Source organism: Myotis daubentonii, chromosome X (genome assembly GCF_963259705.1).
Source record: "Myotis daubentonii chromosome X, mMyoDau2.1, whole genome shotgun sequence".
NCBI classification, from domain to species: Eukaryota; Metazoa; Chordata; class Mammalia; order Chiroptera; family Vespertilionidae; genus Myotis; species Myotis daubentonii.
The window spans coordinates 72,399,751-72,471,839 of record NC_081861.1 but is presented as its reverse complement, the minus strand read 5'-3'; the positions used below and the strand labels follow the sequence as shown (position 1 = coordinate 72,471,839).

At 39.6% G+C, this 72,089-nt stretch overlaps 1 pseudogene; it reads left to right on the top strand.

Annotated features, from left to right (window-relative positions):
• The first annotated feature begins 24,066 nt into the window (after positions 1-24,066).
• Positions 24,067-54,331, top strand: LOC132224595 (presenilin-associated rhomboid-like protein, mitochondrial; annotated as a pseudogene).
• Positions 54,332-72,089: the final 17,758 nt, after the last annotated feature.

Sequence of the window (72,089 nt, the reverse complement as noted above, 5' to 3'; positions counted from 1 at the left end):
ATTAAGTAGGAAAGAAATTGTATGGTTTGGTAATAGAAGGTATAAAGTATGGAGAAATTTGTTGAAGGAAAAGGAAGAAAGTGAGTTGTTCTAAAGCAGGTTATTAAGCAAACTCAAAGGGTCTAGAAAAGTTCTAGGAAGTTTGTGAAGAGAACTCTTTAGAGGAAATTATATAGTTAAACTGAATAATGAATTTAATTAAGTAAATGAATTTAAAGATCATAAGTAAGTTAATACAGAATTGAAGTTTGTTTCTTTTCCAATTTGTTAAAAAGGACATGTATTTTCCTCTTGCTTTCCAAATATAAGGACACTTATTTTTAAAGCAATTTGGTTAATTACATATTTTTTTTCCTGACCCGATCCCTCCAGATTTTGGTAACTCTTAATGAGTGAGTATTATTATATCCATGGCAATATGTTGGTTTTCGTGAGTATAATAAGAACCTGATCTCTTTATAATAGGAAACATAAAATCAGTTTCAAATTGTGATTTTATTAACCAAGACTTTGACTTGAATGTCATGTTTAAGAGACACATGCCTAGACTCTGGATGTCACCAGAATGATTTAAGAAGTAAAGGTTAATTTTAAAAGACAATAAATGCCCCTTAGAGAAATGGCCTGGTATCTTCTTGCATAAGCACACAATTCATGACAGTCTTTCACGGTAAGGAACGGAGGTTGCTTTCCTGGAAGATGGCAAGGAAAGAACTTCAAGATATTTTGGGGACCTCAACAACTTGAGGAATTTACCCAAACTCATAAGTATTGTAGGCAAACCCTGATGGCCACTGTGTGGTTTGGCTTCTTTGCCCTGAAGGACTAATTAAAGCTCAATCCACAGATTCCTTATAAGATTCCAGCAAAGCAAATTTTAAAAATCCTAAATAATAAATTGCTACTTTTGTTGTATTTATGAAAATTATCAGGCCAGATTAAAACTGGGCTTAATACAGCATATAAATCGGTCTTTATTTGGCTCTTTAATAAAAATGAGGGTGATTTTGCGGGGGCAGGGGGGATTGTGTTTCAATAGACTTATAATACATAGTTGTGAATATTAGACTTTAGCTCAGTTCATTGTCTTCAAGGTTTTATTTTTCATTTATAAATTTAACTGGATTCTAAATTTTTCTTTCTTAAATATTTGACTACAAACCTCCAAACTAATGTTTCATTTTCCTTTTATCCTTCGATTTAGAATTATTGAGAACTAAATTTTTTTCCTTCCATCAAACCATTCATCATAATTCTTGTCATTCTAGCTTTTGCACCAATAATATTGAGATTTGTAACACAGTTTGTCTCCACCAGGTTATAAGCCCTATTTGTACTCAGGAAATACTGCTCCTAGACACCATCACAACCTCCTTCCATGCCCAGGCCTCATCGTCCCTCTGACAGGGAGCATCTCTTGGCTCTGAAGGGAAATGTCACCATTCTTCAGTAGGAAGCCGTTACAGAAGAGACTTGTGCCCCTTTTGCCTGAAAGAATTCAGAGCCAAGATCCTTGAGGGAGGAATGTGATAGGCAGATAGACATACATGAGCAGAGCGAGTACAATGGGCCAGGTACAGAAGGTCACCAGGATGGAAAGTCCTAGGTGCCTAGCAATGGACAAAACTGGGAAAACAAGGACCTCACCCCCAGGTGACCTTTTCCTCACCTGGCTTGTTGCTTGTCATGCAGGTTAGACCCCATTAAAGGGAGGAAAAACAAGGGCCAGAGACTAGCCCTTAAGCATTAAGCTGCCAAGACAATGAGGTTCTGACCCACATTAAATATATCTAGGCTTCAGTTGTGTTCTAGCTCCAGGCCCAGACAAGCAGCAAAACCAGACAAGTGACACCATGGCTGGCTCAGGACCAGCTGCATTGACTAATAACCCCAAAGAGAAATGACGCAAAAGGATATGAAAGAAAGGGACCTCTGGATGAGAACCAATGTGCATATTACATGAAGGGTGGACATTGGAAGAAGGATTGTCCAAAATTTGATGAGGGAAATGGAGATTTTAAAAAAAAGAGAAATTAGTAAAAAGAGAGGAATGCAGGCATATATTGGAGTCGAGTGGTGACTCTGATGACAAATGAAGAGGTCTGAAAGCTCTTGATTTTTCAAAACCATTTATTATTTCCACACAGAAGTGCTAGGTACAATTGACAGTGGGAAACAAATTGATTTATTTCTTAGTTGACACTGGAGTCACTTACTCAGTGTTAAATGCAATAGAGACTAAACGAAGCCAGGAAACAATCTAAGCTACCAGACAAATGCAACAAAAGGCCTTTCTCCAACCTAAAGTGTCAAGTAGGAGATTCTAAATTGTCACAAAGTTTCCTCTGTATTTCAGAATGCCCAATACCCTTACTGGGATGAGATTTGTTATGCAAGATAAATGCTCAGGTGACTTCCTTGCAAGAAAAACAACAGCTTCACCTTTAGGTTCCACCAGAGCATGCGTTAAAATTCCAGAAGAAACAAAGAATTGTCCTCACTGGAGGCTATGGAAGAGTCCACTTACTGATCTGAGGAACTCCTCCACTTGTTCCAACCTGGGGACAAAGTACCTTTGAAGACTTAGAAAAATCAGGGACCTGAACACCAGTTGGCTGAAAAGTGGACAGGTCCATATAATGTACTACTGACAACTCAGACTTCTTTAAAGCTTACAGAGGTAAAGCTATAGATCCACCACACTGTAGTAAAAATGTCTTCCCTATCTCAGAGAGAAAGAATGCTCCACACCCACAGTTGCAACATGGACTTGTGCTCTCATTGAAGATCTCAAGTCTCTGTTTAAGAAGCAAAGCTCCTAGAGACAAGTGAGTATGCATATAATAGCTGTCTGATTCCGATTAATAGTTCTCCTCTTATTCATGTATAGACAATGATCTAATCCACATCTTTCATAGTTTCCTCTGTTATCCTATCTTACTGCTGGATATGCCACTTGGAACCTCGTTCAGGACTATAACACGGTGATCCTCTTGGGTCTCCCATTTACAATTACACAGGAATGCACCCTTGTTGAAATGGAAATCCTTTGCTGAAGGGCTCATTTCAGGCCCTACTCTTTGATGAAACCAGAAACTGGTTTGTGAGTCTGTTCCCATGGATAACTTAAGAATTCTGGTCCATCCTAGGAGAAATTCTTAAATTAGATTTCACTGTTCTTTTCTTTGTAGTACTTTATTATCTTAAAAAAAAATCTTTATAGGCTGGACAGTATGGCTCAGTGGTTCAGTGTCAACCTGTGAACCAGGAGGTCATGGTTCAATTCCTAGTCAGGGCACATGCCCAGGTTGTGAGCTCAATCCCTATTAGGGGCATGCAGGAGCCAGCCAATCCATGACTATCATCATTGATGTTTCTATCTCTATCTCTCCCTTCCTCTCTCTGAAATAAATTTTTAAAAATTCATAGCTTGCCTTTCCTACATGAGAAAAATTATATTTGCTTAACTTATGCCTTTAAGAGGTATACCTGTTTTTAACTCATGAGACTTTTCTTTAAAACAGGCTCAAGTTTTTCATTCCCCCAGAAGATTCAGAAAACATTAATATCTCCATAGATATGGAGAAATATTTGATAGTGGGGAATTGTAACAGGAAATAAAAACTTTATACTATTCTGCTTGCAAGCCCTCAGCTCTTCCCACTGATTTGTTTGTTCTGCTTTCCCTTTCCCTTCTGGTAAAAAGCCCTGCCTGCACTGAGTTGTTAATGTGGTCTTTGGGACCAGAGTCTGCAATCTTCTCAGGCTTCTGGCACTTGAATAAAACATCTATCCTTGCACCAGCAGCTGAACCTGAGTTTGGTATCAGACTTATATCCATCTTTCATTGAGTCCTTACATTGAAAAAAAATAATCTAAATTTCTAGTGTTGGAAGACATGCAGGGAGTGGTGGTGTTGATAAAAATGTTAAGTAGGTGCAATAACTGTAAAACAGTGCTGAAGTCCAGTTCACAAGTTTTATAGAGCAAAATCTTTAGGATATGCAGTTTAAAATCAGTTATTTTATCAATGGGAAGCCAAAACTGCATTTCTCTGGGTCACTTATTTAAGATTTTCTAAGCCACACTTATTTGTGTTATAGACTCCTGAAATGAGTGAGAAAATGCATGTCTCTTTAAAAAATATGCCGAGCATAATACAAAGCATTATCTGTCATTTTAAATTTGGATTTTGCTCATTACAAACTCTCGCCAAACCTTCTGTGCCCGAGTTGGGTTTCCTGTTTTGATTCCTCATCTATGCCAAAACTTACTGGTTGTTAGCAGCTGGTCTACCCTTTTTATCTCACCCATAAAGTAGCGTCTCATAGCCCAGCCCGTATTGTTCAGTGGTTGAGCATTGACCCATGCATTTATTTGTTGTCAGTTTGATTCCTGGTCAAGGCACATGCTTAGGTTTCAGGCTTGGTCCCCAACAGGAAGTGTGCAGGCAGCAGCTGATTGATGTTTCTATCTCTCTCCTTCTCCCTTCCTATCTCTCTAAAATCAATAACATATTTATAAAAAAATGTATCATGATTTTTGCTCTATGAGGCAATCAGTGACACCAATGAAATGTGTCAGTTATCTCAATATATCTTATCCTCCACAGCTGATATTTACATAATACAGCTGAAGCCAACTAATGATGGCTCTGTTAAGGGGGTGGTAAGAAAAAAAGCAGTATGAATTAATTAAATTTCCTTGGTTTCAAGTGTGAGTAAGCTTCCTTCACCACAAAATTGGGCATTTGCATCGTTAAATGTGCTGACAGTACTCATCAGTGATTTTTCACATAAAGGAGTTTTTAGCTTTTCGTCTGTTTCAAACAGGAGGGTGTACTTTTCCAGAAACTCCCGCATTCTTCATTTCTTTCTTAGAATTTTTCAACCATTTTTATCTTCTCTCTCTCTCTCTCTCTCTCTCTCTCTCTCTCTCTCTCTCTCTCTCTCTCTCTCTCTCTCTCTCGATCTTAAGAAGGCTTTTCCCTTCCTAAAATAACCCTGTTGGTTGTGTAATTAATTTCATATTTTCTTGATTCTTCACATATCCCCATTTTCTCCATCATTCATGTTCCTTTCCATCCTTCAACAAATATACAACTGCTCCATCCCCTAAAAAAAACAAAACGAAACACTGTCTCTCTTGATTCATCTTAATATATAAATGTAGGATTTTATCTATCTTCTTCTTTTATTTGTACACAAATCAATAAAATGTTATACATGTTTATCTCATTTTAAAATATTCATTCATGAGTTTCTGAATGCTGCCTTTATCATGCTTTTGGAAATTTCTGCCTCAGAAGTCAGCTAGAAAATCCTGTAACAGATTGAAAAGCCTATTGTCTGTACTCAACATAATTTAAATTTGGAACACATTGTCCTAATCATCACCCACTTCTTGAAAATGTCTTCTTCCTTGGCTTCAGTGACAATGCAATGTTCTGTTTCTTATCCCACCCTTAACACACTCAAAATTTTGGAATTGTCTTTAGTCTTTTTCTTTTTTTTTCTCTACCTCAATCCCTTAAATATACATTCACTAGGCTTTGGGAAGTTTAGCTCTGTATTTCTCCTATATTTATCTATATTCACCCATTTCCATTGCTACTACTAATTCTTAATATAAGCCCTCATCATTTCTTACCTTGACAGAAGCAATGACCTGCTAATTGCTAACCCTTTTTTAAAAAGTATCATTACACTCCTAATTATATTTTGTATGGCCACTAATATTATATTTAGGAAACACACCATTATATGTGTCAGTACACTGCTACAAGTTGCCTGAAAAGGAAAAGGAAAAGATAGCATCATATTCAAGGTTTTCCATGACCTTTTATCAATCTAACTATCAAATGCTACATTTTTGTACTTTTACTAAATTCACACCAGGCAATTTGCAATAGTCCAAATGGGAGTGGCTCCCCTTTTTTTCACCTTGTACCTTTGCTTGTATACATTTTCCTATGGGTTTAATGCCCTTTTATTTGTTAAAAAAAAAAGAAATAGATTTATATATATACTATAGGCCTGTTGCACAAAGATTCGTGCAATAAGCCTTCTTTCCCCTGGCTGCCAGCACCAGTTTTCCTCTGGCACCCAGGACCCAGACCTTCACTCTGGTCACCACCTTCCATCTTCGCTCTGGACACAGTCTTTGTTGTGGCTGGAGCCTTCAGGCTTTGCTCCTCGCTCTGGCGGGAGTCTTCAGTCTCCGGCCAAAGCTGCTCCTGTAGCTCTTTCCGCCCCCCACCCTCCCTCTCATAGCTTGATCGCTGCTTCGCCTGCAGACATCGCCGATGGGCTCCTGGGTTCCGGGGTGCCGCCTTGCCTATGGCCCGGTTTCTGATCATGATCACGGCCGCAGGGTCCCGCCGCCCAGGGTCGCACACAGAGGTCTCAGCTGGCAGCAGGGCTTAGGCGGCACACGGGGGCCTGGATGGCAGCTCGCACTGGCCCACCCTGCCTGCAGTATGCAAAGTAGCCGCCATCTTTGTTGGCGTTTAATTTGCATATCATGCTGATTAGCCAATGGGAGGTGTAGCGAAGGTATGGTCAATTACCATGTTGTCTATTATTAAATAGGATATATATACAGTGGGGCCTTGACTTATGAGTTTAACTCGTTCCGTGACGGAGTTAGTAACTCAAATTACTCGTATGTCAAATCAACAGTGAACAAGTGAGACACGTGATGCTGGGCTGATGTTGTGGCATTCACTGTGATGTTCGCTGCGCCAACTAGCGGTGGGGTATCTGAAGCTTGCTCGTAACCCGAATTTTAGCTCGCAACTCAAAGCAAAAAACCAGCCGAGAGACGGCTCATATCTCGAAAAACTCGTTAGTCGGGACACTCGTAAGTCAAGGCCCCACTGTGTGTGTGTGTGTGTGTGTGTGTGTGTGTGTGTGTGTTATAGACAGTTAATCCTATGTAATAAAAGCCTAATATGCTAAGTGCCCAGTCGACCAATCAGCCTTTCAACCAATCAAAGCATAATATGCTAATGATATGAGTGTTCAACCACTCGCTATGATGTGCACTAACCACCAGTGGGCAGACAGTCAACTGGTAGGTTATCTTGCTGCTGGGGTCTGGCTGAGATGGGCCAGACACGCACTGGAGCCCACCCATGGTCCCTCTCCAGCTGGCCAACTTCCCATGTCCCTTTCCATCCCCCATCGTGCACCAGTGGGGTCCCTAGGCCTGGCCTGTTCCCTCTTGCAATCCTGGATCCCTCAGGGGATGTCAGAGAGCCAGTTTCAGCCCAATCCTGCAGGCCAGGCTGAGGGACTCCACTGGTGCACTAATCCGTGCACCAGGCCTCTAGTTTGAAGTTCAAAGAACTTCATTAGAGAATTGTTGGCTTTTTCACTAAATGGTGCTGGAACAATTAAGTGCCCATTTCCCCCAAAAATAAAGCTTGGTAGAGAACTTGCATTTATAAACATACTGGCTCAAAATGTTTCATAGACCTAAGTGTAATCCCAAAAGTTGAACAACTTCTAGAAGAAAATATAAGAGCAAATCCTTATAACCTTGAATTAGGAAAAATATTCTTAACTATTTAACCAAAAGCATATTTACAAAAGAACAAAAATAGATAAAATTAGACATTATCAATATTTTAATAACATCTCTTCAAAGGGCACTGTTAAGATAATAAAAAGACAAGCTACACATTGGAAAAAAATATTTGCAGAACATCCTATATAATAAAAGCCTAATATGCAAATTGTCCCCTTGGGTGGTCGTTTGACCAGTAGTTCAACCAAGAGACCAGGAGTTTGCCCGCTCGCTATGATGTACTCTGAACACCAAGGGGCAGCACAGAACATGGTGGGCATCGGCAACACAGCATGGGCAGCAAGTGGCAGTGGAGGCACTGCTGGCCCCGATGGGCCCTGAGAAGAGTGGGACTACAGGGGGATGTTGGAGCAGGTGAGCAGATGGTGCCAGGCCAAGGCAGATGTGAGCAGGGGCATGATTGTCCCAACAATCACCCCATAGGCCCACAGACGGTGACCAGTGGCAGTCACTGGGAGCAGGGCTGCCGCCTGGCTCCTAGGTGCTAAGGGAGCTGGTGGAGGGGGGACAGCCCTGATCAATTGCCCTGCAGGCAGGATGGTGGAGAAGGTGAGGGGGCAGTTCCAGGCCAAGGTGGGGTGGGGTGGGGTGCCAAGTGGAGCTGTAGGGTTGTAAACCTGGAGGTGCGAACTGGGGTTGCAAGGCTGGGGATGCAACCTGGGGCCCGATTTCAGCAGGCCACCCCAAGGGACCCCGCCCATGCATAAATTCATGCACTGGCCCTCTAGTATATCTGATAAAGAACTTCATAACTAAAATCTATAAAGAATACTCTAGATTCAATAATATACAAACACAATCTTAAAATCAGGGGCAAAGCATATGAATAGACACTTCACAAAGGAAAACAAATAGGTGGCAAATGAGCACACAAAAAGATCAACCTCATTAACTATCATGGAAAGCAGGTGAAAACACAAATGAAATATCTCTATATTCCTATTTTAATGGAAAAAAAAATATATATATATATATTTACAGTTTTCTGCCAATCATTTTATTTTATTATTTTTTAAAGATATATTTTATTGATTTTTTACAGAGAGGAAGGGAGAGGGATAGAGAGTTAGAAACATCGATCAGCTGCCTCCTGAACACTCCCTACTGGGGATGTGCCCGCAACCAAGGTACATGCCCTTGACCGGAATCGAACCTGGGACCCTTGAGTCCACAGGCCGAAGCTCTATCCACTGAGCCAAACCAGTTAGGGCAAAAATATATATTTTTAAAATGACACAAGAAGTGTTGATAAAGATATGGAGCTACTGGAGCTTCCATACATTGTTGGTAGAAAAGCAAAATGATACAGCCACTTTAGAAAACAGTTTGGTAGTTTCTTATAAACTCAAAAACATGCACTTACCATTTTACCTGATAATCTCACTGCTAGGTATTTTCCCCAAAAAATAAAAATGTAACTTCACACTAAAAATCTATGCAAGAATGTATGTAGTTACTTTACTCATAATGCCAGAAGCCAGAAACTATACAAGTGCACTTAATTGGTTGATGAATAAACAGAACATGGTACATCTACTAGTATACAGTAAAATATTACTCACCAATAACAAAGGAATGAAGTGGAGTGAATAATCTATAATAATAAAAGCATAATATGCTAATTAGACTGGACAGCCAAATGACCTTCCAGACATCATCCCAGATGTCCTTCCAGATGAAGCCACAGCAGCAGGGGCCAAGACAGAGGCAGTTAGGGGTGATCAGGCAGGCAGGCAAGCAGTCAGGGGCAATCAGGCAGGCAGGCAGAAAGAGTGGTTATGGGTGATCAGGCAGGCAGGCAAGGGTTAGGGGCAATCAGGCAGATAGGTTTGCAATTAGGGGCAAGCAGGCAGTCAAGCGAGTTGTTAGGGGCATTACGCAGGCAGGCAGAGTGGTTAGGGGTGATCAGGCAGTCAGGCGGAGGTGGTTAGGATCAATCGAGCAGGCAGGAAAGTGGTAAGGGTGATCAGCAGGCAGGCCAGTGGTTAAGGGTGATCAGGTAGGCAGAGGGGTTAGGGCGATTAGGCAGGCAGGCGAGTGGTTAGGGGCAATCAGGCAGGCAGGCAAGCAGTTAGGGGTCATCAGGCAGGCAGGTGAGCACTTAGGAACGATCAGGCAGGCAGGAGAGGGTTAGGGGCAATTAGGCATACAGGTGAGCAGTTAGGGGTGAGCAGGCAGGCATGCAGAGTGGTTAGTGGCAATCAGGAAGACAGGTGAGCAGTAAGGAGTGGTCAGGCAGGCAGGCGAGGAGTTAAGGGTGATCAGATAGGCAGGCAGAGGTGGGTAGGGGTGATCAGCAGGCAAGCAAGTGGTTTGGGGCAATCAGGCAGGCAGGCCAGCAGTTAGGGGTCATCAGGCAGGCAGGTGAGCACTTAGGAACTATCAGGAAGGCAGGAAGAGGGGTTAGGGGTGATGAGGCAGGCAGACAGAGTGGTTAGGGGTGATCAGGAAGGCAAGTGAGCAAATAAGGGTGATCAGGCAGCCAGGCAAATGGTTAGGGGCGATCAGGCAGGCAGGTGAGCAGTTAGGGGCAATCATGCAGGCAGGCAGGCAGAGGGATTAGGGGAGATCAGGCAGGCAGGCAAGTGCTTAGGGGCAATCAGGAAGACAGGTGAGTGGTTAGGGGTGGCCAGGCAGGCAGGTGAGATTTAAGAACAATCTGTCAGGCAGGCAAGCAGTTAGGGGCAGTCAGGCAGATAGGCAGGCAGAGTGGTTAGGGCTGATCAGCCAGGCAGGCAAGTGGGTAGGGGTGATGCATCAGGCAGGCTGAGTGGTTAGGAACAATCAGGTAGGCAGGTAGGTGAGCGGTTAGGAGCCAGGAGTCCCGGATTGCAAGAGGGATGTCCGACTGCTGGTTTAGGCCTGATCCCACAGTGGGGCATCCCCTGAGGGGTCCCGAATTGAGAGAGGGAGTAGATCAGGCTGAGGGCCATCCCCATGCATGAATTTTGGGCACTGGGCCTCTAGTTGACTATAAAGAACATAATGGAATATTTTAGAGTTATGGAAATGATCTATATATTGATTATTATGATGGTTATATAACTGAATATATGTCAAAACTCATAGAACTCTAGACTGAAGATGGGAGGTTTTATTATTTGTAGACTGTAACCCATTTTCGCAAAACAACAAAACTTTCTGTCATCAGGTCAAGGTAGGTGAAAACCAATTTCTCCATACAGAATTTCCCAATATGCTTAATTTTATTTTCCAGTTCAAATTCCTTAGCAATATTTTCTGTATTTCTGGTGTTCTAAAGGTGTTTTGTACTACAATAAGTCACACATTTATCTATTCATTTATTAATCTGTTCAATAATTAATCTATCGAGTGCCTACTCTGCATCAAACTCTATGTTAACCTCTTGAAATACAGTAGTACGCAAGAACAACACACCCATTTGTTTTCATGGAGCTTTTGCTGCAATGAAAGGGGCAGAAAATGTGGGTGGGGATGATGCTATTTTAAGTAAATATGGTCACTAATAATCTGCATTACTTTCATTCTAATATATATGCTGAGATTTTAAAGGTTGGGAGGTATTAACCCCACAGAAAAAGTGAAGGAAAGTTTTCTAGACACACAGAACCAAAAATGCAGGGTCGTTGATATAGGGAATGGGTAGAGATTCACTGTCCAATATGGTAGCCAAATCTCTTACGACTGTTTAAATTTAGATCAATTAAAGTTAAAATTAAAATGCCACTTCCTTTGCTAATTAGCCACATTTCAAAGGCACGGGCTCTATACATGTCTAGTACACACCACTGAACAGTGCACTGATCATTGTCATCATTTCAGAAATTTTTCGTATACAATACTGAACTAGAAACATATTTTAATACCACAAAAAATAAAAAAATAACTTCACACTAAAAATCTATGTGTCTAGCCTCTTTATTCATAATTGCCAGAAGCCAGAAGCTATACAAATGCACTTAATTGGTTGATGGTGAAAGTAAAAATGACAGGCATTAATTATGAGTTGAATAGGACATTTCCAGAAAAGGAAAGGAACAGAGATGACTATTTGTGTACCTATTTTTTTTTATTAGATTCTAAGTTTTGTTTCCTTTGTTTTGTTTTCTTTTTAATTTATTTTCATTGTTGAAAGTATTACACATGTCCCTATTTTTTCCCATTTACTTCCTCCACTCTGTACCACTCAGTGTTTAATATAAGGACTCTCTCTTCTCCTGTTTGGATGCCTTATGGTGTCTTGTGCATAGTACATGCCCAGTAAGTATCATCCATCATGTACTTGTCCACCCCATGCTAGAATAAAAAGTTTTGAATATTAACCCATCTCAGAGACCTCTTTGTCTTTGTTAGTTCCACAGTTCTGGGGAAAGACATAGAATTCCATATTTCAGTTAACAAGCAACTTGCTGTCAGAATAGTTTATTGCTTAAATAGTAAGTATTCCTGCCATTTGAAAAATAGTAAGACTCTTTTTATCTTCCTATATCCTTATTTTCTGGGTGATTTGATCCTCTATGGCAGAAAGACTAAAATGTGATTTAGATAATTTTTATAAAAAATGGATTTACCCACACTTCATATGCTGCCATATTTGATTAAAGCACATATTTCAAAGTTCTTAGTGGAAATTATCTTTATAATTTTTCTAAAGTATCCTTCCTTATCCCACTAACATCTGTTTTTCAATTGTTGCACTAAGAAATTGTTCATTAATAAGGGATGTAAATTAGTGTTTTTAATTAGTGAGTCTTCCTTCATTCTGATTTTTCATTGGGGAGCTTGGCACATATTTCAAACTCTCCTTTTGATTTAATGGACTAGAGGCCCAGTGAATGAATTCGTGCATGGGTGGGGTCCAGCCGGCACACCCCCAATAGGGGTGGAGGGGCCAATATGCTGGGTGGCTAGCCAGGGGGAGGGGCTGCAGGCAGTTTTCAGGCTGACCCAGCCCCTGGTCCAACTCCTGGTCCAATTCCCAGTCAAGGGGACAATTTGCATATTAGCATTTTATTATATAGGATTGTCAGTATTTCTGAAATATAGATTTATTGTTGCTCTGGATAGCAAGAGAAAAGGTTGGAGTGTTTTCATTGTTATAAAAGGGATCATAACTTTTATTGAAATGATTCAACCTTTGACATTTTTTTAATCTTTAAATTCTTTATTAGTTAAGGAATTACAAATGTGTCCTCATTCCCCCCCATTAACCTCCCCCCCCCCCGCTCATGCTCTCATGCCCCTGTTATCCATATCCATTGGTTTGGCTTATATGAATACATACAAGTCCTTTGGTTGATCTCTTCCCCTTACCCCTACCCTCCCCTACTTTCCCTCTGGGGATTAATAGTCTGATTGCTGTTTCTCTGTCTTTGGATCTGTCCCTGTTCATCAGTCTATGTTGTTCTCTATAGTCCACAAATGAGTGAGATCACGTGGTATTTATCTTTCTCTGACTGGCTTATTTCATTTAGCATAATGCTCTCCAATTCCATCCAAGCTGTTGAAAAAGGCAAGAGGTCCTTCTTTTTTACCGCAGCATAGTATTCCATTGTGTAGATGTACCACGGTTTTTTAATCCACTCACCTGCTGATGGGCACTTAGGCTGTTTCCAAATCTTAGCTATGGTGAATTGTGCTGCTATGAACATAGGGGTGCATATATCCTTTCTAATTGGTGCTTCTGGCTTCTTGGGATATATTGCTAGAAGTGGGATCACTGGGTCAAATGGGAGTTCCATTTTTAGTTTTTTGAGGAAGCTCCATACTGTTCTCCACAGTGGCTGCACCAGGCTGCATTCCCACAAGCAGTGCAGAAGTGTTCCTTTTTCTCCACATCCTCTCCAACACTTGTTTTTTGTTGATTTGTTGATGATAGCCATTCTGACAGGTGTGAGGTTATACCACATAGTTGTTTTGATTTGCATTTCATATAATTAGTGACTTTGAGCATGTTTTCATATGTCTTTTGGCCCTCTGTATGTCCTCTTTCGAAAAGTGTCTATCTAGGTCCATTGCCCATTTTTTGATTGGATTGTTTATCTTCCTATTATTAAGTTGCATGAGTTCCTTGTAAATGTTGGAGATTAAACCCTTATTGGTGATATCATTGGCAAATATGTTCTCCCATGCAGTGGGTCTTCTTGTTGTTTTGTTGATGGTTTCCTTTGCTGTGCAAAAGCTTTTTATTTTAATGTAGTCCCATTTGTTTATTTTCTCTTTAGTTTCCATTGCCCTAGGATCATTATCAGAGAAGAAATTCCTTCGACATATGTTTGCTATTTCACTGCCTATGGATTCCTCTAGTATTTTTATGGTTTCCAGTCTTACAATTAAGTCTTTTATCCATTTTGATTTTTTTTGTGTGTATGGCGTAACTTGGTGGTCTAGTTTCATCTTTTTGCATGTATATGCCCAATTTTCCCAACACCATTTATTGAAGAGACTGTCTTGACTCCATTGTATGCTCTTGCCTCCTTTGCCGAATATTAATTGGGCATAGTGCTTTGGGTCAATTTCTGGGTTCTCTATTCTATTCCATTGATCTATGTCTCTTCTTGTGCCAGTACCAAGCTGTTTTAAGAACAGTGGCTTTGTAATACAGTTTGATATCTGGTATTGAGATCTCACCTACTTTGTTCTTCTTTCTCAGGATTGCTGCAGCTCTTCGGGGTCTTATTTTATTCCAGATGAATTTTTGGAACGTTCGTTCTAGATCTGTGAAATATGCCATTCGTAATTTAATGGGGATTGCATTGAATCTATAGATTGCTTTGGGTAATATGGACACTTTGATGATGTTGATTCTACCAATCCATGAACACGGTATGTTCTTCCATCTGTTTATGTCTTCCTCTATGTCTTTTTTCAGTGTCCTGTAGTTTTTCACATATAAGTCTTTTACCTCCTTAGTTAAGTTTATTCCTAGGTATCTTAATTTTTTTGGTGCAATGGTAAATGGAATTGCTTTTTTAGTCTCCCTTTCTTTAAGTTCATTATTGGTGTAAAGAAATGCCTTAGATTTCTTGGCATTAATTTTGTATCCTGCTACATTGCCGAATTCATTTATTAACTCTAATAATTTTTTGATGGAGTCTTTAGGGTTTTCTATGTACAGTATCATGACATGTGCAAATAATGACAGTTTTAATTCTTCATTTCCAATTTGGATGCCTTTTATTTCTTCTTCTTGTCTGATCACAGTGGCTAGTACTTCTAGTACTATGTTGACCAGGAGTGGTGAGAGGGGACATACCTGTCTTGTTCCTGTTCTCAGGGGAAATGGTTTTAGTTTTTGCCCATTGAGTATGATGTTGGCTGTGGGTTTGTCATATAAGGCTTTTATTATGTTGAGGTATGATTCTTCTAGTCCTACCTTGCTGAGAGTTTTTATCAAGAAAGGGTGTTGAATTTTGTGGAAAGCCTTTTCTGCATCAACTGATATGACTATGTGGTTTTTATCTCTCAATTTGTTTATGTGATGAATCACGTTTATTGATTTGCGGATATTGTACCATCCTTGCATTCCTGGGATGAATCCTACTTGGTAATGGTGTATGATCTTTCTGATGTACTGCTGGATCCAATTTGCTAGAATTTTGTTGAGTATTTTGGCGTCTATGTTCATGAGGGATATTGGCCTATAATTCTCTTTCATTGTGTTGTCTCTATCTAGTTTTGGTATTAGGGTGATGCTGGCTTCATAGAATGAGCTTGGAAGTGTTCCTTCTTCTTGAATTTTTTGGAATAGTCTGAGGAGGATATGTTTTAGTTCTTCCTTGAATGTTTGGTAAAACTCCCCTGTGAAGCCGTCAGGCCCCAGGCTTTTGTTTGCTGAGAGCTTTTTGATGACTGCTTCAATTTCTTCCATAGTTATTGGCCTGTTGAGATTTTTAGAATCCTCTGGATTGAGTCTTGTAAGACTGTATTTTTGTAGGACTATGTCCATTTCCTCCAGGTTGTCTAGTTTGTTAGAGTAGAGTTGTTCATAGTATTTTTTAACAATTCTTTGAATTTCTGAGGGGTCTGTTGTTATTTTGCCTCTTTCATTTCTGATTTTGTTTATTTGAGTCCTCTCTCTTTGCTTCTTGGTGAGCCTGGCTAGAGGATCATCAATCTTGTTTATCCTTTCAAAGAACCAGCTCTTGCTTTCCTTGATCTTTTGTATTGTTTTTTTGGTCTCATGTCATTTGTTTCTGCTCTGATCTTTATTATCTCCTTCCTTCTGCTCACTCTGGGCTTTTCTTGTTGTTCTCTTTCTAATTCTTTGAGTTCTAGAGTTAAATGATTTACTATCATTTTTTCTTGTTTTTTGAGGTTGGTTGTAGTGCTATAAACTTCCCTCTCAGGACTGCTTTCATTGTGTCCCATAGATTTTGGGTTGTTGTACTGTTATTGTCATTAGTTTCCAGGATGTTTTTAATTTCTACTTTGATCTCACTGGTAACCCAATCATTATTTAGTAACATGCTATTCAGCTTCCAAGTGTTTGAGTTTTTTTGGATTGTTTTTAATGTAGTTTATTTCTAATATTATGCTCTTGTGATCTGAGAAGATGCTTGGTATGATTTCAATCTTCTTGTATTTGGGGAGACTTTGCTTGTGACACAATATGTGGTCTATTTTTGAAGATGTCCAATGTGCACTCGAGAAGAACGTATATTCTGTGGCTTTAGGGTGAAATGTTCTGAAGATGTCAATTAAGTACATCTGATCTAGTGAGTCATTTAGGATTGCTGTTTCTTTGCTGATTGTTTTTCTAGAATAATTATCCAGTGATGTCAGTGGTGTGTTTAAGTCCCTTACTATGATTGTGTTGTTGTTGATCTCTCCCTTGTTATTTTCCAAGAGGTTTTTTTATGTATTTGGATGCTCCTACATTGGGTGCATATATGTTTATCAGGGTTATATCCTCTTGTTGTATTGATCCCTTTAATATTATGAAGTGGCCTTCCTTATCTCTTGTTATGGCCTTCACTTTAAGGTCTATTTTGTCCGATATAAGTATTGCTACCCCAGCTTTTTTTTCATTTCCATTTGCCTGAAAGATATTTTTCCATCCCTTCACTTTCAGTCTGTGTGAGTCCCTTTTTCTGAGATGGGTCTCTTGTAGACAGCATATATATCGGTCATGTCTTTTTATCTATTCAGCTACTCAATGTCTTTTGATTGGAGCATTTAGTCCATTTACATTTAAAGTTATTATTGAAAGGTACGTGCTTGGATTCATTCCTATTTTCGTGCCTGTGTTCTCTTTTACCTTTATATTTCTTCTTTTTACAGCATTCCTTTTAGCATTTCTTGCAGTGCTGGCTTGGTAGTGATAAACTCCCTTAGCCTTTGTTTGCTGCAAAGCTCCTGATTTCCCCTTCAATTTTGATTGATAGTCTTTCTGGATATAGTATTCTTGGATTCAGTCCTTTGCTTTGCAACAGTTTGTATACCTCCTTCCATTCCCTTCTAGCTTGATGTGTTTCTGTTGAGAAATCATTTGATAATCTGATGGGGGATCCTTTGTAGGTAACTCTCTGTTTCTCTCTTGCAGCCTTTAAGATTCTCTCTTTGTCTTGTACATTTGCCATCGTTATTATGACGTGTCTTGGTGTGGGTCTTTTGGAGTTCATCTTGCTTGGGACTCTCTGTACTTGTGTAACTTTTTTCTTCCCCATACCTGGGAAGTTTTCTGTCATTATTTCTTCAAATAGATTTTCTAATTCTTGCTGCTCTTGTCCTTCTTGCAGCCCTATTATGTGTATGTTACTTCGTTTCATGTTGTCCCGAAGCTCCCTTAGGCTCTCCTCCTGCTTTTTAATTTTTTTCTCCAGTTTCTGTTCAGATTGAGCTTGTTTCTCTGCCTTATCTTCTAACTCACTAATTCGGTCCCCTGCTTCGTCTAGTCTGCTGTTGAAACTTTCCATGGTGTTTTTGATTTTAGCTATATCACTTTTCATTTCTTCCTGATTTTTGCATAGGTTGTTGATTTTCTCATCCATCTGGCGAATTAATTGTACAACCATTATTCTGAATTCTTTTTCTGTCATGTTGCATGCTTCAACTTCATTAATTTCCATTCTTGGCGACTCCTCATTGTCTTTCCTCTGGATGTTGTGTTGTCTCTTCATTCTGATTATCTCCCGATGGTTCAAACGTCAAGTTGCGTGGGCCTGGGTCTTGTGCAGTGGGAGCCTCACACCACCCTAGTGTCACTGAAGAGCTCTGACACTAAGATGTGTTGTTGTTGTGGGTTAGTGGGAACCAGGCTCGCTCAGATTCAGTGTTGCCAGCGCTCAATGTGGCCTTGTGCACGCCCTTAGAATCAGGGACCCTGCCTGCACCCTGCTGAAACAGAGATCCCCCTGGAGCCTGTTGAAAATCAGTGCCCCCTAGCTTGCGCCAGGATTCAGAGTTCCCCAAGAATCCAGTATCAGAGTCTCTGTTGCTTCGCTAGAGCTTGCATTGAGAATCAGGGTCCCTGTGTGCCCTTTCACCAAGAATTGGAGTCACTGGCTCTTAGTATGAATGCACAGGAGTCAGGGATGTCAGGCGCAGGTGATAAGAAACACAGTCAAGTCACTGGTGCTTGGTGCTGCCTCCTTCCCAGAGAATCGGGTTTTCTGGGCCCCGCACTATGTGGGACAAATTCCCGGTGCTCTCGCGTTTGCTCCAGCCCAGGACTCCTGAAACGGGCACTAAGCTGGACCAGTTCCAAGGTGCTCGAGCACTTCCAGGCTAAAGTTCCTGTGGCAGCACTGAGGCCTGGGCAAGGGGTGGGTCTATCAGTTACTATGGCGTTGCCCATGTGCCTGCAGGGAGGGGGATGGGCTCTGTTACTTACAGATCTGCTGTGGGGATTTCTGAACTTTTGGTGTCCGCAGATCTGTAGCTGTGGTCACAGGTCTCTGTCCCCAGTGGCTGCAGGGTCCTGGTATGCATCTGAGATCAGACTGGGTGCTGCTGAGGCCAGGATCCTAGTATCAAGCAGCTCTGTTTCCCAAGATGGCATGGTCCCTGTGCCCATGCTGGCCACCCAGGAGTGTCCGCACAGGGAGCGTGGGGCTCCGCTGCCTAAGACTGCCTGGTTTAGCAGCCCCTTAGAATTCCTTCAGAATCTAACTGTCCCTAGCTCATACACACACACACCACACACATCCACACACTCCTCTATCACTTCCTTACACTCTCACATTTTCTCCCTCCCTACCTTCCTGCCGGTCACCATTCTCGAATCCAACCTTTGACATTTTAAGACATTTCTAGATATTCCATTGCAGTACTTGATACAGAAATTATGAATATGATTATCTAAACACTAAATTTAAGAGAATTTGAAAAGTCCAACTGTTTCAAAATATTTACCTATTCCTAATACCCCCACCCCCTTCAAGAAATGCTTGTAGTAGATAGCTGAAGGCCATTTTGCTTTGCTTATGTTTTCAATTTATGTATAAATATCATTAGGCAAGTTCTCAACTATTGACCATCATCATCTAAAACCCTAGCAAGTTTTTTTCCCACTTTGATGACTAGATGTGATCAGGGCACAAGAGAAAAAGAACATGGCCACTTGATGAGGTGGTATATATCTAACATGGGGAATAGTACCATTCATATATCATAGAAACTAAATACTTAGGGCTTATTTTCTTGGCTAAAAAATGATTGCAGTTTTTTGTCAGAAAGTCCAGTAGTATCCTTTAGTTTCCTACAGTCTCATAAAAGTATGCATGATTATTTACTCATAAGAAATTAAACTTAATTTGAACATGTTATATTTTTACTTATAAAAATAACACAGATTTATAGAAGACAACTTGTTAAATACAATACTGCTATGGTCTGAATGTTTACATGTTGAAATCCTAATGCCAAAATGATGGTGTTTATAGCTGGGACTTTTGGCAAGAGATTAGGTCATGAAGGTGGAGCCCTCATAAATGAGATAAATGTTCCTACAAAAGAAGCTTAGCCTGGCCAACATGGCTCAGTGGTTGAGCATCGACCTATGAACCAGAAGTTCATGGTTCCATTCTCAGTTGGGGCACATGCCCGGGTTGTGGTCTCAGTCCCCAGTGTGGGGCAGGCAGGAGGCATCCGATCAATGATTCCCTTTCATCATTGATGTTTCTATCTCTCTCTCCCTCTCCCTTCCTCTCTGAAATCAATAAAAATATATTTAAAAATAAATAAATAGATAAATAAATAAATAAATAAATAAAACCTACCTAAGTGAACTCCTTTGACTCTTCCACCATGTTCAGACATAAAGAAAGAGGGCTTTCACCTGACCATACAGATTTTGTATTTTCAGCCTTCAGGATTGTAAGCTGTAAATTTCTTCTGTTTTTAAGTCTGTGGTATTTGTTTTATCACAACCCAAAGAGAATAAAACAAATATGCAGGAGTTTTTTTCTTTATTCCCTTTTATATTTAACATATATCTATTTATATTTTCCATTCAGGAAATTGGAAGGGCTCCTCATATACTCAAGTCTTTTGTTCATATTGGTATTATGATCCTCAAGAATGTTTTATTAATTTATTCACAAAGTACCTACCGATTTATGGTTAATTTTATTATAATATTTTCAGATTTGTATTATGAAATTTCAGTGGTATTTTACAAACTATAATTTCAAAATGTTCTGTATTTTATGTGGAATTTTATTGTGTTTGTATATTTATGTGTAATTCTCTTTCAAATTAAACTCATACTTCAAATAGATTGTGTTATCTCTCATATTATGAAGATAAAATTATGTAGGCTTTTTATTTGATTTTGTCCATTTGGTTGAGTGTTATTTTGAGGTTTCTGCTACAGGTGTGAAGGATACTTTACATTATGTGGAGCATGGATAGCTCTGTGACTCAGCTTTAATCATGCAGATGAGGACAACACCCTAGTAGGAGGGACAACAAAATGAAAGGAATCAGGGTCTCTGAATTAACACAGAACAGAGTGCAACACCATTATGAACATCACTCTTTCAATCTTTACCATAAGATTGAACAAAGCATCTTTAAGCTATTATATTTGGGCACCACTTTATTATAGCTCTAGAACTGTAATTCTAATGCACCACTTGATTTTCCCCTCTGTAATATATTATATTCTATGCCTACTTATGTTTATAAATATTAATGTGGATTAGCAACAAATAATCTGATTCCAGCAGTAATGCTAATTCATTGTCTGAGTAATTATTTTTGAATCTACATCAGTAATATGAATTTTATTTTAAAATTTTACTTAGTTTTACATGTTTAAATAGCATTCTTAAAATAAAAATGACACTCTTATCTATAATATACTGTTTTCATCCCTGATATTGGATGCTTTTCTTTCCTCTCTTTATAAAATTAACTAGAATCCTGGTGCATGAAATTCGTGCACAGTGGAATCGGGCCTAAGTGGGCAGTCGGACATCCCTCTCACAATCCAGGACAGCTGGCTCCCAACCGCTCACCTGCTTGCCTGCCTGATTGCTCTTATAACCGCTTCTGCCTGCCAGCCTGATCACCCCCTAACCACTCCCCTGCCAGCCTGATGGATACCTAACTGGTCCTCTGCTGGTCCTATTGCTCCTAACTGTCCTCCCCTGCAGGCCTGGTTGCCCCCAACTCAGTGGTTCTCAACCTTCTGGCCCTTTAAATACAGTTCCTCATGTTGTGACCCAACCATAAAATTATTTTCGTTGCTACTTCATAACTGTAATGTTGTTACTGTTATGAATCATAATGTAAATATCTGATATGCAGGATAGTCTTGGGTGGCCCCTGTGAAAGTGTTGTTTGACCCCCAAAGGGGTCATGTCCCACAGATTGAGAACCACTGCCCCAACTGTTCTCCCCTGCTGGTCCAGTAACCCCTAACTGCCCTCCCTTGCAAGTCTGGTAGCCCTAAATTCCCTCCCCTACTGGCCTGCTCACCCTCAACTGCCCTCCCCTGCAGGCCTGGTTGCCCCCAAGAGCCCTCCTGTACAGGTCTGGTCGCCCCCAACTTCCCTCCCCTACAAGCCTGGTTGCCCCTAACTTCCCTCCTTTACAGGCCTGCCCCCCCCTCAAAAAAAACTGCCCTCCCCTGCAGGCCTTGTCCCTTCCAACTGCCCTCCCCTGAAGGCCTGTTCCCCCACAACTGCCCTCCCCTGCAGGCCTGATCACCCACAACTGCCCTCCCCTGCAGGCCTGATCTCCCACAACTGCCCTCCCCTGCTGGCCTGATCACCCACAGCTGCCCTCCCCTGCTGGCCTGGTCACCCCTAACTGCCCTCCCCTGCAGGCCTGGTCCCTCCCAATGTGCCCTCCCCTGCTGGCTATCTTGTGTACACATGGGGACGGCCATCTTTGACAACAAGGGGCCAGCCATCTTGTGTGTTGGAGTGATGGTCAATTTGCATATCACCTCTTTATTATATAGGACTAGATATTTGGTTGTGTTCTTAATTTTTCTCAATGAAATATTTTTAGTTACTTATAATCTATACCTGTGCTTATACCATCTATTTCCTCATTTATCTAGTTATATTTATTAATTATTGCCCTCATTACCTTTACCTATATTATACTGTCTATAATCTAAGTTCCTGATTTAATATTTTGTTTTTTTCTTTAATAAATAATACTGACATTATTTAAAACTGTGAATTTGACCTTGGGAATAATTTTTATTTTGTCTTATATATTTTGATATTATGATTATTAACATATTATTAATAATATATATTATCATTATTATTGATAATGATTATCATGATTATTATCTTGTAAATACTAGTAATACTTTTAAACCATGAGTGATTTTAGCGATCTTTTTTGAAGTTTTTGAATAATATTATGTTTTGTTACTAATTTTGAAATCCACCACATCATTGTTATAAATTATACTTCATATGAATCCTATATTATTGTACTATTTTACACTTTTTGTGCCTAATAAAATATAAATATTATTAAATAGTCTAAGTATATGAATTTACATAGAATTTATAATTTCTAGGTAAATCGTTATATTTTAAACTATAATAAATATTTTCCCAAGTTTCTCTCTGATATTTTATTTTTATTACATTTCCATATTGAAAAACTTAATAATCTAAAAAATTATTTTTGTGTATAACTAAACATTCATATTTTTATCCAGGTCATATTCATGTGTGCCATAATTATTTTTGAAATAAAGGAACCTTCATCCACTAAATTCAAATATTAACATTTTCATATGCTAATAATTACATATATTTTGATTTATACATGAGCTTTCTAAAGATCCATGTGTTTTTATTTATCTAATTACAGAAAAGTAGAAAATATACAATCAGTGATGGTATATTTTACTGATCAAGTTCAACACTTTATAAAACCAATGTACACCATTCATTCCTATGTGTTAATGTATATGTGCATGTGCATTTTATGTGCACGTATGTAGATATTTGTTCCATTATTTAATATTTCACATGCTCAAATTATATAGGTGAACTCCTTTTACCTCTCAGAGAATCCTCAAAACACAGTTATGCAGTCATCTTGTCACTTAATGGAATTAGAACTTGAGGCATTGCAAAGTGTCGATGTACAATGGAAGAATGTTTAAAGTTGGTGGAAGAAATAACAAGCTTTCTAAACTGTAAAATTCTACAAGGGATGGTAAAAGTGTTGTTGAAGCATTTTTTGAATATAGACTCTTGTTTATGAAGTCCTTTGTATGTAGTGTGCATGACACAATTTAGAACTTGATTATGTTTTACCCATGCTAGTGTATTTTTTATGAATTCTCCAGATGTTTTATTTTATGGAATATTGCCTATACTGGTATGTTTCTTTCAGCCACCATCACTATTAAAACCATCTGGAATTTAAGCTTGGCATGTTGAAACTTTTTCTATAAAATTAACTAAATATGAACTTAATTAATGTTAAATAATATCTATTTCAAATGTAGATTCATCACCTGAATGTGAACATTAAAATTACGGTCTCAGAATGACCTTTACCTCATCTGTTTTTAATGGATTCTTTTGGAGTTTATGTTACATAAGTACAATTGTTGATATTACATATAATCTTTCAACAAAAGCCTACATAAATTTTTTATCTTTATGCTTGAACCCTAGGATGTCATAGATATAATTTGATATCCATGATTGCATAAAAATACAAAGGGACGAACTATACGCTACTTTCTTTTACCCAAGATTACTACCATTTTCCCAAATCTGTGATAGTTGTAAATTATTCCCTCTGGGTTTTTTTAGACTTTCTTCTTCTCTGGAGGAGTCATTTTTGGTATTTGCTGAGATATTTTGTTTTCCTCAAACAGTTTCCTGGCCATCACTGTCTTGACTCTTTGCCAGTAACAATCTCTGACTAATTTGTCAAGTTCTTAATAAAAGTAGGCTGAAATACAGTTATATTTATGATATATACTAGGGGCTTGGTGTACAGATTTGTACACCAGTGGGGTACCTCAGCCTGGCCTGCAGGAGATTGGCCGAAACCATGAAGCAGCAGGTGGCCAGGGAGGAGTCCGTGCCCAGGCCAGGTGCCGGGCTGCTTCCGCTCATCCTGGCCCCACTGCACCTGTCTCCAGCACCACTTGGTAGGCTCACAGCTGCTCTGCTGCAGTGTCCATGCGTCCATCCTAGGACAATACCCGTGCACCCATGACCAAGAAGTGGCCGTGGGCTCATGCCCAGTTAGTCCCAATGCCAGTGCCAGTTCTAGTCCCAGTCCAGATGGAGGAAGGGCACACAGGGGGATTGTCTGCAGGATAGGCTCGCACCACTGCCACCACTAGAGCTGTGTTCACCAGCCATGGAATTTGGAGCCTGTTGGTCAGCTGAGCCATGCTCCCACTGTGGGAGCACAGTGACCACCAGGGGACAGCTCCTGTGTTGAGTGTCTTCCCCCTGGTTGTCAGTGTGCATCATAGCTACCAGTTGACCAGTCGAGCGATCAAGCAGTAGAACAGTCGCTTAGGGTTTAATATATATACTAGAGACCTAATGCACAAAATTTGTGTATGGGGGGGCATCCCTCAGCCAGGCCCGCACCCTCTCTAATCTGGGACCCCTCAGGGGATGTCTGACTGCTGGTTTGGCCTGATCCCTTCCAGTCTGATCACCCCCAACTGCCCTCCCCTGCCAGCTTGATGGCCCCCAAATGCGCTCCCCTGCTGGCCTGGTTGCCCCCAACTGCCCTCCCCTGATGGCCTGGTTGCCCCCAGCTGCCCTCTCCTGCCAGCCTAATTGCCCACTACTGCCCTCTCCTGCTGGCCATCTCGTGGCGGCCATTTGTGGTGGCTATCTTGTGGCAGCCATCTCATGACAACGTTGTGCAAGGGCATAGTGCAAGGGCATCACACAAGGGTGCCTCATGAGGGCATGATGCCATCTAGGCTTTTATTATATAGGACTAGAGGCCCAGTGCATGAAATTCATGCATGGGGGCGTCCCTCAGCCCGACCTGCATCCTCTCCAATCCAGGACCCCTCGGGGGATGCCTGACTTCCACTGGCTTCAAACTGCTAGTCTGCCAGTCCATCTGATCGCCCGTAACCCCTCTGCCTGCCTGATAGTACCTAACCAACACTGCCTACCTGCCTGCCTGATTCCCCTAACTGCTCCTCTACTGGCCTTATTGCCCCTAACTGCTCCCCTGCTGGCCTGATTGCCCATAACTGCCTCTGCCTCACTCTGCACCTGGGACCCAGGATTCCCTCCCTCTGGCCAGCCACAGGCACCCAGGACCCGGGCTGGCCACAGCCACAGGGGACCATGGGTGGGCGGCTTTGCCCGGGCCACACCTGCTGGTGCTGGTGCCTGGGACCATGGAGCAGGCAACTTGTTCCTCTCCCAGGCTGCAGGTGCAGACACAACCACTGGTGCCCAGGACTGCGAGAACTGTAGGGTGTGCAGATTGTCCCTCTCCCGGGTTGCAGGTGCAAGTGCAGCCACTGGTGCCTGGGACCGTGGGGTGTTTGGCTTGTCCCTTTTCTGGGACACAGCCTGGCTGGTCCCCATTCCTTTCTCCCCAGTGTTAAATGTCTGAGCTGTTACAGCATGATGGTGTGAGGGTGTGATGACTATTTGCATATTAGCTTTTTATTATATAGGATAGAGTACTTATCATCTACATATAATACATGATTTTTGATGTCAGTCAGCAAATAGCTGTTTGATTGCTTTATAAATATGACTTCTCAGTTATATCCTAATAACAATATCTACCCTCTGTTCCTGGTAAGTTCAGTACAGCTCTGACTTAAAGCTTCTTCTTAAAAAAAATGTATAATTTAGAAATATGCTGAACTGTTTGTGCATATAGAGCACACATCATATCACATATTACATATTTCTTTTTTTTAATATATTTTATTGATTTTTTACAGAGAGGAAGGGAGAGGGATAGAGAGTTAGAAACATCGATGAGAGAGAAACATCGATCAGCTGCCTTCTGCACACCCCCCACAGGGGATGAGCCCGCAACCAAGGTACATGCCCTTGACCGGAATCAAACCTGGGACCCTTGAGTCCGCAGGCCGATGCTCTATCCACTGAGCCAAACCAGTTAAGGCCATCTTTCTAAAACAGTAAATTTTATAGTATTATTAGATAGATTTTCTAATTTCCTACTTGTACTGTAAATTTAAGAACTAAAACTTTAAATTATTTTAATAAAATTCAGTTATTATAAATTGATGAAAGTGTTTCTTTTAAAAGACTTAAGATGATCAGGACAATTGGTAAAAAAAAATCCTATATAATAAAAGACAAATATGCAAATCTACCAAACCAAACGGTGGAATGATCTGTCACTATGAGGCACACTGACCACCAGGGGCCGTACACTCAATGCAGGAGCTGCCCCCTGGTGGTGAGTGCGCTCCCACAGGGGTAGCACTGCTTAGCCACAAGCCAGGCTGATGTCTGGTGAGTGCAGCAGTGGTAGCTCTAAGGATGTCCGACTGATGGCTTAGGCCCACATCTCTGGGCCTAAGCTGTCTGTCAGACATCCCCTAAGGGCTCCCAGACTGCTAAAGGGTGCAGACCGGGCTGAGGGGACCCCCCCCACCTCTGAGTGCATGAATGTCGTGCACCCGGACTCTAGTATGGGAATAAGAGCTATATTATTATTATTATTACTATTATTAATAACCTATATTACATCATTTATTTTATTCTTTCACATACAGTTTTAGAGATTTTATTAATATAAAAGAATATAAGGGCAGAAAATTATAATATCGATTAGTTCTCTGTCACTTAGTGATTTTAGAAATTATTTGATATTTAATTAACCAGTTGGGTACTTTAGGACTTATTAAAATGGCATTGCTCTGAACTTGACAGCATATGTTCTCTATTAAGATAATCAGTTTATAATGACAAACATGTATATTTGCAGAATATTGTATATAGAGAGCAATGTACTCAAGAAATGTATTTACTCATAGTAGGTGGGTAAGCTCTTATTACAAAGTATTTGCCAAGTACATTGCTTAGTTGCTTTTAGAACTTACCCAATAGAAAGTAAAGTCACTATATTTTATCTACATGTTATGCAAAATACATTTTTTAGGACATATGCATTTGAAAAAACCAGTTCATAAGTTGGAAACCTTATATTTTGACTTAGTTGTAAAGTAAATCCCTAAGCATTTGCATACTGTGAAGTAGGTTCTCACACAAGTGTTGGTACATTTGTTGAGTTGTGTGGAGTCCCAGAACATATTTATTGTGGGACTAAGTAAAATGTCAAAATGCCATGACAATGTACTAATGATAAATTTAGGAAACTATAATGAGATTTTTCTCAATTCATAACTACTACCCTTTCTTTAGATAGCGGACTTACACTCCAACACAATTAGCAATTTTGTGATTCAGAAAAAGAAAATCTCAGCTTGACGTGGAGTAAAAATGTTTTTGTAGGATACATTGCAATGAATTTGTCTAAAGTATTGAGACAGAGAGGAGATTAATATGTAATTAAAATTCAATATTGACACTGGTTTAACTTGTGTTTAACATATCTTTCACATAACCTCAAGTTAGGCATGCTCTCTCATGCTTTGCTGCAAAGGCTATTAAACAATCAAGCATAAAAGGAGTAACACTTTTATAAATCAGCTTGGAATTTAATATAGTAACATAAAAATAAAGCAGTAATAAAAACATGTTAAAGGACATGGGCTTTATCATACTGCATATTACTCTCATTTGAGTAGGGTATATGACCACTTAATATTTTATATTGCTATTTTTTGTCTTCTTTTACAAGGTGCGGGTTAATACAATTAAAATTGAGGGGGAAAAAAATAAACCTGTCTGGTTTGGGCAAAGTGGAGGTAACAACATAAATGTTTTAGTCTCCACAAAAAGCCTAACAATCAGTTGAGCAATTAGGATAACAAACAAAACCAAATTTTTCTAAAAAAAGAAAAGAATTTTACATATGATCTTTCACAATACTAGTAAAATACCAGGAATTCTGTATTATCAGTTCTAATAGATTAATGACAGACACAAATGGAAGAGATCAGATGAAGGAAATTCTGAAGATCTTAAGGAGCTTTACGTACATTTTTCACTATAAGTTCTCTGGAAAAACTATGAATATGGTGAAATAATCAGAAAGTGGACTGAGAACCAATGTTGCTTTTTAAATATACTTTTATTGATTCCAGAGAGGAAGGGGAGGAAGAGAGAGATAGAAACATCAATGATGAGAAGGAATCTTTGATTGGCTGCCTCCTGCACATTGGACCGAGCCCGCAACCCAGGAATGTGCCCTTGACTGGAATCAAAACTTGGACCCTTCAGTCCACAGGCCAATGCTCTATCCACTGAGCCAAACTGACTAGGGTGAGAACCAATGTTAAAACTGCCTTACAGGGGGAGAACCAAGATGGTGGCATAGGTAAACACCTGAGATTGCTGCCTCACACAACCACTTCAAAAATACAACTAAAAGACAGAACGGACATCACCCAGAACCACAGGAAGGCTGGCTGAGGGGAAGTTCTACAACTAGAAGGAAAGAGAACAGCATACCAGACTCAGAGGAGGCGCAGTGCGGAAGTCAAATACTAAGGTGCGAAGGTGTGCGAGGAGCAGGCTGGCTGCTGAGGGTGCGGTTGTCTGTTTCAATCAGGAGGGCGTCTCAGGCTCTGAGCTCCAGATCTGGGCGAGTCTCTAGGGACCCAAACTCAAACGGGAGAAGCAGGACTGTCTGGCATCGGTCTGAACTTGAGGGCAGCTTTCTCTCCGAGGATTGCAGCTGTTGTTGGGACCCTGAGAGGCAGAGCACGGGGGGATGGGACTGAGAGCAGCCATAACTGCTCGCTCCGCCCACCCTGTAGATCCCCTGGGAGCCACCCCCCCCCAAGCCCTGCACAGAGCCATTTGCCAGATAGCCTCAGGCAAAGGCTAGATTAGCATCTCCTGAGAGGACAGAAGTTCTCCCACTGCAGACACAGCTGATTCTCACAACCAGTTGGCCTGGAGATCAAATGCCCCCTAGTATTACCTACAACAATCAAGGCTTAACTACAACAAGACTGCGCACAAAGACCACTAGGGGGTGCACCAAGAAAGCATAAAAAATGCGGAGACAAAGAAACAGGACAGAAATGTCAGAATTGGAGGATATAGAGTTCAAAACCACACTTTTAAGGTCTTTCAATAATTTTCTAGAAACTGCCGATAAACTTAATGAGATCTACAAGAAATCTAATGAGACCTTCAATGTTGTGATAAAGAATCAATAGAAATTAAGCATACACTGACTGAAATAAAGAATATTATACAGACTCCCAACAGCAGAAGACCAAAGGAGCACAGGAATCAAGTTAAAGATTTGAAATGCAAAGAAGCAAAAAACACCCAACCGGAAAAGCAAAATGAAAAAAGAATCCGAAAATACGAACATAGTGTAAGGAGCCTGTGGGACAGCTTCAAGCATACCAACATCAGAATTACAGGGGTGCCAGAAGATGAGAGAGAGCAAGATATTGAAAACCTATTTGAAGAAATAATGACAGAAAACTTCCCCCACCTGGTGAAAGAAATAGACTTACAGGTCCAGGAAGCACAGAGAACCCCAAACAAAAGGAATCCAAAGAGGACCACACCAAGAAACATCATAATTAAAATGCCAAGAGCAAAAGACAAAGAGAGAATCTTAAAAGCAGCAAGAGAAAGAAACTCAGTTACCTACAAGGGAATACCCATATGACTGTCAGCTGATTTCTCAACAGAAACTTTGCATGCCAGAAGGGAGTGGCAAGAAATATTCAAAGTGATGAATAGCAAGAACCTACAACCAAGATTACTTTATCCAGCAAAGCTATCATTCAGAATTGAAGGTCAGATAAAGAGCTTCACAGATAAGAAAAAGCTAAAGGAGTTCATCACCACCAAACCAGTATTATATGAAATGCTGAAAGGTATCCTTTAAGAAGAGGAAGAAGAAGAAAAAGGTAAAGAGACAAATTATGAACAACAAATATGCATCTATCAACAAGTGAATCTAAGAATCAAGTGAATAAATAATCTGTTGAACAGAATGAACTGGTGATTATAATAGAATCAGGGACATAGAAAGGGAATGGACTGACTATTCTTGGGGGGGAATGGGGTGTGGGAGATGTGGGAAGAGACTGGACAAAAATCGTGCACCTATGGATGAGGACAGTGGGTGGGGAGTGAGGGCGGAGGGTGGGGTGGGAATTGGGAGGAGGGGAGTTATGGGAGGAAAAAAGAGGAACAAATGTAATAATCTGAACAATAAATATTTAATTTAAAAAAACTGCCTTACAGGTGCTAAAATATATAAATATATAAATATTTGACCATAATGTCACAAAAAAATAGGTAATTAAATGTATTTGAAGAAGTTTAAAATCCTTTCTTTTTTTGGAAATTGGTAAACACACTAATATGTCTTTTGGGCTTTAATAATTCAAGAATTACTGTAATTACTAAGGTGACCACTAAATAAATAGCAAATGACTAAATTATTAGAAGCTGATATAAATGAAAAGTAGAAAATAAAAACATTAAAAAGAAATGAAATAAAGAAGGAGAAAAAAGGAATATAATACATGTAGGACCAACAAAAATAAATAGTAAGATGGTAGATGTAAACCTAAATTTTAGCTAATTAAGATACATGAAAATAATCTAAAAACTCTAATTAAAGACAAAGAGCAGATCACCACATTAGGAAAAACATCAACTATAGTAATGTGCAGCCTAACAATGGGCATAACTTCTGAGAAATGCATCTGTAGGTGATTTTCTCGTTGTGAGAACATCAGAGTGCACTTACATAAACTTAGATGGCATAGCCTACTACACACCTAGGCTTTATGGTACAACATATTGCCTCTTCAGTACAAGCCTTATAACATAGTACTCTACAAAACAACATGAGTTTAAATAGCCCATAAAAGAAAATGATGCAATCACGAGATGGAGTAAGCATAAGATGTGAAAGGCTGCTGCTGCCATAACACAGAATATTATTTTACAACAAATGTATTTTTTATCAGTAGATAAGAGTACATTCTAAAATAATAATAAAATCATATTGAAACCATATCTACTGAGTAAATAAACTACATGCTTCCAAAATAAATAATATAAAACGAAATAATTAAAAATGTGTAGCATAAACTAGTTGCATAGTGATTTGTTATCATTATCAAGTATTATGTAGTGTACATAATTGTATGGGCTATGCTTTTTTATGAGTGACAGTGCAGTAGGTGTGTTTACATTAACATCACCACAAATACGGGAGCAATGTATTACTCTATGTCATTACCACAGCTACAATGTCACTAGGTGATCGTTTTTCAGCTCCATTATAATCTTATGAGATCACAGTAGCATTTATAGCCTTTTTTTTCTTACCAAAACACCATTATGAAGGAGATGGCTGCACATAAGAAACTCATCGTAAATATAAGGAAACAGGAATTTTGACAATAAAATAATGGAATATCATATATCCATGCAATAATTAATGAAAATAAATAGAGTATTGTTATAACTACAGTAAAAGTACACTTTAAATATATTTTATTGATTGTTTACAGAGATGAATGGAGAGAGATAGAGAGTTAGAAACATCGATGAGAGAGAAACATCGATCAGCTGCTTCCTGCACACCCCCCACTGGGGATGTGCCCGCAACCAAGGTACATACCCTTGACCGGAACTGAACCTGGGACCCTTCAGTCCACAGGCCGACGCTCCAGCCACTGAGCCAAACTGGTAAGGGCAGTAAAAGTACACTTTATATTAAGTAACATTACTAGAGAAAGAGGAAAGACAAAAAGAGGGTTCAGCCACAAGAAGCTATTTGTATACATCATGTAATATAGCTTTAAACTGTCTAAAATTGGATAAATGTACAATTACTCTGGGAGGTTTCATTCTATTTCTAACAATGTTATTAAACTATATTTTGCATATTGTAAAATTAATCAATTTAAAATATGCACTTAAATATTTTTAAAACTTTACTGAGTTATTAAACCATCATCATAAACCTGGTGTAGAATCTTTTCGTCCATCCAATGAAATTTTTCATACCCTTTTACAATTAATCCCTATTATATTTCCAAACACAGGCAACCTCTAATGTATTTTATGTTTCTGTAAATTTCTGAACATCCTATATAATAGAAGCCTAAATGCTAAGTGTCCGTTCATCCAGTTGGCCATTCAATCAATCAAAGCATAATATGCTAATGATATGCTAAGGCCACTCAACAGATTGCTATGATGTGCACTGACCACCAGGGGGCAGACACTCTGATTGGTAGGTTAGCTTGCTGCTTGGTTCCAGCTGGACAAGCCCTGGAGGCCTCTTATGGTCCTTCCCTGACTGACCAACCTCCCACATCCCTCCCCAGCGTGATCGTGCAAGAGTGGGGCCCCTCTACATGGCCTGTGCCCCCTCACAATCCAGGACCCCTTGGGGGATGTCGGAGAGCCAGTTTCATCCCAATCCCGCAGGCCAGGCTGAGGGACCCCAGTGGTGCATGAATTCGTGCACTGGGCCTCTAGTTTTATATACTAGTAAATGGAATCCTACAATATGTGGTCTCTTGAATCTAGCTTCTTTCACTTAGCATATCATTTTTGAAGTTCTTCCATGACAGCATGTGTAATTACTTTGTTCCTTTTTTATTGCTGAACAGTATTCAATTGTATGAACATACATTTGGCTATATACTCGATTAAAAGGCACTTAGGTTGTTTCTAGATTGGGAAAATAATGAATAATGCTGCTATAAAGATGCAAGTGCTAGTCTCTGTGTAGAAATATTTCTCTTGAGTGAGGTCTAGGAAAAGAATTAAGCAGTATGGGCATTGTAGTTTAAATGTTTAAGAACCTCAAAGTATTTTTCAAAGTGGCTGTATCACATACAATCTCAATATATGAGTTTTCTCTTTCTCTATATCCTTGCCAACATGTATTATTGTTTGCAGTACTTATTATAGCCATTTTAATGAATGTAAAATGGCATCTCATTTTAATTGTAATTTTCATTTTTCTCGTGAGAAATGATACTGACAAATTTTAAAATGTTAATTGTCCACTTTTACATCTGCCTTAGTGAAGTGTCTGCTAAAATCTCTTGCCCATTTTTTTTATTAGGTTTGCTTGCTCAATGAATTATTTTGGAAACTTTTGTCAAAAATCAACTGGCTAATGCCTGGCCAGTGTGGCTCAGTGGTTGAGCATCAACCTAAAAACCAAGAGGTCACAGTTTTTCAATTACTGGTCAGGGCACAAGCCCGGGTTGCAAGCTTGATCCCCAGTATGGAGTGTTCAGGAGGCAGCCGATCAATGATTCTCTCTTATCATTGATGTTTATACCTCTCTCTCCCTCTCCTTTTCTCTCTGAAGTAAATTAAACTAGTTTTTTTTAAAAGAAACTGGCTGAAAGTTATACAACTGTTTGTATTTTTAACAGGGTAATGGGGGAGAACCAAGATGGCGGCATAGGTTAACGCCGGAGTTTGCTGCTTTGAACAACTACTTCAAAAGTGAAACCAAAAAACGGAAGGGACATCACCCAGAACCACAGGAACGCTGGCTGAGTGGAAGTCCTACAACCAGGAGGAAAGAGAAATGCACACGGACACTCAGAGGAGGCGCGGTGCTGAGGTCAAGTTCTGAGGTGCGGAGTGCGCGGAGCGGGCTGGCGGCGGAGGGCACGGTTGGCGTTTTCAATCAGGAGGGAGTCGCAGACTCTGAGCTCCAGATCCGGGTGAGTCTTTAGGGACCCAGACTCAAACGGGAGAAGCGGGACTGTCTGGCTTCGGTCAGAGGAGTGCAGCTTTCTCTCCGAGCATTGCAGCGGGTGCTGGGACTCAGAGAGGCAGAGCCCCAGGGGACAGGACTGAGAGCCGCCATAACTGCTCTCTCCGGCCCACCCTGTTGATCCTGTGCGACCCGCCCTGCCCAAGCCCTGCACAGAGGCATTTGCCGGATAGCCTCAGGCAAAGGCTAGATTAGCACCTCCCTAGAGGACAGAAGTTCTCTCACTGCTGACACAGCTGATTCTCATAGCCACTTGGCCTGGAGGTCAAACCCTCCCTGGAATTAGCTACAACAATCAAGATTTAACTATAAGACTGTGAACAAAGACCACTAGGGGGTGCACCAAGGAAGCATAACAAAATGCGGAGGCAAAGAAACAGGACAAAATTGTCAATGGAAGATATAGAGTTCAGAACCACACTTTTAAGGTCTCTCAAGAACTGTTTAGAAGCTGCCGATAAACTTAATGAGATCTACACGAAAACTAATAAGACCCTCGATCTTATATTGGGGAACCAACTAGAAATTAAGCATACACGGACTGAAATAACGAATATTATACAGACACCCGACAGCAGACCAGAGGAGCGCAAGAATCAAGTCAATGATTTGAAATGCGAGGAAGCAAAAAACATCCAACCGGAAAAGCAAAATGAAAAAAGAATCCAAAAATGTGAGGATAGTGTAAGGAGCCTCTGGGACAGCTTCAAGCGTACCAACATCAGAATTATAGGGGTGCCAGAAGATGAGAGAGAGCAAGATATTGAAAACCTATTTGAAGAAATAATGACAGAAAACTTCCCCCACCTGGTGAAAGAAATGGACTTACAGGTCCAAGAAGCGCAGAGAACCCCAAACAAAAGGAATCCAAAAAGGACCACACCAAGACACATCATAATTAAAATGCCAAGAGCAAAAGATAAAGAGAGAATCTTAAAAACAGCAAGAGAAAGAAAGTCAGTTACCTACAAGGGAATACCCATACGACTGTCAGCTGTTTTCTCAACAGAAACTTTGCAGGCCAGAAGGGAGTGGCAAGAAATATTCAAAGTGATGAATAGCAAGAACCTACAACCAAGATTACTTTATCCAGCAAAGCTATCATTCAGAATTGAAGGTCAGATAAAGAGCTTCACAGATAAGGAAAAGCTAAAGGAGTTCATCACCACCAAACCAGGATTATATGAAATGCTGAAAGGTACCCTTTAAGAAGAGGAAGAGGAAGAAAAAGGTAAAGATACAAATTATGAACAACAAATATGCATCTATCAACAAGTGAATCTAAGAATCAAGTGAATAAATAATCTGATGAACAGAATGAACTGTTGATTATAATAGAATCAGGGACATAGAAAGGGAATGGACTGACTATTCTTGGGGGGGAAAGGGGTGTGGGAGATGTGGGAAGAGACTGGACCAAAATCGTGCACCTATGGATGAGGACAGTGGGTCGGGGTGAGGGCGGAGGGTGGGGCGGGAACTGGGAGGAGGGGAGTTATGGGGGGGAAAAAAAGAGGAACAAATGTAATAATCTGAACAATAAAGATTTAATTAAAAAAAAAACAAAAAAAAAACAGGGTAATGGAGTAAGAAATTTGCTAAAGCTATCATTCCAGACCCAAGCGACTAATAGGAGGTTAGATGATTTACACAAACTGAAACACAATTCTACAGTCTTGCTTTATTTTTGCTCTCATATTTTCCCCTGAAAATAATATTTTGTTTGGATAGCGTGCCAGACTGACAGTTTGAGACACTGAAGACATATTATATTGGAGAAAGTCAATCAAAATCTCCAATAAAGTAAACTCTGGAATTAGATTCATCTTACATAGACAGTGAAAAGTTATTCTCATTTCAAAAACAAATTTCCATTTAATCTATCTTTATGCTAGTACCACAGTAACATGACTGTGGTAGCTTTGTAGTAAGTTCTAAAATTAAAAAAGGAGGAAACCAAGATGGTGGCATAGGTAAACACCGGATATTGCTGCCTCACACAACCACTGCAAAAATACAACTAAAAGACTGAATGGACATCATCCAGAACCACAGGAAGGCTGGCTGAGTGGAAATTCTACAACTAGAAGGAAAGAGAAAAGCATACTGAGACCCAGAGGAGGTGCGGTGTGGAAGTAAAATACAGAAGTACAGAGGCGCAAGTGGAGAGGGCTGGCGGCTGAGGACACGGTTGTCTTTTTCAATCGGGAGTGCATCTTAATCTCTGAACTCCAGTTTCAGGAGAGTCTCAGGGGACCCAGACTCATACGGGAGAAACTGGACTGCCTGGCATCAGTTGGAACTCGAGGGCAGTTTTCACTCGGGGGTGCTTGCAGGGATTACCGGGACACTGAGAAGCAGGGCCTCTGAGTGCAGGACTGAGAGCAGCCATAACTGCTCTCACTCTGTTGATCCCCTGGGACCCCGACCCCCCCGCCCAAGCCTTGCATGGAGGCTTTTGCATATGAAAGGCCTGGCCCTTTACAATCTGATAATTACCTAACAAACTGCAGCTCGCCCAAGGCTCCAGAGCAACTTGCATTGCGTCACAGCTGGCTCTTGCTGGATAGCCTCAGGAAGAGGCTAGATTAGCACCTCCTTAGAGATCCAGGAGCCAGTGTGCTAAGTGGTCAGAGAGGGACCATCCAGATTACAGCTCCTCGCATCCATAAAGGACACACTCAGAGGGCAGACTCAGTGAGCACCAAAGCCCCAGTGAAGCAAATCTTGCTCCTGAGGGATGTCTCCAGCACAGAAGTTCTCCCACTGCAGACACAGCTGATTCTCATAGCCAATTGGCCTGGAAGTCAATCCATCCCAGTGTTACCTACAACAATCAAGGCTTAACTACAACAAGACTATGCACAAAGACCACAAGAGGGTGCACCAAGAGTGTCCACCTCAGGTAATTGGGGAGGCTGAGCCACTGGGCCCTATAGGACACCTAGCACAGAAAGCCACTCTATTGACACAGCAAAGCATAAAAAAATGCGGAGACAAAGAAACAGGACACAAATGACAGAAATGGAGGAAAACGAACTACTGGATATAGAGTTCAAAATCACACTTTTAAGGTTTTTCAAGAATTTTCTAGAAACTTCCGATAAACTTAATGAGATCTACAAGAAATCTAGTGAGACCTTCGAGGTTGTGATAAAGGACCAACTAGAAATTAAGCATACACTGACTGAAATAAAGAATATTATACAGACTCCCAACAGCAGAACTAGAGGATCGCAAGAATCAAGTCAAAGATTTGAAATACGAAGAAGCAAAAAACACCCAACCGGAAAAGCAAAATGAAAAAAAGAATCCGAAAAGACAAAGATAGTGTAAGGAGCCTCTGGGACAGCTTCAAGCGTACCAACATCAGAATTATAGGGGTGCCAGAAGAAGAGAGAGAGCAAGATATTGAAAACCTATTTGAAGAAATAATGACAGAAAACTTCCCCTACCTGGTGAAAGAAATAGACTTACAAGTCCAGGAAGCGCAGAGAACCCCAAACAAAAGGAATCCAAAGAGGACCACACCAAGAAACATCATAATTAAAATGCCAAGAGCAAAAGACAAAGAGAGAATCTTAAAAGCAGCAAGAGAAAGAAACTCAGTTACCTACAAGGGAATACCCATACGACTGTCAGCTGATTTCTCAACAGAAACTTTGCATGCCAGAAGGGAGTGGCAAGAAATATTCAAAGTGATGAATAGCAAGAACCTACAACCAAGATTACTTTATCCAGCAAAGCTATCATTCAGAATTGAAGGTCAGATAAAGAGCTTCACAGATAAGAAAAAGCTAAAGGAGTTCATCACCACTAAACCAGTATTATATGAAATGCTGAAAGGTATCCTTTAAGAAGAGGAAGAAGAAGAAAAAGGTAAAGATACAAATTATGAACAATAAATACACATCTATCAACAAGCGAATCTAAAAATCAAGTGAATAAATAATCTGATGAACAGAATAAACTGGTAATTATAATAGAATCAGGTGCATAGAAAGAGAGTGGACTGACTGTTCTTGGGGCGTAAAGGGATGTGGGGGATGCAGAAAAAGACTGAACAAAAATCGTGCACCTATGGATGAGGACAGTGGCGGGGGGTGAGGGCGGAGGGTGGGGTGGGAACTGCGTGGAGGGGAGCTATGGGGGGAAAAAGAGGAACAACTGTAATAATCTGAACAATAAAGATTTAATTTAAAAAATAAATTAATTAAATTAAATTAAAAATGTTTGAATCTCCCCAAATTGGTTTTGTATTCTCAAGATTTTTGTTGCGCTTCTGGACACATTGTATTTCCATATAAATTTTAGTATTATAATGTCAATTTCAAAAAAATAGATGGGATTTTGATAGGGATTGTGTTGATTTTTTAGTTCTATTTGGGAACTATTGTCACCTTAATAATATTATGTCTTCCAATTCATAAAGATCTTTCCATTTATTTAGGTTTACTTCAATTAAATTTAACAATATGCTGTACTTTTTAATGTACAAGTCTTGCAGTTGTTTTGTTACATGTATTTCTGAGTATTTTTATTCTGTTGTAAAGGAATTGTTTTCTTAATTACAATTTGGAATTGTTCATTACTAGTGTATTAAAGTACAATTGAGTTTTCTATGTCAATCTTTCATCCTGCAACTTTGTTGTATGTAATTATTAATTTTAGTCTTTTCTTAAAAATGTGATTCCTTAGAATTTCTATAAACAAGATGAACTCATCTTCAAATATAGTTTTATTTCTTTGCTTTCATTCTGCATAGCTTTCATTCTATTTTTTACCTAATTCCTTTGGCTATATCCTCCTGAATAACGTTGAATAGAAGTGATAAAGGCAGGCATGCTTGTCTCAGTTTAGATTTTTAGGGATAAAGCCTTTATTCTTTCAACTTAATTATGATGTTAACTGTGAGTTTTAAATAGATGTCCTGTATCAGGTTGAGGAAATTGACTTGCATCCATAATTTATGACTTTTAAATCATAGACAGCTGTTTATATATTTCAATATTTTTCCTTCATTTAGTGGTATGATCATGAGGTTTTGTCCTTTATTGCAATAATATTAAATATTCCTAAATTGATTTAAATCTCATTTGGTAATAGTATATAGACTTTTCTTTATATACTGCTGAATTTTGTTTAGTAATAGTCCATTGAGGATTTTGCACCTATATTAATAAGGTATATTGGCCTATAGTTTTATTTTATTCTCTAATTATGGATTTATCTAATTTTGGCATCAGGCCTTATATAATAAGATGAACATAATTTTATCCTCTTCTATTTTCCCATAAATGTTGTTTACTGCTTATTCTTTAAATGTTTGGTAGAATTATACAGTAATGCCACCTTATCCTGTATGATCAATGTTAATGACTTCTCTTTTACTCCTGATTTTATTAATTTAAGTCACCCTTCTTTTTTTCTTGGTAAGTCTAGCCAAGGAATTGACAACTATGTCGATCTCAAAGAACCAACTTTTGGTTTTATTTATTTTTTAAAAGATTTTAAATTGAATTAATGCAATGAGTGCTAGTATGCCAAATGATTCTAAGGTATATAGAATAATCATGCTATCTAATTTTTAGTATCCTGCTTGTATTATGCAGAATCTTTTCCTAAGACCTTACTTTAGAGTAGTTATAGTTTCACCAAAATTTGAGGGAAAGATATAGAAATCTCCCATATCCTCAAGCCCCACCAATGCATAGCCCTCCCTGTTATCAACATCCCTCAACAGAGTGGTCCATCCTATATAATAAATAGGTAATATGCAAATTGACCCTCACTCCATCATACCATCACAAGATGTCTGTACCCACAGTGGAGGCAGGGTTCCCGTAACAAAAGATGGCTGTGCCCACAGCGGAGGCAGGATTCCTGTAACTAGCTGTAATGAGCGATCAGCAGGGACCTGAGGCTGTGTGGCACCAGGCCAGGGCAGGGGATCTGAGGCTGCGCCCGCCCACCCCTGCCTGGTGGGGCTTGATGGGGGACCTCAGGCTTTGCCCCCTGCCACAGTGCTGGGCTGGGGGACCTGAGGATGCGCCCCCCCACCACCTGGCAGGGCTTGACAGGGGTGGGGCCGGCCAGGTCTGGAACTCACCCAATGGGGGTGGAGCCAGCCATATCTGGGTCTCGCGCGATTTCTAGGTCCACATAGGTGGACAGGGACTTGACTCTGGGTCCTGCAGCATTCCCCAGACTCTGACAGGAGGAAGATTTTCATATACATTTTACTAATTTTCTTTCATCTCTGACACTTTTATTATAGAGAAAGAGCAAATAGCAATATTAAAATATTTCCTCTAATTAATTCCCTTTCAATGTGCATGAATTTTGCGCACTAGGCCACTAGTTGGTTATAATTGATGAACACTGACACATCAGAATAACCCAAAGTTCACAGTTTATATTGGAGTTTACTGTTGGTGTTGTATATTCTATAGGTTTGGACAAATGTATAAGGATATATATCCATCATTATTGTATAATACAGAGTACTTTTGCTGACCTCCTCTGTGCTCTGCCAATTCATCCCTCCCACAAAAAACCCTTGGAAAACACTGATATTTTACCGTCTTTTTAGTTTATCTTTTCCAGAATGTCATAAAGTTGGAATCATAAAAATTTTCCAATTTACTTCTTTCACTCGGTACTATACATTTAATGTTCTTCCATGCCTTTGCATGGCTTGAAAGCTCATTTCTTTTGTTAATTAAAAATAATCCATTATCAGTTTATAACAGTTTTTATATTAATTTACTGAAGAACAACTTGGTTGCTTTTAAATTTTGGCAATAGTGAATAAAACTGCTATAAACATCTGTGCACACATTTCTGCATAGACATGTTTCAGCCCCTTTGGGAAAATATCAAGGAATGCAATTACCGGATTACATTGGAAGAGTATGTTTGACTTCACATGAAATTTCCAAACTCTCCCAAAGTCACTGTGCCATTTGGCATTTCCATTAGAAATGGATGAGAGTTTATGTTGCCCCACATTCTCGCCAGCAATTGATATTGACAGTGCTTGGGATTTTATCATTCTTATAGATGCATAGTGGTATTTCAAAGTTGTTTTAATTTTTGTTTTCCTGATGAAATGATCTGGAGAATCTTTTTAAATTCTTATTTGCCATCTGTAAATCTTTAGTGTGATGTCTGTTAAGGTTGTGGACCCATTTTTTATTTTTATTATTATTTTTTAATATATTTTATTGATTTTTTACAGAGAGGAAGGGAGAGAGATAGAGAGTTAGAAACATCGATCAGCTGCCTCCTGCACATCTCCTACTGGGGATGTGCCCGCAACCCAGGTACATGCCCTTGACTGGAATCTAACCTGGGACCTTTCAGTCCGCAAGCTGACGCTCTATCCACTGAGCCAAACCGGTTTTGGCATGGACCCATTTTTTAATCAGGTTGTTTCTTGTCTTAATATTGCATTTTAAGAGGATATCTTACCTAATAAAAGAGAAACATATAAATTGACCATCCCTCCGCTATACCCGCCAGCCAATCAGATGAGTATGCAAAATAACCCAACAAAGATGGCAGTTAATTTGCATACATAGGTGCCCAATGGCCTGGGTCAGCTGTGGGCAAACTACGGCCTGCAGGCCGGATCCGGCCCGTTTGAAATGCATAAAACTAAAAAAAAAAAGACCGTACCCTTTTATGTAATGATGTTTACTTTGAATTTATATTAGTTCACACAAACACTCCATCCATGCTTTTGTTCTGGCCCTCCGGTCCAGTTTAAGAACCCATTGTGGCCCTCTAGTCAAAAAGTTTGCCCACCCCTGGCCTGGGTCCTGGGAACATCATTGGCACATTGGTCACTCCGAGGTAGGCCCTGTGTGGGCACTAAGCAGCCTAGGAAGAGCCTGAGCCAGGGGCGGAGCCAACAATTGGAGGGGTCTGGAGGTCCACTGCCCATGCCTGAAGCCTCAACCACAGAGGAAACACCTTTTCTGACTGCTCATTGGCTAAGCTCCCTGTATGCCACTGGTAATATTCTTAGTAACTTGGGTAATAAGAATCCAAAAAGGTGATCTAGGGTTTTTCCACCACACTCCTGGAGAAAAAAACGAAGGTCCACTGCTGGAGGGCTAAGAAATATCATATCCTGCCCTAGCTGGTTTGGCTCAGTGGATAATGCCTCCGCTTGCCTACCACAGGGTCTGGGTTAAATTCTGACCAAGGGCATGTACCTAGGTTGCAGGCTCCTCCTTGGCCGGAGCCCAGGTCAGGGCTCATGTAGGAGGCAACCAATCAAAGTGTTCCTCTCACTTTGATGTTTCTCTCTGTCATTCCCTTTCTCTTCCACATTCTCTAAAAATCAATGGAAACATATTCTCAGGTGAGGATAAAAAAAAGAAAGAAAGAAATGTCATATCCTATGAAAGACACATCTTGAAAATGCCTAAAGAAAGTTGTCATTTTTTCATGGTGAAGGGACTGGAGTCCATGTTGATGAAAACACCTTGGTGGCGTGCGGTGACTGGCAGTGGCTGCAGCAGCAGGGTGATGGGGCTGGTGCCTTCCCCTGATCAGCCTGGTCGCCTCTCACAAAGGGAGGCCAGACTGTGGCTTAGGCCCACTTTCCAAGGGGAGTGGGGAGTGGGCCTAAGCCGTCAGTAGGACATCCCCTGAGGGCTCCCAGTATGTGAGAGGGGGCAGGCTGGGCTGAGGGACACCTCCCCAGTGCACAAATTTCGTGCACCCAGCCCCTAGTATATATATATATATATATATATATATATATATATATATATATATATATATATATTTTAATACCATTCTTTTATCAGATGTGTCTTTTCCTAATATTTACCCCATTCTGTGGATTATCTATTCATTATCATGGCAATTTAAAATAACAGAGAAGTTTTTATTTATCTTATTTATTTTTAAACAGAGAAGTTTTTAATGAAGTCCAGCTTATCAATTAATTATTTATGGATTGCGCCTTTGTTGTGTCTCAAAAATACCCTAAATCATTTGGGTTTCTCCACCATTAATTTCTAGGAGTTGTATAATTTCACATTTTACATTTAGGTCCGCCATCCACTTTGAGTTAATTATTGAAAGAGATGCTAAGCCTATATTTAGAATTTTTTTTGACAAGTGACTGTCCAGTTGTTACAGCACCATTCATTGAAATGATTCTTGTTGCCAAAACCGGTTTGGCTCAGTGGATAGAGCGTCGGCCTGTGGACTGAAAGGTCCCAGGTTCGATTCCGGTCAAGGGCATGTACCTGGGTTGCGGGCACATCCCCAGTAGGAGATGTGCAGGAGGCAGCTGATCGATGTTTCTCTCTCATCGATGTTTCTAACTCTCTATCTCTCTCCCTTCCTCTCTGTAAAAAATCAATAAAATATATTTAAAAAAAAAGAAATGATTCTTGTTGCTTCATTGTATTTCCTTTAGTTATTTGTCAAAGTTCATATGACTATTTTGTATGAGCCTATTTCTGGGGTCACTTTTCTGTTCCATTTTCTATTTGTCTATTCTTTCATTAATGTCACACTTTTTTTTATTATTTCGCTTTATAGTTAAGTCTTGAAGTCTGTGAGTGTTAGTCCTCCAACTTTGTTCTTTTGCTTTAATATTGTGTTGGTTGATCTGGGCTAGTTTGTCAATATCCATTAAGAAAGCTTGCTGTGGGGAAGATGGTGTGGCAAGGCTAGACACAGAAAGGCTGCTGTTATGGCCAGGCGTGGGCTGTGATGGGGGTTGGGGGGAGATGGGGGTGCCCACAGCTATGAGGAGCTCCCTGCAGCCCTGGCCCGGCCACAGCTGCATGGATGCCGGTTTAACTTTTCTACACAGCAAAATGTGGATTCCTAAAAGCACCCAGGAAGGCTGAACCTGGAAAATCAGACACAGGAACAAGTGGTGAAGTGCCATGACCTTCGTGGTGGGGTTCAGGATCTGAAAGAGGGGCCAACACACAGATGAAAATGCTATACAAAAAATATGAATTTAGAAGGCATTAGGGGCCAGGGGGAGCCTCTTTCTTGAAGAGACACACCAACTTCAGCCCTGGTCCGCTATTTATTTACATTTTAAATTTAATTTTATTGCTTAAAGTATTACAAATAGTAGCACTTATGTCTCCCTTTGGCCCCTATTGACCTTCCTCCAGCCTCCCCTACCCCCAGCACATGCCCTCAACCCCTACTCAGTGTCTTGCATCCATTCATAATGCTTATATGGATGCATACAAGTCCTTCGGTTTATCTCTTACCTCCTCCCACAACCCTCCCCAGCTTTCTCTGTAGTTTGACATTCTGTTTGATGCTTCTCTGCCTCTGTATCTATTTCTGTTATTCAGTTTATACTGTTCTTTATTATCCATAAATGAGTGAGATCATGTGGTATTTTTCATTTACTGACAGGCTTATTTTTCTTAGCATAATGCTCTCCAGGTCCATCCATGTTGTTGCAAATGGTAAGAATTCCTTCTTTTTTTATAGCAGTGTAGCATTCCATTGTGGAGATGTACCACAGTTTTCTAATCCACTCACCTGCTGGTGGGCACTTAGGCTGTTTCCAAATCTTAGCTATTATAAATTGTGTTACTATGAATATAGGGGTGCATATATCCTTTCTGACTGGTGTTTCTGTTTTCTTGGGATATATTCCTAGAAGTGGTATTACTGGGTCAAAATGCAGTTCCATTTTTAATTTTTTAAGAAAACACCATGATGTTTTCCACAGTGGGTGCACCAGTCTGCATTCCCACCAGCAGTGAAAGAGGGCTCCATTTTCTCTGCATCCTCTCCAGCACTAGGCATTTGTTTATTTGTTGATAATAGTCATTCTGACAGGTGTGAGGTGGTACCTCATTGTTGTTTTGATTTGCATCTCTCAGATGATTAGTGACTTTGAGCATGTTTTCATATGTCTCTTGGCTTTCTGAATGTCCTCTTTTGAAAAGTCCTTTAGGTCCTATGCCTATTTTTTGATTGGATTGTTTATCTCCCTTTTGTTAAGTTGTATGAGTTCACTATAAATTTTAGAGATTAAAACCTTATCGGAGATAGCATTAGCAAATATGTTCTCCCATACAGTGGGCTCCCTTTTCACTTTTTTGATGGATTTTTTGCTCTGCAGAAGCATTTATTTTGATGTAACCCCATTTGTTTATTTTCTTCTTAGCTTCCATTGCCCTAGGAGGTGTATCGGTAAAGATATTGCTATGACAAATGTCTGCTATTTTGCTGTCTATGGCTTCTTCAAATATTTTTGTGGTTTCCCAACTTAGGTTTAAGTCCTTTATCCATTTTGAGTTTATTTTTGTGTATGGTGTAAGTTGGTGGCCTAGTTTTATTTTTTTGCAAGTATCTGTCCAGTTTTCCCAACACCATTTATTGAAGAGACTGTCTTGACTCCACTTTATGCTGTTGCCTCCTTTGTCAAATATTAATTGAGCATAATGGCTTGTGTCAACTTCTGGGTTCTCTGTTCTGTTCCACTGGTCTATATGTCGGTACTTGTGCCAGTACCAAGAAGTTTTGAGAACAATGGCTTTGTACATAGCTTCATATCTGGTATTGTGATCCCTCAAACATTGTTCTTCTTTCTCAAGATTGATGCAGCTATTCAGGGTCTTTTTTTTTTTCTATTCCAGATGAATTTTTGTAGAATTTGTTCTAGGTCTTTGAAGTGTTCCATTGGTGTTTTAAAGGGGATTGCACTGAATTTATAGATTGTTTTGGGTAGTATGGACATTTTAATAATGTTGATTCTACCAGTCCATGAACATGATATATTCTTCCATTTGTTCATGTCTGCCTCTAACTCTTTTTTTTTCAGCATCCTGAAATTTTCTGAATACAGGTCCTTTATCTCCTTGGTTAAGTTTATTCCTAGTTATCCTAATTATTTTGTTGCAATGATAAATTGGATTGCTTTTTTAATTTCTCTTTCTGTGAATTCATTATGGGTGTATAGAAAAACCATAAACTTCTGGGTGTTAATTTTGTATCCTGCTACATTTCCAAATTCATTCATTACGTGTAGTACTTTTTTGATGGAGTCTTTGGGGTATTCCATGTACAATATCATGCCATCTGCAAATAAAGACAGTTTTACATATTTGTTTTTCAATTTGGATGCATTTTACTTCTTCTTCTTGTATGATCACAATGGCTAGTACTTCCACTACTATGTCAAACAGGGGTGGTGAGAGTGGGCATCCCTGTATTGTTCCTGTTTTTAGGGGAATTGTTTTTAGCTTTTGATCATTGAGTATGATGTTAGCTGTGGGTTTGTCATATATGGCTTTTATTATGTTGAAGTATAATCCTTCTATTATCACCTTGCTGATAGCTTTTATCAAGAAATGGTGTTGAATTTTCTCAAATGCTTTTTCTGCATCAGTGGATATGGTTATATGGTTTTTATCTCTCAATTTGTTTATGTGATGTACCACATATATTGGTATGCAGATGTTGTACCTTCCTTGCATCCCAGGAATAAATCCCACTTGGCCATGGTCCATTATCTTTCTAATGTAATGCTGGATTTGATTTGCTAGAATGTTGTTTAAAATTTTGGTGTCTATATTCATGAGAGATATTGGTCTGTAATTCTCTTTTTTTGTATTGTCTTTATCTGGTTTTGGGATTAGGGTAATGCTGGCTTTGTAGAAAGCTTGGAAGTGCTCCTTCCTCTTGAATTTTTTGAGGAAAATACCTTTTATTTCTTCTTTGAATGTTTGATAAAACTCTCCTGGGACACCATCTGGTCCAGGTCTTTTGTTTGTAGGAAGTTTTTAAATTACTGCTTCAATTTCCTCTATAGTTATCAGCCTACTCAGATTTTTTTATTCCTCCTGCTTGAGTTTCGGGAGGTCGCATTTTCCTAGGAATATGTCCATTTTGCTTAGGTTGACCAGTTTGTTGGAATAGAGTTGCTCATAGTATTTTTTTAAAGATTCTTCATATTTCTGTGGGGTCTGTTGTTATTTCACCTCTCTCTTTGTTTTTTGGTGAGCCTGGCTAGAGGTTCATCAACCTTGTTTATCCTTTCAAAACACCAGTTCTTGGTTTCATTGATCTTTTCTATTGTTTTTGTTTGTTTGTTTGTTTGTTTGTTTGTTGTCTCTATGTCATTTATTTCTGCTCTGATTTTTTAAAAATATATTTTATTGATTTTTTTACAGAGAGGAAGGGGGAGGGATAGAGAGTTAGAAACATTGATGAGAGAGAAACATCGATCAGCTGCCTCCTGCACACTCCCTACTGGGTATGTGTCCACAACCAAGGTATATGCCCTTGACCAGAATTGAACCTGGGACCTTTGAGTCCGCAGGCAGACACTTTATCCACTGAGCCAAACCGGTCAGGGCTCTGCTCTGATCTTTATTATTTCCTTCCTTCTTCTCACACTGAGCATTTCTTGTTGCTCTCTTTCTAATTTTTCAAGTTGCAGAGTTAGATGGTTTATTACTACCAGGTTTTTTTGTTTGTTTTTGTTTTTGTTTTTTTAGGTAGGCCTGTAACGCTATGAACTTCCCTCTCAGGATTGCTTTCACTGTGCCCCAGAGATTTTGGATTGTTGTGTTTTCATTGTCTTTTGTTTCCAGGATGTTTTTTATTTCTTCTTTGATCTCTTTCCTAACCCACTTGCTGTTTAATAGTATGCTATTCAGCCTCAAAGTGTTTGAATTTCTGTGATTGTTTTTACTCTAGTTGATTTCTAATGTTATGGCATTGTGATCTGAGACGATGCTTGATATTACTTCAATCCTCTTGAATTTGGAGAGACTTTGCCTGTGTCCCAAAATGTGGTCTATCTTTGAAAATGTCCCATGTGCACTTGAGAAGAATGTATACTCTGTAGTTTTGGGGTGGAATGTTCTAAAGATGAAAATTAACTCCATCTGATCTAGTGATTCATTTAGGATTGAAGTTTCTTTGCTGATTTTTTTTGTCTAGAGGATTTATATAGTGACATTAATGGGGTATTAAAGTCTCCTACTATGATTGTGTTTCTGTCAATCTCTCCCCTGATATCTTCCAGAAGGTTTTTTTCTTTAATGTATTTGGGTGCTTCTGCATTGTGTACATAAATGTTTACCAGAGTTTTATCCTTTTGTTGTATTGATCCCTTTAGAATTATGAAGTGGCCCTCCTTGTATCTTATGTTCTTCACTTTGCGGTCTATTTGGTCAGATATAAATATTGTTACCCAAGCTTTATTTTTCATTTCCACTTGCCTAATAGATATATTTCCATCCTTTCACTCTGTGTGAGTCCCTTGTTCTGATGTGGGTCTCTAGTAGACAGCACATATATGGGACATGTTTTCTTTCTTTTTTTTTTCTTGAATTTGGGGTGGGATTTGGTTCCATCTTTTTTTAAATTTTTTTTTTATTGCTTAAAGTATTACAAAGGGTATTACATATGTGTCCTATTATTCCCCCCGCCCTTGACAATCCCCTGGCCTCCCCTATGCCCCAGTGTCTTAAGTCCATTGGTTATCCTTATATACATGCATACAAGTCCTTCAGTTGATCTCTTACCCCCCTCCCTCCTGTCCCACAACCCTCCCCGGCCTTCCCGCTGCAGTTTGGCCATCTGTTTGAGGCTGCTCTGCCTTTGTATCTATTATTGTTCAAAAGTTTATAATGGTCTCTATTATCCATGAATGAGTGAGATCATGTGGTATTTGTCCTTCATTGACTGGCTTATTTCACTTAGCATAATGCTCTCCAGTTCCACCCATGCCGTTGCAAATGGTAAGAGTTCCTTCTTTTTTACAGCAGCATAGTATCCCATCGTGTAGATGTACCACAGTATTCTAATCCATTCATCTACTGATGGGTACTTAGGCTGTTTCCAGATCTTAGCTATGGTGAATCGTGCTGCTATGAACATAGGGGTGCATATATCCTTTCTGATTGGTGTTTCTGGTTTCTTGGGATATATTCCTAGAAGTGGGATCACAGGCTCAAATGGGAGTTCCATTTTCAGTTTTTTGAGGAAACTCCATACTGTCTTCCATAGTGGCTGCCCCAGTCTGCATTCCCACCAGGAGTGCACGAGTGTTCCTTTTTCTCCAGACTCTCTCCAGCACTTGTTGTTTGTTGATTTGTTGATGATAGCCAATCTGACAGGTGTGAGATGGTACGTCATTGTTGTTTTGATTTGCATCTCTCAGATGATTAGTGACTTTGAGCATGTTTTCATATGTCTCTTAGCTTTCTGAATGTCCTCTTTTAAAAAGTGTCTATTTAGATCATTTTCCCATTTTTTGATTGGATTGTTTATCTTCCTTTTGTTAAGTTGTATGAATTCCCAATAAATTTTGGAGATTAGGCCCTTATCAGATATGACATTGGCAAATATGTTTTCCCACGCAGTGGGCTTTCTTTTGTTTTGTTGATGGTTTCTTTTGCTGTGCAGAAGCTTTTTATTTTGATGTAGTCCCATTTGTTCATTTTCTCTTTAGTTTCAAGTGCCCTAGGAGCTGTATCAGTGAAGAAATTGCTTCTGCATATGTCTGAGATTTTGTTGCCTTTGGATTCTTCTAGAATTTTTATGGTTTCCCGTCGTACGTTTAAGTCCTTTATCCATTTGAGTTGATTTTTGTGTATGGTGTACGATGGCGGTCTAGTTTCATTTTTTTGCATATATCTGTCCAATTTTCCCAACACCATTTATTGAAGAGACTATCTTAGCTCCATTGTATGTTCTTGCCTCCTTTGTCAAATATTAATTGAGCATATTGGTTCGGGCTGATTTCTGGGCTCTCCATTCTATTCCCTTGATCTATATGTCTGTTCTTGTGCCAGTACCAGGCAGTTCTGAGAACAGTGGCTTTGTAATACAGCTTGATATCTGGTATTGAGATCCCACCTACTTTGTTCTTTCTCAGGATTGCTGCAGCTATTCGGGGTCTTTTTTTAATTCCAAATGAATTTTTGGAGAGTTCGTTCTAGATCTGTGAAGTATGCCATTGGTAATTTAATGGAAATTGCATTGAATCTATAGGTTGCTTTGGGTAGTATGGACATTTTGATGATGTGATTCTACCAATCCATGAACACGGTATGTGCTTCCATCTGTTTATGTCTTCCTCTATCTTTTTTCAACGTCCTGTAGTTTTCTGAGTAGAGGTCTTTTACCTCTTTAGTCAAGTTTATTCCTAGGTAGCTTAATTTTTTTGGTGCGATGGTAAACGGGATTGTTTTTATAATCTCTCTTTCTGAAAGTTCACTATTGGTGTATAGAAATGCCTCAGATTTCTTGGGGTTAATTTTGTATCCTGCTACATTGCCAAATTCATGTATTAAGTCTAGTAGTTTTTGATGGAGGCTCTAGGGTTTTGTAGGTATAATATCATGTCGTCTGCAAATAAGGACAGTTTTACTTCCTCTTTTCCAATTTGGATGCCTCTTATTTCTTCTTTTGTCTAATTGCAATGGCTAATACTTCCAGTACTATGTTGAACAGGAGTGGTGAGAATGGGCATCCCTGTCTTGTTCCTGTTCTTAGGGGAAATGGTGTTAGTTTTGTCCATTGAGTATGATGTTGGCTGTGGGCCTGTCATATATGGCTTTTATTATGTTGAGGTATTATCTTTCTACTCCCACCCTGGTCAGTGCTTTTATCAAAAATGAGTTTTGGATTTTGTCAGATGCTTTTTCTGCATCAATTGATATGACCATGTGGGTTTTTTTTTCTTTCAATTTGTTTATGTGATGTATCACGGTCATGTTTTCTTATCCATTCACTCTTTTGATGTCTTTTGATTCGAGCATTTAATCCATTTATGTTTAATGTTATTGTTGATAGGTACTTGTTTGTAGCCATTTCTGTACTTTATGCCTGTATACCTTCCTACATTTATATTTCTTCTTTTTTCAGCATTCCCTTTAGCATTTCTTCCATCAGTGGCTTGGTAGTGACAAACTCCATTAGCCCTTTTTTATCTGCAAAGCTCCTGATTTCTTCAATTTTGATTGATAGTCTTGCTCAGGGGTCCTCAAACTCTTTAAACAGGGGGCCAGTTCACTGTCCCTCAGATCATTGGAGGGCTGGACTATAATTAAAAAAAAAAAAAACTAGTCAGCTGCTAAGCAACAGGCAGCGGCGGCAAAAACACCCGGCAGGTCAGATGCATGTGGCCCGCGGGCCGTAGTTTGAGGACCTCTGGTCTTGCTGGATAGAGTATTCTTGGATTCAGTCCTTTGCTTTGCTTCACGTTGTATACTTCATTCCATTCTCTTCTAGCTTTATGTGTTTCTGTTCAGAAATTATTTGATAATCTGATGGGGTATCCTTTGTAAGTACCTCTCTGTCTCTTTCTTGCAGCCTTAAAGATTCTCTCTTTGTTGTTAACATTTGCCATTGTAATTATGATGTGTCTTGGTGTGGATCTTTTGTGATTCATCTTGCTTGGGACTCTCTGTACTTGTGTAACTATTTTCTTCCCCATATCAGGGAAGTTTTCTGTCATTATTTCCTCAAATATATTCTCTAATCCTTGCTACTCTTCTTGTCCTTCTGGCACCCCTATTACATGTATGTTACATTGTTCCGTGTTGTCCCAAAGCTTCCTTAGGCTCTTATTTTTAATTTTTTTCTCCAGTTGCTGTTCATATTGAGCTTGTTTCTCTACCTTATCTTCTAACCCACTAATTCAATCCTCTGCTTCTTCTAGTCTACTGTTGAAACCTTCCATGGCATTTTTTTATTGTAGCTATATCACTTTTGATTTCTTCCTGATTTTTGCATAGGTTGTTGATTTTCTCGTCCATCTGGTTTATGAACTCTAGGTTCATTGCTCTGAATTCTTTTTCTGTCATGTTGCATGCTTCTGTTTCACTTATTTCTTTTCTTGGAGATTCCTATTTTTCTTTCCTCTGGGATTGTTTCATTGTATTCCTATTCTAACTATCACCAGAAGGTCCAATCATCAAGTTGTGGGGGCTGAGCCATGTGCAGTGGGAGCTTTGCACTCCCTAAATGTTGCTGAAAAGCTCCAACACCAAGACATGTAGCTGCCATGGGTATGTGGGAACCACGTTTTCCCAGGATCAGAGTCACTGGTGCTCATTTTGGCCTCATGCACACACCTAGAATCAGGGACCCCACCTGCGCCATGCTGAAAAAGAGACCCCGCTGGGGTGTGCCAAATATCAGAGTTCCTTATCACATGCCAGGGGTCAGTGTTTCCCTGTGCCCATGCTGAGAGTAGAGTATTGGCGTCCCTGTTGCTTGGTGCAGCCTCGTGCCAAGAATCAGGGTCCCTGTGTGCTCATATGCTGAGCATTGGACTCACTGGCTCTTAGTGTGCGTGTCCTCAGAATCAGGGATCCCGTGCGCAGGTAATGAGAAACAGAGTTAAGTCACTAGTGCTCTGTGCTGCCTCTTGTGTGGAGAATCAGGATCCCCGGTCTGCTTGGGGGACCAGGTTGCATAGCTGCCCTGTGTTGGCAGGACGTCCATTCCTGCACTATAGGAAACAGACTTCCTTGTGCACTCACTGAGAATCAAAGTCAGGTGGCACAGCTGCCCTGTGTGGGCCTGAGGTCTGGTCACACAGGTGCGTGCTGTGGGAAACTGATTCCCTGTGTCCATGTACACAGGCTCAAATTCAGGTAGCACAGCCACTCTGTATGGGCATGGTGTTTGGTCATGTGGGTGCACACTGCAGGAAGCAGACTCACTGTGTCTGCACGCCCAGGCTCAAATTCAGTTAGTGCAGCCTCCCTGTGTGAGCATGGGGTCAGGTCATGCAAATGTGCACTGCAGGGAACAAACTCTCTGTGTCTGTGTGCCCAGGCTCACATTCAGGTAGCACAGCCACCCTGTGTGAGCAGGAGACCTGCTTGTGCAGAGCAGGTCTAGCAGTTTCTATGCCACTGCAGCAAGCCAGAATGGAGGGGAATGGGCTCTGTGACACACAGAAATCCACCACTGGAATGCCTGGGGTCTTGGTGTCCGTGGGTCTGCAGCTGTGGTCACAGGTGTTTGTCCCAAGTGGCTGTAGGGTTCCAGTTTGCGTCTGAGACCAGATTGGGTGGTGGCAAGGCTAGTATCCTAGTCTAAATCAGTTCTGTTATTCAAAATGGTGTGGTTTCTGTGACAGCAGTGTCCTCCCCAGTGTGTTTGTGGTGGCAGTGGGGTTTCACCTTCTAAGACTGCCCGGTTTGGCAGCCACCTGGAAGACCTACAGGATCTGTCCCTAGCTCACACACACACACCACACACATCCACACACTCCTCTATTGCTCCCTCCCTCTCTCACACACACACTCTCCCTCACTACCTTCTTGCCATTTGCCATCTTTTTTCTTCTCTATTTATTTACTTGAATACACATTTGCCCTTTAGAAATGCATAAAGGCATGTCAAAGGTAAAGTTTGGTAAACAGTAAAAGGATTATCAGGTTAGGGAATTGCCTTGAGACACCACTATCTCAACACAACAATTAGTGCTTAGTGTCAGCCCTTCTTAAGCTCAAGATCCATTGGCCTTCCGCATTCCTTGTTGCACTGAGAATATTGGCAAGGGGTGGCTTCCCACAGTGAAGCATACAAGAGAAGTACTTTGATTCCTCCTGTAGAAGAGACGGTCTTTTAACCTTCTCCAAATCCTATTCAGACTCTTGCAATGCCTTTTTTTTTAGTGGTGGAATAACCTAAGTGATGGCCAGCGGATTGTTGATAGGTATTTTAGCTGTAAATGCTTTTGTATTCTGTTTATGGAAAGCACCTTCTTTGCAGCGGGGAATGATCAGACATTTCACATCCAGTCCAGCCTCAAAGGACCTTTGTTCTCCAATTTTGATGTCTACATTCAGTCATTTCTCCTTGTTTCATATGCAACAAATATGTATGTTTTGTGGTACTTCTCCTCCAGCATAGTGAATATCCTGGGTCAAAAGCAGTTCATGGTGGTGTACTTAACTGCAGGTGTTATTTCCAATTTTTTTCAGTTATGTGTGTAAAGTGCCTATAGGAAGACATGGACCATCACTTGGAGCATCAGGTGCAATCATGATGGTCCTTGCAACTGTCTGCACTAAGATCCCAGAAGGGAGGCTCGCCATTATCTCTCTTCCAATGTTCACGTTCGCCACAGGGAATGCCCTAAAAGCCATTATTGACAAGGATACAGCAGGAATGATCCTGGGATGGACATGTTTTGATCATGAAGCACATCTTGGGGGAGCTCTCTTTGGAATATGGTATATTACTTATGGTCATGAGCTCATTTGGAAGAACAGGGAGCCTCTAGTGAAAATTTGGCATGAAATGAGGACTGATGGCCCCCAAAAAGGAAGGTAGCTCTAAGTAAAACTGGGGTTGGATGACACTGGAGCATCTGGTCCTTGCTACCTGAGAGCCTCAGGAATGCATCGGCCCTGGAGTGACCATGTCTTTGCTCCTGCCTGGAAGACACCCATTATCTGCTTTCCCAGAATTTTAAACTGTGTCTTCAGTGCATGTCCTATTAGAAAGTGAACTACGGCAAAGTTGTGAAATAAAGGTTTATATCTCTAGTTTGTGAAAAAAAAGAAAGAAATCTTGCTGGGATTTTGTTTGAGATTGCATTAAAGCTGTATGTATATCAAGTTGGAAAGAATTGACATGCTGATAATATTGAGTCTTTCTATCTATGAATATGAAATATCTCTATATTTGTTCTTTAATTTTATTCACCAGAATTTTGTAGATTTTTTATATAATCTTATACATATTTTGGTAAATTTGTGCCTAAGTATTTTGTTTTTACATGGTAATGTAAATGGTACTATATTTTTAATAATAAAATCTACTTTCACATTGCTGATAAATAGGAAAATGATTGTTTTTTTATATTAATCTTGTATCTTGCAACATTGCTATAATTGCTTCATTGTGAATTTTTTCTGAATTTAGACAAAATTATCATGCCATGATGTCTTTTTGTTCCCAATCTGTATACCTTTTATTTTATTTTCTTACTTTTTTGCATTAGCTATTACTTCCAGTACAATGATGAAGGGAACGCTGAGAAAAAACATCCTTGTCTTTTTCTTGATGTTAGTGGTAATGATTCAAATTTCTCACCATTAAGCACATTATTTTCTGTATTTTTTAATGAGTATTCTTAATCAAGTTGAGGAAGCTCCTTTTTATTCCTAGTTTACTGAGAGTTTTTGTCATGAATGAGTGTTAGATTTTTTCAAATGCATTTTCTGCATCCATTGATATAATCATATGATTTTTTTTCCCTTTTTTAGGCGGTCAATGTGATGAATTCAACTAATTGGTTTTTGAATTTTGACACAGCCGTGCAGACCTGGAATAAAGCCTACTTTGTTGTGGTGAATAAATATTTTTATATTTTTGCAGTTAATGTATTAACATTTTATAGAGGAATTTTACACCTGTGTTTATAAAAATTATTGGTATTTAGTTGTTGTTTTATAATGTCTTTATCAGGTTTTGTTATTAAAGTAGTGCTGTCCTCATAGAATGGATTAAGGAATATTCTCTCTGTTTCTAGCTTCTGAAAGACATGCAAGGAAATTGATACAATTTCTTCCTTAAATAATTGGAAGAATTCGCCAGTGGGCCTAGGGGTTTCTGTTTGGAAGGTTATTGATCACTGATTCAATTTCTTTAATAGATAGAGACCCATTAAAATTATCTGTTTCTTCTTGTTTGAGTTTTGGAAAATTGTGTCTTTCAAGGAATTGGATAATTTCATTGAGGTTATCAAATTTATGGACAGGAGAAAATTAAAAATGGTGGTGGACTAAGTGGAAACGACAGTGACACTCTCTTAGGACCAAACCAGAAATACAACCAAAATACAGAATAAAAAACAAACAAAACAAAATAACTGGAAAAATCATATGAAGACTAGCTGGAGAGAACTATGATAACCAAGGATAGAAAGTGGAAACCACATAGAGACTAGTAGGAAGTGTGGAGGCATGAAAGGACTGGCCAGGCTCCACAGACAGCAGTGAAATGTCTGGAGGAATATCTAAGCTGTGGGAAGTTCCCACTGACAACTCTGTGGTCTAGACCCCGAGCTGGGCTCCGAAGCCCAGAAAAACAGAACTGAGAAAGGAACCCAGAGAACATCTCGCTGTGAAAAGCACTGGGGTTGCTCTCTGCCATGGAGAGATTCTTGGAAATGCAGGCACCCTATTAAAGGGTCAACACAAAAAATTTTGTGTGCAGTCACTTAACTTGGGCTCTGACAGAAGGAGGGGAGAATGGAATGGAGCTGTGTGAGTAGACTCCAGGGTTGGGGGCTCTGAGGTTAGAGACTGGATGGCAGACATTCAGTTTTTCTGTGCTGAATTATCCCCTCAAGTTGCGGAGGACATCTTTTTTACACAGACATTTGCTATCCAGGTGGTTTTTGCCTGGAGGGAAGGCAGTTACCCCACCTTTTTGGAAGACCTCTCACCCCACCCTGTGGTCTATAACATTAGGCAATTTAAGACTTTGAGAATAACAATCAGACTACAGGCAGAGGTGGAACTCTGTTGGTTTTGAGTCTTTGCCTGATCTCCTTTTGAGCCTGGGGCTTGGAAAAGCAGTCCCTAGAGCATAACTTGGTCCTTTACAAAGTCACCCAGCCCTAGCAGAGGGAACCATAAGCTGTGGAATGCTGATAGTTCTAAACAGGATACACGGCCAGTCACAAACAGCATCTGACATTGTCCTGCCCTAGAGGCTGTGAGTCATAGCATATCTAACTAATATATAGAGACAAACCAAAACAGGTAGCCAAAATGGGGACACACACACAAAAAAATAACCTACAAATGAAAGAATCAGAGAATTATCCAGAAAAAGAGCTAAACTAAATGGAGATTTTTTTAAAAAAAGTCACCAGCTATAGAGTTTAGAATAATGATGGCAATGATGCTTAACGGTAGAAAAAATATAGTAACTGTGGAAAAAAAGACCAGTCAGAAATACAGAATGACATAGACCTAATAAAGAACACATATGAAGGCATACAAAACAGATTAGGGGAAGCTGAGGATCAGATCAGTGAATTAGAAGACAAGTTAGAAAAAAAATCACTCAATCAGAGATCCAAAAAGAAAAAACAATGAAAAAACAAGAGGACACCTTAAGTGAGCTGGGGGACAACATTGACCTTAACAATATTCACATAATAAGTGTGCCAGAAGGGGAAGAGAGTGAGCAAGGGAAAGAGAATGTGTTTGAAAAAATAATGGCAGAAAACTTTCCTAACCTATTGAAGGAAAAAGTTACGCAAGTTCAGGAGGCACAGAGAATCCCAAGCAAGAAGAATCCAAACATGCTCACAGACACATCATAATTGAAATTCCAAAAATTAAAGACAAAGAGGGAATCTTAAAGGCTACAAGAAAAAAGCTATTTGTTACCTATAAAGGAGCTCCCATAATGCTGACAGCTGATTTCTCATCATAAATTCTACAGTCCTGAAGAGAATGGCATGAAGTATTCAAGGTAATGAAAACCAAAGATCTGAAACCAAGATCACTATGTCCAGCAAGGCTATCATTTAAAATAGTGAAATAAAAGCTTCCCAGACAAATAAAAACCTAAAGGAGTTTATTACCACCAAACCAGGACTGCAAGAAATGCTAAAGGGACTGCTGTGATGACAAGAGGAAATATATATAGAAAGAAACAAGGATAAAAAGAATAAAATGACAATAAATAAGTACCTATCAATAGTAACTTCAAATGTAAATGGATTAAATGCTCCAAGCAAAAAACATAGGGTAGCTGAATGGCTACAAAAAAATGATCCAATTATATGCTGTCTACAAGAGACCCATCTCAAAAGACTCACACAGGATAAGAGTGAAGGAATGGGGGAAAAAATGTCCATGCAAATAGAATAGAAAAAAGCTGGGGTAGCAATACTCATATCTGACAAAATAGACTTCAAAATGAAGGCTATTAGAAGAGACAACAAAAGTCACTACATAATACTAATGGTATTGATCCAACAAGAGGATATAACCCTGGTAAACATATATGCACACAATATAGGAGCACCTAAGTATATTTAAACATTTTATAAGACTCTACCACTGACTTCACTGGATAGATATTCCAGAAAATAAATTAACAAGTAAATAGTGATTCTAAATGACACACTGGATCAGATGAATTTAATTGACATTTATAGAACATTTCATGTCAAAGTTGCTGCAGAATATACATTCTTCTTGAGTATACATGGGTAATTCACAAATGTAGACCACAAGTTAGTATGCAAAAAGTCTCTACAAGTTGAAGAAAATTGAAATCATATCAAACATCTTCTCAGATCACAATGGAATAAAATTAGAAATCAAATACAGTAAAAACACTCAAACACATGGAGGCTAAATAGCATGTTATTAAACAATGAATGGGTTACAACAAGATCAAGAAGGAAATATAAAACTTCCTGGAAACAAATGAAAATGAATGCACAACAACCCAAAATATCTGGGGCACAGCAAAAGCAGTCCTGAGAGGGAAGTTCACAGCACTATAGTACAGGCCTACCTCAAAAAGAACAAGAAAAATTAATAATAAACTATTTAACCCTACAACTTAGAGAATCATAAAGAGATAAACAAAAAAAGCACAAAGTGAAAGGAAGGAAATAATAAAGATTAACATAGCAATAAACGTCATAGTGTTGCAGAAGACCAGAGAAAAACTAAGCAATGCTTTAGAGAAAAGGAGTGACACTCTTTATTTATGCTAGTGCACTCAGGGAATAACTTTCCAAATCTGAGTAAAGTAACATGCAGGGGGTTTCTCTTTTATATCTTCCTGGGTTCTTTGTCCTGCAAATATGGATTATGCTTCCGGTCCTTTCTGCGGGCCTTGCAAGAAGGTCCCCAGGTATTGGGGGTCTCCAGGCCATATCTGATGGTCTGGCCTGGTGCCAGCATTAATAATCCTCCCTCCGGGGCAGTGCACTGTTCACAGTTTTATGGCCTCATGAACAGGTTCTGCAAGACCAGTTTCTGGGAAAGAGTTAGTGACTTAATTATAGGTTATCAAGAATGTACACTGAGCTTGCTGGCATGGATTCAGATTGATAGCCCACCCACCCCCAATATCAGGATTACATTGGAATTAACCTTTTAGCCTCCTCAAAAGAGGCTTAAAAAATACAAAACATCAAAGAAACAAGAGTTGTTTCTTTGAACAGATAAATAAGATTGATGAGCTGTTAGCCAGACTTATCAAGAAACAAAGGGAGAGGACACAAATAAGTAAAATCAGATATGAAAGCAGTGAGAGAACAATTGACACCACCAAAATACTATGAACAACTGTATGCCAACAAGCTGGACAATGTGGATGAAATGGACAAATTCCTAGAAAAATGCAATCTCCCAAAACTAAATCAGGAAGAATCAGAAAACCTAAATAGGCCAATAACAACTGATGAAACAGAAGCAGTAATCAAAAAACTCCAAACAAACAACAGCCTAGGCACAGATGGTTTCATAGGGAAGTTAAACCAAACATTCAAAGAAGAACTAACACCTATAGTCCTCAAACTATTCCAAAAAAAAAAAAAAGTTCAATAGGAAGAAACACGTCCAAGCTCTGCTGATGAGGCCAGCATTATCCTGATTCCAAAATAAGATAAAGACACTTCAAAGAAAGAGATTTATGGGCCAACAACCCTGATGAACCTAGATGTTAAAATCCCAAACAAATATTACCAAACCAGATCCAACAATATATGTACAAGATCATACACCATGACCAAGTGGGATTTATTCCAGAAATGCAAGGTTGGTACAATATCGGCAAATCAATACACATGATACATCATGTAAACAAATTGAGAGACAAAAGCACATGATCATATCAATAGATGCAGAAAAAGCATTTGAAAAAAATCCAATACCCATTTTCAATAAAATCTCTCAGCAAAGTGGGAATAAAAGGATCATACCTCAACATAATAAAAGTCATAAATGACAATCCTACAGCCAACATCATACTCAATGGGCACAAACTAAAACCATTTCCCCTAAAAACAGGAACAAGACAGTGATATCTGCTTTTACCATTCTTATTAAACATAGTACTGGAAATCCTAGCCACAGAGATCAGACAAGAAGAAGAAATAAAAGGTATCAAAATAGGAAGGAGGAAGTAAACCTCTTATTCTTTGCAGATGACATAATATTGTACATAGAAAACCTCAAAGATTCCACCAAAAATCTACTAGATTTAATAAATGTATTTTTCAATGTAGCCAGAAACAAACTTAACATCTAGAAGTCAATTGAATTTTTATACACCAATAATCAACTCTCAGAAAGAGAAACTAAACAAATAATCCCATTTACCATTGCAACAACAAAAAATAAGATACTTAGGAATAAACTTAACCAAGAAGGTAAAAGACTTATACTCAAAATACAACAGGATGTTGAAAAAAGAGATAGAGGCAGATACAAACAAGTGGAAGACTATATCCTCTTCTTGAATAGGTAGAATTTTACCTTCATTAAAATGTCCATACTACCCAAAGCAATGTACAGATTCAATGCAATCTCCATCAAAGTGCCAACAGCATATTTCACAGATCTAGAACAAATACTCTCAAAATTTATATGGAACCAAAAAAGACCCCATATCGCTGTAGCAATCTTTAGAAAGAACAAAGTTAGAGGGATCACAATACCAGATATCAAGTTACACCATACACAATAATAAACTCAAAATGGATAAAAGACTTAAATGTAAGACATAAAACCATAAAAATCCTAGGAGAAACTATAAGCAACAAAATCTCAGATATCACTTATAGCAATATGTTTACTGATATATCTCCTAGTGCAAAGAAAATTAAGGAAAAAATAAACAAATGGGACTACATCAAAATAAAACTTCTGCACAGCAAAAGAAACCATCAAACAAAAAGTAAGCCCACTGTATGGGAGAACATATTTGGCAATGATACATCTGATAAGGGGTTGATATCCAAAATATATAAGGAACTCATACAACTTAACAAAAGGAAGACAAATCCAATTAAAAAATGGGAAAGGGGTATAAATAGACACTGTTCCAAAGTGAACATGCAGATGGCCAAGAACCATATGAAAAAATGCTAAAAGTCACTGATCTTCAGGGAGATGAAAATTAAAATGACATGCAGGTATCACCTCACTCTTTTTAGAATGACTACCATCACCAAATCTACAAATGACAAGTACAGGCCAAGATGTGGAGAAAAGTAAACCCTAGTAGACTGCTGGTTGGGAATGCAGACTGTTGTAGCCATTATGGAAAACAGTATGGAGTTTCCTCAGAAAATTAAATATGGAACTACCATTTGACCCAATGATCTCACGTCTAGAAATATATCTTAAGAAACCTGAAACACTAGTCAGAAAGAATGTATGCACCCCTATGTTCAGAGCAGCATACTTTACAATAGCTAAGATCTGGAAACAGCACAAGTGTCCAGCAGATTAGTGGATAAAAAAGCTGTGGTACATTTATACCATAGAATACTAGGCAGCAGTAAAACGGAATGATCTCTTACCCTTTTGAGATAGCATGGATGGATCTGGAGAATATTATGCTAAGTTAAGTAAGTCAGGCAGAGAAAGACAAGTATCACATTATCTCACTCATATGTGGAATCTAATATACAAAGTAAGCTGATTAATAAAATGGATCCAGAGACATAGAACTGTGGAACAGATTGTGGAATCTCAGAAGGAAGGCAGGAGAGGGTGGATGGGAAGTGATCTACTAAAGAACCTGTATGCATATATACATAACCCATGGACATAGACAATAGGATGGTGAAGGCCTTGGTGGGGAATGGTGGCAGGGCTAGAAGGGGTAAATTAGGGAAAAAGGAGGACAAATGTAATACTTTCAACAATAAAGATATAATTTTAAAAAAATTGTGGACATAGAAATATTGATAGCATTGTTTTATTGTTGTTTTAATGTCCATATGATATGTAGTGACATCTATTCTTTTTTTTCTGATATTGGTAATTTGTGTATTTTCTCTTTTTTTCTAGTTTATCCTGCCTAGAAGCTTATCAACTTCATTGATCTTTGTTAAAGAACCACTTTTAATTTCATTGATTTTACCTATTTATTTCCTTTCTTCAATACCATTGCTTTCTGCTTTAATTTTTTCTGCTTACTTTGAATTTAATTTTCTCATCTTTTCCTAGATTCCTAACCTGAAAACCTAGATTATTAATTTTAGAGCTTTATTCCTTTCTAATAAATACATCAAATTCTGTTTTTCTCTAAACACTGCTCTTGCTGCATCTCACAAACTTTGATATTTTTTTACATTTTTACTTAGATCAAATTTTTATTATTTTTAAAATCTTTATTGTTGAGAGTATTACATATGTCCTTCTTTTTCCACCCTATTGTCCCCCTCTACCTGATTCCCACCCCTCTCCCCTGCCCCAGACCTTCACCACCCTATTCTCTGTGTCCATAGATAATGCATATACTAGTTCTAGAGGCCCCAGTACATGAAATTCATGCACTGGGGGGGTAGGGATCGCTCAGCCCAGCCTTCATCCTCTCACAGTCTGGGAGCCCTCAGGAGATGTCCTACTGATGGCTTAGGCATGCAGTCTGGCCTTGGAAGCTAGGAGCAGGCGCCGTGTGTGTGTGTATGTGTGTGTGTGTGTGTGTGTGTGTGTGTGTGTGTGTGTGTGTGTGTGTATGTCCACTTGGAGCCTGTCCCCAGCTGCAGTTAGCCTCAGAGGTTCGGAGCAGGCGCCCCTCTGTGTTGATCTCTCAGGCTCTGGCTGCACCTGCAAGTTGTTCTCTCAGGCTTGGGGCTGTGCCAGACCCCCCTCCTGAGCTGGTTGTGATCCTTATGGAGTCCTGACCTCATTTGCATATTACAATTTGCAATTCCTAGACCTAGCTGAAGTTTTTGTCTATCTTTTTGATAGATAGATAGATAGATAGATAGATAGATAGATAGATAGATAGATAGATAGATAGATATAAGATCTTTGGTTATTCTCTTCCCACCCTCCCCCTCACTGCATCCTTCTGAGTTCATCATTCTGTTCCCTGTTTCCATGCCTCATAGTCTATTGTATTCACCAGTTTATTTTGTTCATTAGATTTCTTGTTCATTTATTTTGATTTTTCGATTAAATTATTGATAGATATGTATTTATTGGTATTTTATTGTTCATATATTTATCTTTTTTTCCTTCTTTTTCTTCCTCTTCTTAAGGAATACACTTCAACATTTCATGTAATACTGGTTTGGTGGAGAACACCTTTTAGATTTTTCTTGTCTTTATCTGACCTTCAACTCTAAACGTTAGCTTTCCCGGGTAGCTTAATCTTGGTGGTGAAGCTCTTTATTTCACTTTCAATTCTAAAAGTTAGCTTTGCTGGGTAGAATAATCTTGGTGGTAGATCCTTGCTATTCATCACTTTGAATATTTCTTGCCCCTCCCTTCTGGCCTGGAAAATTTCCATTGAGAAATCAGATGACGGTCGTATGGGTGCTCCCTTGTAGGTACTAAATGCTTTTCTCTTACTCCTTTTTAGATTCTCTCTTTGTCTTTAACCCTTGGCATTTTAATTATGATTTGTGTAGTTGTGGTCCTCTTTGGATTCTTGTTTGGGACTCTCTGTGCTTCCTGGACTTGTAAGTCTATTTCTTTCACCAGGTAGAGGAAGTTTTCTGTCATTATTTCTTCAAATAGGTTTTCATTATCTTGCTCTCTCTCTTCTCATTCTGGCATCCTTATAATGAGAATGTTGGTATGCATGAAGTTGTCCCAGCAGCTCCTTACACTATCTTCACATTTTTGGATTATTATTTTTCTTTTTGATCTTCTGATTGCATCGTTTTTGGTTCCTCATATTTCAAATCATGGATTTGATTGTTGGCATCCTTTACTCTACTGATGAATCCCTGTAAATTATTCATTATTTCAGTTAGTGTATGCTTAATTTCTGACTGGTCCTTTTTCATGTCTTTGACATTCTCACTATGATCCTTGAAAGTCTCACTAAGTCCTTGAAGCTCTCATGAAGATCTCTGAGTAACCTTATAACCATGGTGTTGAACTCTGTATCCAGTAGTTTGATTTTTTCATGTCTTTCATTTGTGACATTTTTCTTTGTCTCCACATTTTGGTTGCTTCCTTGTGTTTGTTTCTATGTATTGGGTAGAACTTCTATGTCTCCTGGAGTTGTTAGAGTGGCCTTGTGCAGTAGGTGTCCTGTAAGGTCCAGTGGCTCAGCCTCCCCTGTCACCTGGGCTGGGCACTCTAGGTGCACAGTCTTGTCTCAGGAATCTCCAGGGTGGAGCAAATAGTGTATGCCATGTTGACGAAGTCTCAGATAAGGCTCCATCTTGTGACAGGAGAGACCTAGTGTGATAACAATTACCTCTGTGAGCACCTCTGTTTTGAAGAAATCACCCTTGAGTTCCTGCCTCAATTCCAGACAATCCAGTTCCTCTCCATATGTGTCTGGGTCACCCAACATCTCCTGGGGCTGGAGTGCAGAGGAAGTGAGTCCAAGTAAGTTCATGTGCTGGCCCTTTAAGAGAGACACCTGGGTCTCCAACAGCCTCCCTGTCACTCAGCCACAATTCACACTGGTTTTAAAGCCCCAAATTACGGGGACTTCTCTTTCCAGCTCTGGGGATCTGTTGTGGGGCTGGGACCCTCTGCTCCTCACAGGCAGCAGCTGCAGGGACTATCTGCCTCCCTATTAAAAAAAAATGGCACACATGTATGTCAGAACAGCCACATTCCCTGCTTCCATCCCTCTTACCAATCTCAATGTGCTTTCTTCTTTACTTCTGTAGTTGTAGGACTTCCATTCAGCCAGCTTTAGGTGGTTCTTAATGATGGTTGTTCTATATTTTAGTTGTAATTTTGATGTGGTTGTGGCAGGTGGTGAGTACAGGCATTTACCTATGCCACCATCTTGGTTCCAAGGCTGGTTCAAGTATTTTAAAAGTTCTCTTGAGATTTTCTCTTCAAACGATGCATTATTTATAAGTATTTTTGTATTTTCCAATTATCTTTCTGTTATTGATTTCTAGTTTACTTTTATTATGGTCTAAAGGCAGATACTGTGTGTTTGCCATTATTTTTAACCTGTTAAGGTGTGTTTTATTACTGAGTATGTGGTCTCTGTAGATATTCCATTTGAGCTTGAGAAAAAATGTGTATGCTGCTGGTTTGGGATAAAGTAGTCTATAGATGTTAATTATATCCATTCGATTGATGGTGTTATTGAGTTCAACTATGTCCTTGTTGAATTTATACCTGCTGGATCTGTCCAATTTTGATCGAGGGTTGTTAAATTCTCCAATTATGATAGTGAATTCATCTATTTCTCTTAGCAATTCTATTAGTTTTTGTCTCACATAGTTTCATGCTCTATTATTAAGTGTATACACATTACAAATTGTTGTCTTCTTAGAAAATTGACCACTTTATAAATATGTAATGTATTTCGTTATCTCTAATAACTTTTCTTCCTTTGAAGTCTACTCTATCTGAAATTGATATAGTTACTCCTGCTTCTTTTGATTAGTGTTAACATGATATATTTTCCCCATGCATTGACTTTTAATATGCATTATTATTATATTTAAAGTAAGTTTCTTTGAGTCAACATATATTTCAGTATTGTTTTTTAATCCTCTCTGATAATATCTGATTTTAATGATGCATTTAGGCCATTGAACAAAATGATGAGTGATATAATTTAATTAATAGTTAGCATAATTGCTACATTTTTTGTATTTGTTTTGTCAATCTTTATTGTTGAGAGCATTACAGATCCCCAGGCTTTCCCCCATTGCTACCCTCCACCCAGTTCAATTGGGTATTTGTTGTCCCTGTTCTTTGTATTGTCTTCTACTGAGCTTTCAATTGAGCATTTTATGTGATTTAATTTTCTCTTCTTTCTTGGCATAACAGTTCTTTTTTTTTTCTTTTTCATTGGTTACTCTAGTATTTGCAATTTATTTTTACAGATTATCCAAGTCATTTTTAAAACAACACTATACCTGTTCACAGGTACTGTAAGTTTCTTAAAATAAAAATTTAAAAGTTCTAATTATTTTCTTTCATTCATTATATTATTGCTCTCATTTACTTCACTTAGATTTTTAATATTATTTTGAACAAACTCCTCTCAGATAAATTAAAATAAGAAAAAAAGTATTTGTTATACCTTCAGATACCCCTTCATTGATATTCTTCCTTACTTTATGAACATATAAGTTTGTGACTTATATTTTTCTTTAAAAAAAAAAGAAAACAGTTTAAAAGATTTTTTTGCAATAGAATTAGCTTGCTTTCACACCTCTGGTTTCTTTCAATATTTTTATATTATCTTTGATTTTTTGTACTTTGGAAATAAACCCAGGTATTTATTTATTTATTTATTTATTTATTTACTTACTTATTTACTTATTTGGTTTGTTTGCTTTTGTCATTTACACTGCTTGGTGTTCTCTGAACTTCCTGGATTTGTAGTTTGATGTCTAACATTAATTTGGGAACACTCTCAGTCATCTGTTTTTTTCTCTCTTTCTTTTCTTTTTGGTATTCCTATCATGCATATGTGTGACATTTATAGTTGTCCCACTCAGTTCTTGAATATTTCATTCTGTTTTTATTCACTATTTGTTATTTTTCTTTTGGTTTTTGAGGATTCTGTTCATATATTCTCTAGCTTAGAGATTCTTAGCTCAGCCATGTCCTGTACAATAATAAGCAATCAAAGGCATTCTTCTTTACTATTATAGTTAGAGTGCTTTTATCTCTAGAATTTATTTTTCTTAGGTTTTTCATAACTTTTCTTACATTGCCTAGATATTCTTGCATGCTGTCTATTTTATGAGTTCTTAGTATTGCAATCATAGTTGTTTTAAATTTCTAGTCTGATAATTCCAACATCTATGGCATGTACAGTTCTGATGCTTATAATATCTTATCTATCTATCTATCTATCTATCTATCTATCTATCTATATCTATCTATCTATATTTATTTATTTTTGCCTTTTGGTATCCTTGTCATTTATTTTTTGATAGATGAGCATCAGTTACTGGGTAAAAGGAATGTTTATAAATAGGCCTTTACTAATGTGGTGGCGATTTATGGGAGAAGAGCAGGTATTCTATAGTTCTATGATTATGTCTCTACTAGAGGCCCAGTGCACAAAATTCATGCATGGGTATGGTCCCTAGGCCTAGTCTGCAATCAGGGCCATCTTCCCTGGCTGCCAGCAGCTGGCTCCGCCCCCCGCCACCACCTACTCCAGTTCCCCATTCGCCATCAGATGATGGGAGCCTGATGGCCAGGGAGAGGGACCAAGAGGTCGGCCCTTCCATTTGCTCACCGGCCCCACCCCCACCACATTGCCCTCTGTGTTTGGGGCAACCAGCAAGGTGTAGGGGCTTTGGCCTGGTGCTGCTGCATGCCCTGTCACCCACCCCCAGGTCCCCATTCACCATCGGGTGATTGGAGCATACTGGCCAGGGGAAGGAACCAAGAGTTTTGCTGTTCCACCCACCGCCACCCACCCCAGTTCCCCATTTGCCATTGGGCGATGGGAGCCTGGCAGCTGAGGGGAGGGACTGAAAGGTTGGCCATTCCATACACTTGCCAGCCCCACCCCCACCACATCACCCTCTGTGTGTGGTGCGAGCAGTGGGGGGCAGGGCCCTTGGCCTGGTGCCACCCGCATCCCCCCGCACCAGTGGGTCCCTGTTCATATCAGGTGATTGGATTCTGCTGGCTGGGGAAAGTGACCAAGAGGTGATCAGTGTACCTCATAGTGACTGGTTGAGCAGTTGTTCTGGTCGTTTTGCCATTATGGTTGCTGGGCTTCTGGACTATGAACTTAAATTGAGGTTCTCATCCTCCCCTCCTTAGATCAGACAAGGATACTATTGTGGGCTGGAATTGGATATTTTATTGCTCCCAGATGTATTCATAGACCTAGCTGAAATTGTTTATTTCTTGTCATCTAGGTCAATTAGGCTCTGATAATATTCCAGCAAATAGGTTCTAGTTAACTAATTTTCCCTGAGTAGTCTTAGTTAAGCAGAACAGAGTACTCTGGCATATTTCAAAATGATTTATATTTTCCTCTCCACCTTCCAGAAACATAAGGGAATTTTTCTCTAATATTTACTGTGGAAACTTGGCTGAGCTCCTAGAGGTAAATATAAAAATACTAGAGGCCCAATGCATGAAATCATTCAAAGGGCTTGGCTCTCGCAGCCTCAGCTTTGTCTGGAAGATCGTCCGGAAGGTCGTTAGTTCTCCGGTCTAATTAGCATAGGATGCTTTTATTATTATAGATTGTGGGAAAGATGAATGTTGGTACCTCCTGTATGACTCTCTCCCTGTATGACTTGGTCCCTTTGAAGTTTTTGTCTTTCAGATTTCTTCACACCAAACCTCCAAAAATTTGTCAATTACAGTTCAGGTTTCCTACCTTGGCTTTAGTTCCCTTGGCAGTTTCCATTTGTGGTTTTGCTCTGCGAAGCTACAACTCCTTATAGTGTCTGCGTCTCCAGTCTTGGGGAAAATAGTGTGTACTGTGTCCTCCCCTCTCTTATGAATCCAAGAAAAGTTGTTTATTTTACGTCTGTTTAGCTTTATACTTGTTAGAATGGAGTGGTTACTTCCAAGTGCCTCACTGTTTAAACCAGGATTCCTCACTGATTCTTCTCTATTTTTTAAAAATTTTCATTTTAATCTTTATTATTTACTTCTCCTGCTTCTCTCTCTCTCTCTCTCTCTCTCTCTCTCTCTCTCTCTCTCTCTCTCTCTCTCTCCTCCCTCTCTAATGTAATGTCAAATGAACATATTATAATGTTTGTACCATGGACAAAATTTAATATTCTTAATGTAGTGAGAACTTTTACAAATTGAGAAGGAAATGCCCACAACCTTAGAAATAATATGAAAGGCTAGGAGGCACCAACATTCATCTCTCCCACATGCATACACAAAAAAGCAAATAACTAAAAACTAAAGAAAATAGCTCATGGAAACCTCTGGGCAACAAAGAAGCAGCAGAAACCCTGTGGAGTTTAAAAATTGATGATGTCAACTAGAAGGAAAGAGAACAGCATACTGAGGCTCAGAGGAGGCGCAGTGCTGAAAATACAAAGGTGCGGAGGTGCGGGCGGAGCGGGCTGGTGGCTGAGGGCGCAGTTGTTGTTTTCAATCGGAAGGGAGGCTCAGGCTCTGAGCTCCAGTTCTGGGTGAGTCTCTAGGGACCCAGACTCAAACGGGAGAAGCAGGACTGTCTGGCATCGGTCAGAATGCAAGGGCAGCTTTCTCTCCGAGGTTTGCAGCGGTTGCTGGGACTCTGAGAGGCAGAGCCCCGGGGGATGGGACTGAGAGCAGCCATAACTGCTCCCTTGGCCTGCCCTGTTTGATCCCGTGAGACCCACTCCGCCCAAGCCCTGCACAGAGCCATTTGCCAGATAACCTCAGGCAAAGGCTAGATTAGCACCACCCTAGAGGACAGAAGTTCTCCCACTGCAGACACAGCTGATTCTCACAACCAGTTGGCCTGGAGGTCAAATCCCCCCAGTATCAACTACAACAATCAAGGCTTAACTAAAACAAGACTGCACACAAAGACCACTAGGGGGTGCACCAAAAAAGCATAAAAAATGCAGAGACAAAGAAATAGGACAAAATTGTCCATGGAGGATAGAGAGTTCAGAACCACACTTTTAAGGGCTCTCAAGAACTGTCTAGAAGCCGCCGATAAACTTAATGAGATCTACAAGAAATCTAATGAGACCCTCGATGCTATGATAAAGAACCAACTAGAAACTAAGAATACACCGACTGAAATAAAGAATATTATACAGACTCCCAACAGCAGACCAGAGGAGTGCAAGAATCAAGTCAAAGATCTGAAATACAAAGAAGCAAAAAACACCCAACCGGAAAAGCAAAATGAAAAAAGAATCCGAAAATACGAAGATAGTGTAAGGAGCCTCTGGGACAGCTTCAAGCGTGCCAACATCAGAATTATAGGGGTGCCAGAAGATGAGAGAGAGCAAGATATTGAAATCCTTTTGAAGAAATAATGACAGAAAACTTCCCCCACCTGGTGAAAGAAATAGACTTACAGGTCCAGGAAGCGCAGAGAACCCCAAACAAAAGGAATCCAAAGAGGACCACACTAAGAGACATCATAATTAAAATGCCAAGAGTAAAAGACAAAGAGAGAATCTTAAAAGCAGCAAGAGAAAGAAACTCAGTTACCTACAAGGGAATACCCATACAACTGTCAGCTGATTTCTCAACAGAAACTTTGCATGCCAGAAGGGAGTGGCAAGAAATATTCAAAGTGATGAATGCCAAGAACCTACAACCAAGATTACTTTATCCAGCAAAGCTATCATTCAGAATTGAAGGTCAGATAAAGAGCTTCACAGATAAGGGAAAGCTAAAGGAGTTCATCACCACCAAACCAGTATTATATGAAATGCTGAAAGGTATCCTTTAAGAAGAGGAAGAAGAAGAAAATGGTAAAGAGACAAATTATGAACAACAAATATGCATCTATCAACAAGTGAATCTAAGAATCAAGTGAATGAATAATCTGATGAACAGAATGAACTGTTGATTATAATAGAATCAGTGACATAGAAAGGGAATGGACTGACTATTCTTGGGGGGGAAAGGGGTGTGGGAAGAGACTGGACAAAAATCGTGCACCTATGGATTAGGACAGTGGGTGGGGAGTGAGGGCAGAGGGTGGGGTGGGAACTGGAAGGAGGGGAGTTATGGTGGGAAAAAAAGAGGAACAAATGTAATAATCTGAACAATAAAAATTTAATTATAAAAAAAATTAAAAAAATAAAAGTTTGGAAACCACTAAAAAAAAAAAAATTGTTGATGACTGCATAGGAAGTACAAGAAGCATATAACCTGCATCACTCCATCCCCCAGCCAAGAGATGCTTGGCACGAGCTGCGATCCTGTCATAGGAATTTCACCCAAAAAGTAAAAAAATCAGCAGAAGAACACCATCACACCTGACCACTATGGCTGATTGAATCCTTTACTACAGAGGTCTCCCAGTCTTAACCAACACTGACACCAGCTCACCAGCTCACCAAGTTACCATATAGACTCCATCACTGCACTTACAACTTGGACTTGGAGCTGTTACTGTAGTGAAGCTTGTGTTCAGGGCCCACAGTTGCTGCTTTGTCCCACTTTCTGGGATCAGAAGCTGTAGTACCATATCATATATGGGACCAAAGTTGCCACTACTCTGTACCACACCTCTGACCCTAGATCACAGCTTTGTCCTACTATTGCTAGGCCATCTTCACTTCCCTGAGCCCCACCTGCCCCTGTCCCAGGTAACACTTTTACCACTTTAACCAGCCATATTGTTGCTGTCTGAGATATTGCAATCTTTATTCCAGGTTGTGACTGTAAACCATCATTAGCCAGCTGTGTCTCAGGTCACTAATCTGAGCCATTAATGCCAGGTCATGCTGTTACTGTTCTGAGATCCACCACTGGTCCCAAGTCATGACTCTGAAGTATCTTTGCCCTGGAGCGCTGCCACTGCTCTGAGCCAAGCTCCCCCGGTCCTGACATGTGGCTTTAACTGACCAAGACTAGGGGCATGCTTTTGCTGACCTGTGACTGGCCCAAGGGGTCAGAGTTGAGACTTTGACACACAATCCCTAGGCTGCTACTTAAACTTACTTCCTGGGACCAAGCCACTACTTCCCCCTTGTCATCCCAAGGTTAGTGCTGCTGCTATGTACCACCCCCAACAGCTGTAGTCATTATGATAAGCCCCTGATACAGGTCCTGGTTCCACAGGAAATATGCTCATGTCCACACCAGAGATACCAATGTCACAGCCACAGCAAGTAGGCCAGTGCCCCAGGACACAGGCACTGTGGTAGTTACACATCTGCCTTATCCCAGGATCCTGGCTCTACTACTACACTGTGTGCCAGAATGCTAGACCAGGATGCAAGGATTGTTCAAGATATGCAAAGAAATAAATGTAATATACCACATTAACCCAATATAAGATAAAAGTAATGATTCTTTCCATAGAAGCAGAAAAGAACAGTTGACAAAATTCAACATCTTTTTATGATA